The following is a 72,089-nucleotide window of genomic DNA, read 5'->3' as shown; positions in this document are numbered from 1 at the left end:
GACGAAGCTCTTCCGTTAGTGGTGAATCCAGATGTAAAACTCTAGGGGTAGGCAGACCGACTTCTACCGGAATAATTGCCTCAGCACCGTATGTTAAGCGAAAAGGAGTTTCCCTAGTGGGAGTCCGTGCTGTAGTTCGGTAAGCCCAAAGTACATTTGGTAGTTCCTCGACCCAAAGCCCCTTGGCAGCTTCTAGCTTGGTTTTGATGATCTTCAGAAGAGAACGGTTGGTGACCTCAACTTGGCCATTGGCTTGGGGATGTCCGGGGAAAGAAAAACATGGTTGAATTTGGAGGTTCGCACAGAACTTCCTGTACTTGACGTTGTCGAATTGTTTGCCGTTGTCGGAAACAATGGCCTGGGGAATGCCAAATCTACAAACGATCAACTGCCAGATGAACTTGGTTGTGTTCCGCTCGGTAATGGTGGCAAGGGGTTCTGCCTCTACCCATTTAGTAAAATAATCAATGGCGACAATGGCAAATTTGGTCTGGCCTCGGCCGGTGGGTAAGGGGCCAACTAGGTCAATCCCTCACTTGGCGAACGGGTAGGGGCTACAAAGTGTGATCAGTTCAGTAGTAGAGGCACGGGGGATCCTGGCAAAATGCTGACACTTATTACATTTGAGCACGAAGTCAGCCGCATCTTGGTTGAGAGTAAGCTAGAAATATCCAGTGCGAAGTATCTTATGGGCCAGGGACCTGTCGCCTGAGTGATTTCCGCAGATACCCTCATGAATTTCTTGCATCACATAAGTTGCTTGAGTCGGATTGAGGCACTACAAATAAGGGCGTGAGAAACCACGTTTGTATAGAATGCCGCTGACGAGGATATAATTAGACGACCAGGCCCTAACTTTGGCGGCTTGCTGTTGGTCGTCTGGAAGTTCCCCCGTTGTCAAAAATAGAACGATGTCCGACACCCAAGGGATGGGCTCATTTTGGAGGAATTGCATTTCATGCTGGTAGGGGGAAATAGAGGGGTGGGATAGGTATTCGAGGCGGACACCACTGTTGAGGTCAGATTGGTCTGCGAAAGCCAACTAGGCCATCTCATCTGCCTTAGAGTTCTCCGTCCAAGGAATGTGCTTGATGTGAAAGGTATTGAAGAGGCGAACAAGGGGAAGTGAAAGATCCCTGTAAGCCCGCATTGTGTCCTCCTTGGCATCAAATTCTTCCGTGATCTGTCCGACGATGAGCTGGGAGTCACTGAGCACTCGGATGTGGCTGACACCAATGTCCCTGGCTAGGCGAAGGCCTGCTATCAGTGCCTCATATTCGGCCTCATTGTTACTGGCCTCAAATAAGAAACGAAGTGCACATTTGAAATAACCACCCTCAAGGGCAGTGAGGATGAGGCCCGCCCCACTACCTTGCCTGCGAGATAATCCGTCGACGTTGAGGGTCCAAGAGTGAGGGTCTTCTGGCTCGATAGGAGCTGGTGGAGGTGGAGAGGCAGTGGTTGGGGGGGATTACTGAATTCCAAGATGAAGTCGGCTATAGCCTGCCCTTTAATTGCTGTTTGGGGTCGGTACGAGATGTCAAACTGGCTGAGTTCCACTGACCACTACATGAGTCTGCCGGAAAGTTCTGGTTGCTGCATGACCTTCTTCAAGGGTTGGTCGGTGAGGACCACTATGGAGTGGGCTTGGAAGTAAGGACGGAGTCGTCTGGAGGCGGTGACCAAGGCCAAGGACAATTTTTCTAACAGTGGGTAGTTCTGTTCCGCTCCCCTGAGGGCCCGACTGATGTAGTAGACCGGTCGTTGGACAGAGCCGTCTTCCTTGATAAGTGATGCACTGACAGTGGTGTTTGACACGGCTAAGTAGAGAAAGAGGGGCTCGCCCACGATTGCCTGTGAAAGGAGGGGAGGGTTGGCCATGCACTGTTTCAACTGTTGAAAAGCCTTTTCGGATTCAGATGTCCATTCAAAAGTTTGCTGAAGAACTTTGAAGAATGGTAGGCACTTATCTGTGGCGCGGGAAATGAAATGATTGAGGGTTGCAACTCGGCCAGTGAGTCTTTGGACCTCTTTAACCGTTCTGGGCGACTGCATCTCGACCAAGGCCTTGATCTTTTCAGGGTTAGCTTCAATGCCCCGCTGACTGACCATAAAACCCAGAAACTTCCCAGATCCTACGCCAAAGGCGCACTTCTCTGGGTTGAGCTTCATTTGGTACTTGCATAGGGTGGCGAAGGTCTCCCGCAGGTCGGCCGGATGATCAGTGGAGAGTTTGCTCTTGACTAGCATGTCATCGACATACACTTCCATATTCCGACCTATTTGGTGATGGAAGACGGCATTGACCAACTGTTGGTAAGTGGCCCCAGCGTTCTTCAACCCGAATGGCATTACTCAGTAATGGTAGGTACCTCGGTCGGTGATGAAAGATGTATGTTCCCGATCGGATGGGTGCATCAGGATTTGGTTGTAGCCAGAGAAAGCATCCATGAAGCTGAGCATTTGATGACCGACCGTGGCGTCGACCAGCAGATCTATGCAGGGCAGAGGATAGCTATCTTTGGGGCAAGCTCGGTTTAGGTCAGAGTAATCGACACAGAGTCGCCATTTGCCATTGTTCTTGCGGACGAGGACCACGTTTGACAACCATTTAGGGTAGTCGACATTTTTGATAAATTGGGCCTCAAGGAGTTTGTCGACCTCTGCGGCTATAAGAGTATTACGCTCCGGATGAAAGATGTGCTGCTTCTGGCGGTAAGGTCAGAAATGAGGTTCAATGCTGAGGCGATGAGTTATGAAAGAAGGGTCGATGCCTGGCATATCTGAATGAGTCCAGGCGAATACATCATTGTGCTCGGTCAGAAGGGCAGTAAGGTCGGCCTTAGCTTGGGGGGATAGTTGGCTTCCGATCTTAGCAGTTTTCATTGGGTTGGTGGGATCGATGGGAATCTCAACGAGCTCCTCCACCGGCTCGCCTCTGACCAGCTCGTCCTCATCTCGGGCGTCAAGTCCTTCAATGATAATGGCCTCCTTCAACTTGACTTTCTTGAGTGAGGCAACATAACATTCCCTGGCTATGGTCTGCTCTCCCCGTACTGTCCCAACGCCCTAGTCGGTGGGAAACTTTATGGCGAGGTGGTAGGTCGAAGTGATAGCTTGAAAAACGTTGAGGGCGGTGCGACCGAGGATGATGTTGTAGGCAGAGGGATAGTCGACCACAAGGAAAGTGAGCAACTTGGTAGCCTGCCGTGGGTATTCGCCGATGGTGATGGGGAGATCGATGGAGCCGATGGAGGTCACCCGGTCACCAGCGAAACCGACCAAGGGGGTTTGGACGGGAGACAGACTTTCTTCCCCAATTTTGAGCTGGCGGAAGCAGCTGAGGAATATGATGTCTGAAGAACTACCGTTGTCGATAAGAACCCGTCTGACCTTATAGTTTAAGAGAAGGGCAGAAATGACGAGAGGGTCAGCATGAGGATAACGGATGCCAGTACAGTCGGCCTCTGTAAAGGTGATGGGCTCTGTCCACTGCTTGGGCTGTTTGGAGGGTCGGTCTACCGTGTCCACTGCTCTGTCCGAGCCTTGCCTTATCTTCCTGAGCTCTGCCCTCTGAGCGAAGCGGGATGGTCCGCCACAAGCAAGGCTACCAGAAATGACTCGGATTTCACCAACTGGCGGAGGGGGATTACCTGGGGGCCGAGGCTGTTGAGGGGGGCGGTAATGGCCTTGGTTAGATTGGGCTGGCTGCCAGGGTGGGGTACGCCGGCGGTTGTTTCTGAGGGGCTCGGTTCTTTGCCTCTGTTGTGGGCAGGTGTCCGTGAACTGGCTGAGGCACCCTTGATGAATGAGGGCCTCGACCTGATCCTTGAGGTTGATGCAGTCATCAGTGTTGTGGCCATGGTCCTGGTGGAAACGACAATATTTGGACTGATCTTTCCGGTTGGAAGGGGTCCGTGAGGGTAGGGGCCATTTAAGGAGGTAATCCCGTTGGATCTGGTGGAGGATTTGTTCCATGGGAGAATTAAGGGGCGTGTACCGCTCGAACCGACCAGGTGGTCGGGCCGGTGCCGACCGGTCAGTGCGAGGAGGTCGGTCGGTATATTGGGGTGTTTGGCTGTTATACTGGGTGTTTCTGAGTTCTGAGTCTTTTCTCTTTTCTCTAGGGGTTGGGTTTTTGGATATTGGATCCTGCCGAGTGGCTAGTGAATCTTCGACATTTATGTATTTCTGGGCTTTGGATAATAGGGCTGCCATGGAGGTCGGGGGGTTTTTGGAGAGGGAGAAGAGGAAATCGAACGATCGTAGCCCGACCATGAAAGCCGTGAGGATGACCTTATCGTCATTCTCCGCTACTTGTAGGGCTTCGGTGTTAAAGCGGGTAACAAAGCTGCGTAGCGACTCCCCCTCGGTCTGACGGATGTTGAGGAGTTGGGTTGTAGGGCGGCGTTGGCCCTGGGCTCCAATGAAATGGCTGAGGAAGGAGTCGCTGAGATGCTGGAAAGTGGAGACAGAGTCCACTGGTAACTAACTGAACCACAGTCGAGCTGACCCCTTCAGTGTCACGGGGAAAGCCCGACACATGATCTCGTCAGGGAAGGCATGGAGGATCATGAGGGTACGGTAGGTCTCCAGATGGATGACTGGGTCCGTCGTACCGTCAAAGGAGTCAATGGTGGGCATTTTGAACTTGGCGGGCAAAGGTTTGTCCCGGATGGAGGCGACAAATGGTGAATTTGCTGTGGTAGAGGGTTTATACTGAATATTCTGCATTACCCCTTGGAGTTGGAGCTTCATTGCTCGGAGCTCGGTGTCCCAGAAGGGAACGTGGTCACCATGGTCAGTTAATGGAGGCTAGACGCTGCTGGCCTCCCCTTCAGGGGCTGGTGCTACGACCGACGGGTGTAGGGGTGGTGGTGGTGGATTTATATGTAGGTGGGGAGGTTGCAAACCTTCCAAATTTGGTGGATGGAGTTGTGGAGCAGTATGGCTCGGGGCTCTTTCTTGGTTGGGGGGAATATCTGGAGGTGGTGGAGGAGGCATCGGAAGATTTCTTTGGAGTAAAGCATTTATCAAGGCCTGGTTTTGCTCGGTCATGCAGTTAATGCTGTTAGTAAGCTCGATAAAATACTGTGGTGGGTTGTTTGGATTGGGGGGGTCGGCCTGATAGTCGGCAACATTATTGTGAGAAGCCATGGATCTAGTCGTGACCATGCACTTTGACGGGTAGGAGAAAGAGGTTGTTAGAACGGGGTCTCCGGCGACAGTGAACACAATTGGCGCGAGGAGCAAAGCGTTCCCACAGACGGCGCCAACTGTTGATACAGTTTACCCCAGTGAATGGAGCGAACCGGTCCAAGCTCCTCAAGCCCAAGCCCAAGCCCAAATGATCGAGCCCACCGAATAACTTGCAAACAAGTTCAACGGGGAACAGGGTAGTCCCCCAGTGAACCCTCCGACGAGCAAGTTAGGAAGAGACGTAGAGTATATGGGGAGAGATTAGAGATGGAAAGCTTAACCTTTTTCTTGTCTTCAACGTTCGTTTATATCCTTTGGCAATCATTTCACTGTCCCTTCCGACTTGCTCTCCTCGCCGAAAGCCTATGCTGTAGCTTACCTTGTTCAGGGTAAGGGGGTCCTGTTCCGGCGGAGAGGTGTTGTCGTAATAAATGCTGTGATGGGCTGCATTAATGGTGATGTGCAGTGGCAATAACTTTGCAGATCTTTGTCTGCTGATGTGGCTCGTCCTTCTCTTGCCGTGTGTCTGAATGTCATTGGCTCTTTATGCCATGTTGGACTCCAGCTGTCCTGAACCTCACCAGCTGGGTTATACACTGGGCTCCAAGTGATGGGCTTGGATTGTCCATAGGTGATTCATGGCCTTTATGGGCTTATACATGTCAAGTATAATTTAAGACCATCATCCCATTAAATTGCAATTGATGTTTCATCTTTTTTCATGTATCATAAACTTTCTATAAAATTCTTAAGGCCTTAAGAGACCAAGTAAAATGTTTTCATATCATAATAGTATACATACTATTGGTTTTAAAATATCTAAAAACCAAAAAAGGTTTAATTTCAATTAATTTCACTTTTATTTTTTAAGATAATACTTTTTTTTAATTTCATCCATCACCTATTGATTTCAAGAGTTTTGTTAACATATACCCTAAAAGGCACATGTTAAAATATTTAAAAGAAGAAAAATATTATGTATAATCCTATTTTTTACCTTATTTTTTCATCCTAAGACACAAGTGGGCGAATCCTGTGTGCATTTATTGACGTGGATCTCATTGTTTTGTGTCTATGAATGAGAAAATGAGGTAAAAAATGAGATTATGTATAGTATCGCTCTTAAAAGAATTGTATTTTTCTTTATTACACACTTTTTATGTAGAATATATAATTTTTTAAGCTTTTAAAGCAATGTGTACTCTGAAGGCATACTTTAACAAAATTTTAATTTCATCTATCATAAAGTTTTTAATTTTAATTACCATGGTTCAAACGGTTGTTTAACTCAGTAATTATTAAACCTAATTTGATAAATAAAATGGCATTTGAAAATTCAAACAACTCAACTATGTAACTAAATACTCATCTTTAAAGTCAACTACATTTTGCACTCTATAATTTTGTTAAAGTTGCACCCTGCGCATTATAAATTGAAAGTACTACTTTGCACCCTATAAATAAGTTACACTTTACACCAACAATGATTTGAAAACTATGGAAGCTTATATTTAAACAACACTTTGGTCTCCTTACATCCATTTTCCAATTACACCCTTTTCCAAAATTTCAAATTATCATTTCATCTCATTACACTCTATAATTCCAAAAATATCATATCCCTAGCCATTCCCCTCTCTTTATACCCCTATCTAACTTCTCAAATCACCCACCACTACCACCACTACTTCTAATGGCCAACCACCACATCCAACCACTCCCCACCACAATCCATGCAGCTAGGGACGAACACAGGATTCTAACACAGATGGGGCGAACAAATATTCCAATATAAAAAATTTAAAAGGAAGTATAAACTACAACATTAATTTTTATGGACATAAAATGTGAAAAATATCATACAAATATGTATATATATATATATATATATAAACATGTTTTCGTATACTTGTTGTGGGTTATAAAAGATCAATTGTAAGACAATCTATCAACATTAGTTGTGAGAAACCAAATTTTATTGTTATATTTTGTCTAAATTGTTGAGTTTTATACTTTGAATCCCACCTTTCATAGATAAAAAAGTATAGATCGAGCAACCAATTCTTTTTTAAAAAAAATAAACCCTAGAGGAGGCGAATATGTATAATTTAAAAATAATTAATAGTTAATACTAACATAAAGGATTTTTTTAAAAAATAAGGGGGGCGATCGCTCCCTCTTGCCCCCCTCTAGGTTTACCCTTGCATACAGCCACCACCATTGCCACTATTGTTGTAGCCCTCACCCACCCCATGACCCCCAATAGCCCTTCACCATTGCTATCTTGTCCCTCCACCCCCCACCTCTAACTACCATCTCTGCCACTGTGAAAGCCCGTCGACAACCCCTCAATCACTACAATAGCTTCTCCTGCAACACACCCTCTTCTCCCCAGTTCCCTACCACTCTGAACCAAATTGTTGTGTAAATAGAAGCTCCCAATATTTATCTATACCAATATATGTAAACATTAGGGCATAGTTCTTTTCAAACAAAGATCGTAAAGTTGAAAAATTAACCACCTACCCTACACAATTTTGGTGTATATGTGTAACGATCCGGACATTCATTTGATTAATTAGTCATTTAATTGCATGTTTATGTGATTTAACATTTTACTTGAATTATTTGATAAAGTGATTTAATTCTAACTCAGAATAGTTAATATAAGACTTCATAAATTCAATTTGACATATATGGGATTGATATATATGCATGATATTTATATATGAATTATTATCTTATGTTTAATTGCAAGAATTTATGTCTATGAGTTTTTGTAACGCCCTCAAAATAAACCCATAACATCATACATTCATGATAAAGAAAAGAGATTTCATATTACAATTATCAGAGTATTCTTACAAAAGGTATTACATGTTGACAACAAAAGTAAACGCCCTATAGGCTTACAACTTTCCAAGTTAACACTTGGTTACAAAAGGAGAGTACTAACTCTACACAAGGTAAGCCCTTGGCTTGATATATATGTAATACAACAAAAACAACAAAAATGGTCTAACAGCCTCAAGCCTTCCAAGCTACGTCCTTGGAGGTGGCATAGCACCTGCACTTGAAAATGATGTCCCATATAGGGTTGAGCCAACGCCCAGTAGAGATATGCTAAACATAACATGAGCAACAACTAAAACATGAACATTTGATAAATGTTTAACTCACATAAATCAATTCATAATTCATTTCAATTACATGACAATTATGTCCATATTTCATTTCATTTTCCATTACTTATCCAGTTCTCAATTTATGAATAAGGCTCAGAACCTGGCCAATAATTTAATGAGACTATAACTCATATCAACAATATTTCCATGATTCACAATAGATACGCATATTTGCTGTATCAATATCACAAAAAACACTTCCATACTTCACAATAGATACATATATTCGTTGTATCAATACTTCAATAGATACACATATTTGCTGTATCAATGGAGTCCATCCAGTTTAGGAGTTCATCCCCTATCTTTCTCTAAACCGTGGAGTACATCCCCTATCTCCTCTCACACAACACAATGTATATAAGCATCTATCATATACATGTTCAATCAATATACAAATTTGATGTATTATTCCACTCATCATAATCAATGACATACAACCGATTAGTTTTAATTCGCCTAATCATCATGCAATGTCTACAACAATCAAGACTATCCTCCACCGATAGCCCAAAGCAATTATTTCTAAACAGACAATAATTATATCAACAGATAATTTATCAACATTTTCAAAGGTGAGTGATTAATGAATCCAACTCCTCCATTCTACCTTATAATGAGCCAATTTCATTATTTCCCACTCAATTTCATATTCCCATAATAAATGTCATTAATTACACTAATGACCCAAATATACCCAAACATGGCATTTTCCCCCACTTTTCTCAACATTGACCTAAAGGTCCAAATATTATCAACAACATCAATAACCTCTTTTTTAGACCCGAAACACATATGTTTGAATCAAAATAACAAAACCCTTCTTTCCAATATAACACATCTCAAACCCTAACTTCCCAAATCAAACCATTTATACGAAAAGCTCAACGTTTAAGTTAAAGCTCATAAAAATGAGTAGTTATCCCTACCTCAAAGTCGGAGCTTAAAGGAAGAATGTGAAGAAATTCGAAATGCTCCAAATCCCAAAATTTTCAGATTGATAGGTAGCCCTAGACAAGCTCCACACTTTTAACAAAAGCCCAAGGGTAGAAGATCACTCCTACTAGATCAAACCCTAGAGAGAAGTTGGAGTTTTAGAGTAAGGTGCTCTCTAATGGAGGTTTTGAAAAGTAAGAGAGAGAAAGAAAGTGTAAAAAGTGATTTAAAATCACCCAGCTGCCATCTAATATACGACTAGTCCGCTCGAGCGGAGAATAGGACGCTCGAGCGTCAAGCACAAAAACTGGACCCGCTCGAGCGTCAAGACACAATTGCAAAACACACCCGCTCGAGCATAGATTACACTCTTCCAGTATTTTTGCAGACATTGAACACCCGCTCGAGCGCGACCCGCTCGAGCATAAGGAAATCCGATCGAGCGTGAAAAACACATCTGCAGAACTTTTGCAGACGGACAAACTACTGAAGGTGTGCAAACTCCGCTCGAGCGCGAAGGGATCCGCTCGAGCGAACCACCAAAAATCTGGGCAACAAGGAATGGGACTAAAACTCAACCAACCTATTCGAAACACGCTCAAGACATTTCTAAACTCCAATCCAAAGCATTAAAGGACGGAAATGAAATACAGAAAACCACAACTATCAACGGAACCGAGTCCGGAATACAGTAAATAAGGAAAGAAAAACCGGGATCGCTATAGTTTCTGAATCAATAATTTAAACATGACTGAATAATTATAATTTAATTTGTATTGAGCTTAATTTAAGTTCAATTGTGTGATTAGTGAACTCAAGGGTTATATATGCTTAGATTATTTATATATAATTAGTTTGATTACTATGTAGGGACATATATTTAAACTTGTCTGAGTCAGTAAATCATAAGAATATAATTATATATTTGGATAGGTGTTTATAGCCTAATTCATATTTTTATAGTTTAATTAAATGTATAATTGTATTTAATTTAATTTAATTTAGTTTAGTGAGATTGATTAGCCTAAACCTAGAATTAATTAAAGCGTAAAAAAGATTAGTGCCTAATAAACTTCTAATCCTACTCATCAAATTAAGAAAGGAAGAGATATTTGAGATTGAGAGAGTGAGTGGGATTTGGTGGAGTTCATTCTTAAGAGGGAGAGAAGAGTTTCTAAGAACAAGAGGTTGAAGAAGAAGAGTTTGATTCTCCATAGTTCATCATCAACCTAAGGTAGGATTTCATTCTAATTTCTTGAATTAGAAGCATCTACACTCGTGTACTTATGAAATTTAAGTTTAATTATGAAGAATTCAAGCTTAATTGAGAGTTTTGGTGATGTAATTTGAAGTAAAGAACATGCACGAACATGTTAATGAAGAATTGGAAAAAATGGGTTCATAAATTTAACGTGCATGGCATAAATTCATAAAATTCATGTTCACACATTTGACATCTTGCATGGTTCTTGAGAATTGAGAAGAAAACTCCATGAATTTTGAAGTTTGGAACATGCATAACTTGGTAGGGAAGAATTGAAGAAATTAACTCATAATCTTGACATGCATGGTGTGGGAATATATTGTGAAATATATTGTGAGTCTTACAAATTAAACTTAGAGTCCTATTAGAGGCATGATTGTATTAGAGTCACGATAGTATTGTATTTGTATTTCCTTTTTCGTTTAGGAGTTAGAGCTATATATATTCTAAGGTCTGATTGTAATTGATACACATTGAATATATGAGATACAGAAAGCTATTTAGAAATCTTACATGGTATTAGAGCCTTGTTCGAAACCCTAAGTCCAGGCCTGTTGTTCGAAGTTGTCGCCGATTGTTCGAAGTCGTCTCTGTTCTTTGGTCTTCTTCACAGTCACGACTTAGGGTTCGTGGGTCTCTCTGGTTCGTGGGTCGCGTCTTCAGTCATCATCAGCAACTCGAGATCAGCTTCAGCCTGTGCTTCGTCGCGGCTCAGTTCTGGTCCTTCTGGTTCGCGAACTCAGTCCCTCTAGTTCGCGAACGTCATCACCGTGCTTCTGATTCAGGTCGCAATCGTCTTCCGTCGTCGTCCACAGCCATTGCGACTCACCTCACAATCGTCTTCAGCCATTGCAACTCTGTCCTGTCTTTTGAATCTTCTCTGGTTCGTGATCTGTCGTTGGACTCGTGAAGTTGAGTCGCTGCCATTGCTAGACTCGCGAGATTGGGTCATAACGACATCAAGCTACCTTCTCTCTCTGTTTCGACTGGTGCTTGTCTCTCTGTTTCGACTGGTCCAGTTCTCTCTCTCTCTCACTGTTATTTGATCATCTAGTGGTATAAATATATACCTCTCATATAAACTCTATTTTATTAAAATAAAAAAAAAAAATTTAAAAATGAACTCTTCTTTGGCCACTCAGTTATATGTTATTGCATTTTAACCCTACAAAATTTTGGGTACACTTGAACCCCTTAGTTTTTTAATTATTATGATGTCTCTGGCTTCGGATGAATGTGCCTACTGCCATCAAAGAGGTCATTGGACGTATCATTGTCCCAAAAAGGGATGTTTGTCTGCTTTGTCTGTGTTTGCCTCGTCTTCTCAGCAATTGCCGATTAAGTTTTGCGCTCCTCCTCTTAGTACCGTTCGGCCTCCCACCGATTCTACTGTATCTGCTCCGGCTCCTGATCCTGACTTAGCTTCCTTAACTGCTCAGATTAGTCAGTTTCAACATACATTGTGTACCTCCCAGCCATCTATGTCTACCTCCATTGTTTCCCCTCTTTATTTAGGTTTGCTTGGGTCTTCTTTAGATATTTCTTCGTCTGTTTGGCTTTTTGACTCTGGTGCCTCTCATCATATGACTCCCCATCTCTACTTACTTCAAAATTGAACTCCTCCTCCTTTTTCCTATTACTGTCAATGCTGCTAATGGGTATGGTATGTCTGCTATATCTTTTGGGTCTGTCCTACCGTCTGCTATGTCTGCTGTCTCTATTCCATATGTTCTTTATGTTCCTCAATTATCTGTCAGTTTATTATCTATCAGTCAACTTGACGCCTCTGGTTTTGATGTTATCTTTTCCTCTTCTATCTTTTCTGTGCAGGATCGGATGTCTAAACAGCAAATTGGAACTGATCGTAGAGTTGGGGACCTCTATGTGGTAGAGAGCTTGCATCTACCTTTGACAACCTCTCCGACTGCCTTTTCCTCTTTTCAGTTAGATTCTCTGTTCAGTCCTTTCTACTTGTGGCATTCTAGATTAGGGCATTTGTCTGCTGACCGCTTACGGTCTTTGGCTCAATCAGGTATCTTGGGAAAAGTTTCTCATAGTGAACTTACTGAATATCAGGGGTGTAAACTCGCCAAGATGACAGTCTTACCTTTTCGTAAAAGCACTTCTATATCTGATATACCATTTTCTTTAGTTCATACTGATGTTTGGGGCCCTTCTCCTATTCTCACCAAAGGAGATTCTGCATACTATGTGTCATTTGTTAATGACTGTACCCGTTACACTTGGGTTTATCTTATGACTCATAAGTCCGATTTCTATCAGATATACCATACCTTTCAGTCTATGATTACTACACAGTTTGGGTCTACTATTAAAGTGTTACGGTCTGACTTGGTGGGGAATATTTTAAAACTGAGTTTTGTAAGTATTTGGCCAATTTGGGTACCATTCACCAAACTTCCTGTACAGATACACCTGCCCAAAATGGTCGTGCTGAGCGTAAACACCGTCATCTCCTTGAGACAGCTAAGCCTCTTCTTCTCTCTGCCTCAGTTCCGGCTCCATTCTGGGGAGAGGCAGTTCTTACTGCTGTTTTTCTTCTCAATCGCATGCCTACTCTCATTCTTTCTGGTCGGTCTCCTTATGAGACTTTATTCTCCTAACTTCCTAACTACTCCCTCCTTCGTGTGTTTGGGTCTGCCTAGTTTGTCCTTCTTCCCCGCAAAGATAGGACCAAACTTAGTGCCAGTCTGCCCTCTGTGTCTTTTTGGGTTATAGTCCTACTCAGAAAGGCTATCGGTGTTACGACCTTGTTTCCCGTCGTCTTTATGTCTCCCGCCATGTTTCTTTTCTCGAACGTCTGCCTTACTTTCAGTTTCCTCCTGTCACTGCTCCAGTTTCCAAAGAGGATTTGGTTCACATTGACCCATTTCCTTCTGAGGTACCGTCTGATGAGTACATCTCCACAGTTCCTTATGAGCCTGTTTCATCTTCTCCTCCTGCTTCACCTATGGCTACTTCTCCTCCTTCAGTTTGTTCTTTTCCTCCGTTGTTAATTTATTCTTCGCAAGGCTCATCCTCCACCAGTTGTCTCTACCCCTACTGTTGATCCTCTTGCTGTTGCCAACTCTGATCCTGCTGCACACCGATATCCTACTCGAGCGCGTCATCCTCCAAACAGGTTAGGTTGGTCTAATACATGTTTTTCTACTTCCTATCGTACTTTTTTGTCTGTTATTCACTCTTTTTCAGAACCTCAGTCTCACAAAGAGGCATGTCAGGACCCTCATTGAATTCACGCTATGGAAGATGAGTTGTCTGCTCTACAGAAAACTAGTACTTGGGAACTGGTTCCTTTGCCTGCTGGTAAGAACTTGGTTGGTTGCAAATGGGTCTACAAAGTCAAGACTCATTCTGATGGGTCTCTTGAGCGCTACAAAGCTCGTCTGGTTGCCAAAGGTTTCTCTCAGGAATATGGTATTGATTTTGAGGAAACATTTGCTCCTGTTGCCAAGATGACTACTGTCCGTACTTTGATCTCTGTCGCTGCTATTCGTTCTTGGCCTCTTTATCAGATAGATGTTAAGAATGCTTTTCTTAATGGCCATCTCACTGAGGAGGTTTACATGCGTCCTCCTCCTAGTCTTCCCCATTCCTCTGGCCAAGTTTGTCATCTTCGGCATGCTCTGTATGGTCTGAAGCAGTCTCCTCGTGCTTGGTATGATCGCTTTCAAACTGCTGTTACCGAGCTTGGGTTTCATTTTTCTGCTTCCGACTCTGCTTTATTTCTGAGACATAAATCGGCTGATTTTGTTGCTCTCTTACCCTATGCGGATGATATGATCATCACTAGCTCTGACTCTTCTGCTATCTCTGAAGTCAAGCAGCATCTCTTCCACACCTTCGAAATGAAAGATCTGGGTCCATTATGGTATTTTCTTGGTATTGAGGTTGCTTCTTCTCCAAAGGGTTATTTTCTGTCTCAGGCTAAGTATGCTAATGAAGTCATTCACCGTGCTGGTCTTACCGATACTAAGATTCCTGATACACCTATTGAGCTTAATGTGAAGTTTAATTCTACTGATGGTGTCCCTCTGGATGATCCTACTTTATATCGCGAGCTTGTGGGTTGTTTAGTTTATCTGACAGTCACTCGCCCTGATCTTGCTTATGTTGTTCATGTGGTTAGTCAGTTCGTTTCTGCTCCTCACTCTACCCATTGGGCTACTTTGGTTCGCATTCTTCGCTATCTCAGAGGTACCATATTTCAAGGCTTACTATTGTCCTCTACTTCCTCTTTGGACCTGGTGGCCTATGTTGACTCTGATTGGACTGGTGATGTTACTGATCGCAAGTCTACGTCTGGTTTCTGTATGTTTCTTGGTGATTCCTTGATCTCTTGGAAAAGTAAGAAGCAATCAGTAATTGCCCGCTCTACTGTCGAAACTGAGTATCGTGTTATGGCTCATGCCACTGCTGAGATTGTTTGGCTTCGTTGTCTTTTGTCTAATTTAGGTGTCTCAGTCTTCTCCGACCTCTCTCTATTGTGACAACCGTAGTGCTATTCAGATTGCCCACAATACTGTCTTCCATGAGCGAACAAAACACGTTGAGATTGATTATCACTTTATTCGCCAACATCTGCAGTCTGCCTCTATCTCGCTTCCTTTCATCCCTTCAACTTTGCAACTTGCAAACTTCTTCACCCAGACTCACACTACTGCTCGGTTTCAGTTTCTTCTTAGCAAACTCTCTGCGTTTTCTGCTAAAATACCTTGAGTTTGAGCAGGAGTGTGAGAATATATTGTGAAATATATTGTGAGTCTTACAAATTAAAGTTAGAGTCCTATTAGAAGCATGATTGTGTTAGAGTCATGATAGTATTGTATTTGTATTTTCTTTTTGATTTAGGAGTTAGGGCTATATATATTCTAAGATCTGATTGTAATTGATACACATTGAATATATGAGATACAAAAAGCTATTCAGAAATCTTACAGCATGGTACAATTGATGAAAATTCATGATCAAACTTTTGTTTCCTTGCATGACTTACAAGTTTTCTAAGGAATTTTCCATGAAAAATGAGGTTGTAACTCTCAACTATGTGTTTTATGATTTTAACACGTAACTCAAAGAATTGTGAATTATAGATAAAAAAAAATACTCGACGACTTCCACTTGATGTTGAACATTCCGACGAGTCTCCAGTGAACGTCAGACGGAAGTCCAGCGGTGGTAGGATGTAGAAGTGTTTTTAAATTTAAAAATAAAAAAAGAGGATTTTTTTGTAACAACTAAAAATATGTAAAACAAATTGGTGCAAGTGTTTTGTTTTGGTACTAGATGAGTTTTACAATTTGTATATGAGACTTCCTGGTAAGTGCCTCTAAATTAAATTAGCTCATCAGCTGATATAAGGAGGATCGATGAAGGCCCATTCAAACACTTGCTCGTATTGAACTGCAGCATTATCCCACGTGGAGTCCCTCTTCATTCCTCTCTTCATTAAGCCCTCCCAAGAAGGCTTAAATTCTCTGTAAGTCTGAATTGCAACCTTTAGTGCCTGCAAAAAACAACCATACTGTCTGTCAAATATAGTAAAAAAAAACCCAAAAAGAAAACAAAAATCAATCTTTAAAAACAATCCCAAACAACTCAACCTGTCATTTTTTTATTTTTTATTTTTGGGTATAAGGTGAGCATTTATGATAAGGAAAGAAACTGAAGGAAAACTCCCTATACAAGGCAATAAAGCCAAAGCACTATAAAGGACCTAGGAGCCTGAACATTGCTCAAAAATGAAAGGAATAGACCATCTATTACAATTAGGAAAATTTAAATTTGAGGCTGCAACAGACCTATATTGAGTGGCCTTTACTCAAACATCATTCTTAATTTGATTAAGAAGTAGGTCAGGGGATCTTTGAAGCCCACCAAAGATCCTAAAGTTTTGTTCTGTATGCTATTGCAGATTTTTTTTTCCACTAAGCTTCACAGCAAACCAGCTAATCTCCAGCATTCATGGTTGGGGGTTTTAGAGATGAGACACATACTAGAAGCATTACGCCAAACACTCCTAAAATAAAAGCAAGCAAAGAAAAGATGTTGCAAAACTGTCGATGTTATTCGAATAAGAAATGATATTCATCATATCAACGGAAGGTGGCAATCAAAGTCAATTGTCAAGAACACTTCTCCACTTAGTAGCAGGAAGCTCTTACTCGGGTGATGGTTCTTACTCAGAAACGCAATTCCGTGCTCTCAAATAAGAAACTTGCTCTTGTCAAGAAAATAAACTCGCTCCCAACTAAGATAGAACCTCTTAAACATACAAATCTTACAGAATTAAATATATAAAAATGAGCATAAAAAAAAACTCAAACTTATTCTGGTAGTTTCTATTTACATGGATAGGGCAGTTGGACTAGTGGTCCATGTAGATGTCCTTTGGGGCAGTGAAGAGGTTCATGGTTCGAGTAGATAGAGCGACTGCGGCTCTTTCATTATAATCTAATTTACTAATCTACCAACATCCTATTAAAAAAAAGTTTTTATTTACATAATATTTATTTGTACTCAACAAAGACAATTTGTAGTTGACATCAATGTCTAAAATTTATTCATATTTTAACATATTACAACTAAGAAAAAAAATAATTGTTCAAATATATTTATAAATTTAATATACAAAATGTATACATGCTCCCATAGGCATTTCCAACCTTTGAAACTTCCATATGCCCTTACTCAGTCCACTTTGTGTAACTAAGCTTTTCCATCAGAGCATCATAAATTCCTAGACCAACTTCTCAGGGCTGTAAAATGACAACAGTTGATATGGCACCCAACCAAAAGATGGGGTGAAAGTGGGATGCGGTTTGAGGCTAGTTAAGGAACTCTCTTATAATTTAGTTGGGCACACACACACATCTTCGATAACAAATCACATGTGTTTCAAATCAAAGAAAAATATCAGGCACATATGCATGTATTTATTTTGAACTTTATCAATCAATTAAACATAGTCATCAAACCATGCGGTAGTCAATGTTGCTGAGGAATTTTAAGAATTAACATAGATAGGAAGATACTGTTTTCACCAGAATTTAACTTACCACTAACATACTCTCTCGTGATAAAGGAGAAAAAGTCCACCTGTTGAAAACATTGCACAACAATGTTACGATTAATGAAGGATATGCTATTTAGTACATGTGAAAAGACAAATGATAATGCCAAAGACTTGTTGCTTCCACACCATATTAATTATTAAAATAACATTGCAAGTATCAATTTGGCATTGGCATTGGCATTGGCATTATTGGCACTCCCATGTGAAAATAGGACAGAGAAGATGAAACTTCAACGGTCAAGTTGAAAGTCCACAATTTCAAAAAAATTTCAGAGTTCTCAGAAATCATATTTTTGCTGTTGAGCAGCACTTTATAACCAAAATACACACATATTGTGCATCATAGATTTGAATTTTTCATATCCTTATGTGAGGAGTAACATTAGACTTATTCAAGTTCTGGTAAAAAACAAGTCACTAAGATAATTTCAAAAACTATTTACTAAAAATATGTACATATATATATTATATAAGCAATAAAATAACTTTCTAGGAGCAGCTTGTTTCTGTCTGGGCCTCACCAGATTGGCACCGCAACCATATAGAGTTCCATAAACCGGTCTTATATAAGGTTGCTTTATCAGTAAACAAGTATTAACTAATTAGTTTTATATAAACATTCTACATTAAAAACTGTCTGTTAAAATCACATCACCTACTTCACCCACTAAACCTAACCCACTACACCACTACCACCTCACCTACTCCACTAAACCTAACCCACTACACCACTACCACCTCCACTTCACCTACTCCACCTACCACCTCCACTTTACCTACTCCATCTACCACCTACTACCACCTACTCTTCTATATATAGGAATCATTGTAACATTCAATATATCAAAAATTAATAATACAATCAGTATCTATACAATTCTCTATTTCTCTTTACATTATATTTCTACATGGTATCAGAGCCATAAGATTTAGGCCTATATTCCTTTCTTTCCGGCGGGCAGCCGGCTGGCAACCATGCCTTCGCTGCCCGCTGGAGGGATCTGAGTCAAAAGCTTGTAAATATTATTGAAGAAAGTCAGCGTTCTGTTTCACCTCAGTTGTTTAATCTACAAGAGCGGTTTTTCACAACAATTGAAGATTTCCAGAAGCAACTTGACTTAATGGTCCAGTATGATTGGGACTTTGATCATTACCTGGAAGAGGACATTTCTGCCGCGCTGGAATATATAAGGGCAACCAAACCGAAGGATGGTAAATTGCTTGCAATTGGACACTCCAAGATACCCATTTTATTATTATTATTATTATTATTACTCCGGGTTACCTCCCTCTCCTCAACTATCTTTTATTTTCTATATATATCTATCTATATGTCCATTCCAACCACTTCTGATTTTTCCAAATTTTCTTTTATTTTCATTCCACAAAAAAAAAAAAAAAAAAACAAAACAAAACAAAACACTTTATTCAAAAAAAAAAAAAAAAAAAACACAACAACCCACACAAACAACCACATCCACAAGCGGGATTTTTCTTCTCTACTCTGCCGCCGGTCTCTTCTTTTTGCCTCCGTCCTGGGCGGTCCTTGACGGTGCTGCCTCCGTGTTTCCCACGCCACCGAGCACGTTCACTCCTCCCTGCTCCTCCACTACAGCATATGGCTGTAAGATTTCTAAACAACCTGTATATTAGATTGAATTAATTTGAACAAAGAATACATACATCATTTATATAGAGTACCACTAATTCCCTAACCCTACATGAATACATTACTGAGATATATAGAAGTCTAATAAACATAGGACACTGATTCCTAATCTGAGGAGAACACATTCTCACACCCCCGCTCAAACTCAAGGTGTTTTAGCAGAAAACACGGAGAGTTTGTCAAGAAAAAATCGAAACCGAGCAGTGGTGTGAGTCTTAGTGAAGAAGTCAGCAAGTTGCAGAGCCGAAGAGACAAAAGGAAGCGAGATAAAGCCAGACTGCAGATGCTGACGGACAAAGTGACAATCAATCTCAATATGTTTTGTCCGTTCATGGAAGACAGTATTATGAGTAATTTGAATAGCACTTCGGTTGTCACAATAGAGAGAGGTTGGGGAAGATTGAGGGACGCCCAACTCAGATAAGAGCTGACGAAGCCAGACAATTTCAGCAGTAGCATGAGCCATAGCACGATACTCAGCTTCGGCAGTAGAACGGGCAACAACAGTCTGTTTCTTGCTTTTCCAAGAAATTAGGGAATCGCCAAGAAACATACAGAAACCAGAAGTAGATTTACGATCATTAACATCACCAGCCCAATCAGCATCAGCATAAGCCACCAAATCTAAGGAAGAAGTAGAAGAGAACAGCAAGCCCTGAAAGATAGTACTGCGAAGATAACGAAGAATCCGAAGCAAAGCAGCCCAATGTGGAGAGCGAGGGGCAGAAACAAACTGACTAATCACATGGACAGCATAGGCAAGATCAGGGCGAGTAACGGTCAGATAGACTAAGCAACCCACAAGCTCGCGATACAACGTAGGATCATCTAGAGGAACCCCATCAGTAGTGTTGAGCTTTACATTAAGTTCAATGGGGGTATCAGACAGCTTAGTGTCAGTAAGTCTGGCACGATGGATAACCTCGTTAGCATACTTAGCCTGGGACAGAAAGTAACCCTTGGGAGAAGAAGCCACCTCAATGCCAAGAAAATACCGCAATGGTCCCAGATCCTTCATTTCGAAGGTGCGAAAGAGATGCTGCTTGACCTCAGAGATAGCAGAAGAGTCAGAGCCAGTGATGATCATATCATCTACATATAGTAAGAGAGCAACAAAACCAGCCGAGGTATGTCTTAGAAATAAAGCAGAGTCGGAAGCAGAAGGATGAAACCCAAGCTCGGTAACAGCAGTCTGAAAGCGATCATACCAAGCACGAGGAGACTGCTTCAGACCATATAGAGCACGCCGAAGACGACAGACTTGGCCAGAGGAATGGTGAAGACCAGGGGGAGGACGCATGTAAACCTCCTCAGTGAGAGTGCCATTAAGAAAAGCATTCTTAACATCCATCTGATAAAGGGGCCAAGAACGAACAGCAGCGACAGAAATCAAAGTACGGACAGTAGTCATCTTGGCAACAGGAGCAAATGTTTCCTCATAATCAATACCATACTCTTGGGAGAAACCTTTGGCCACCAGACGAGCTTTGTAGCGCTCAAGAGAGCCATCAGAATGAGTCTTGACTTTGTAGACCCATTTGCAACCAACTAGATTCTTACCAACAGGTAAAGGAACTAACTCCCAAGTACTCGTTTTCTGTAGAGCAAACAACTCATCCTCCATAGCTTGAACCCAATGAGGATCCTGACAGGCCTCCTTGTAAGACTGAGGTTCTGCAAAAGAGTGAATAGCAGACAAAAAGGTACGATAGGAAGCAGAAAAACAAGTATTAGACCAACCCAACCTTTGTGGAGGATGACGCGCTCGTGGAGGATATCGGTGTGCAGCAGGATCAGAGTCGTCAGAAGCAGGAGGATCAGCAGCAGGGGTAGAGACAACTTGTAGAGGAGGAGCCTTGCGACGAGAATAAACTAACAACGGAGGAGAAGAAGAAAGAGAAGGAGAAGGCGAAGGAGGAGGCGAAGGAGGAGAAGTAGTCAGAGGTGAAGCAGAAGGAGAAGATGGAATAAGCTCAGGAGGAACTGTGGAGATGTACTCATCAGATGGGACCTCAGAAGGAAATGGATCAATATGAACCAAATCCTCTTTGGAAACTGGGGCAGTGAGAGGAGGAAGCTGAAAGTAAGATAGACGTTCGAGAAAGGCAACATGGCGGGAGACATAAAGGCGACGAGAAACAGGGTCATAACAGCGATAACCTTTCTGAGTGAGACTATATCCCAAAAAAACACATAGGACAGATCGGGCACTAAGTTTAGTCCTATCTTTACGGGGTAAAAGGACAAAACACGCAGACCCAAATACACGAAGGAGGGAGTAATTAGGAGGTTGAGAAAAGAGAGCCTCATAAGGAGATCGACCCGAAAGAAGGGGGGTAGGCATACGATTGAGAAGAAAAGCTGCAGTAAGAACTGCCTCACCCCAAAACGGAGCTGGAACGGAGGCAGAGAGAAGAAGAGATCTAGCTGTCTCAAGAAGATGACGGTGTTTACGCTCAGCTCGGCCATTTTGGGCAGGTGTATCAGTACAAGAAGTTTGGTGAATGGTACCCAAGTTGGCCAAATATTCACAGAATTCAGTTTTAAAGTATTCCCCACCCAAGTCAGACCGCAACAATTTAATAGTAGATCCAAACTGTGTAGTGACCATAGACTGGAAAGTACGATATATTTGGTAGAAGTCAGACTTATGAGTCATAAGATAAACCCACGTGTAACGGGTGCAATCATCTACAAAAGACACATAATATACTGAACCCCCTTTAGTAGGAACAGGAGAGGGTCCCCAGACATCAGTATGCACAAGAGAGAAAGGAGAAACAGAAATAGACGTACTTTTATTAAAAGGTAAAGCTGACATTTTAGCAAGTTTACACCCTCGACACTCATCAATTTGACTAGGAGAAACTTTACCCAACAATCCTGACTGAGCTAAAGACCGTAAGCGGTCAACAGACAAATGACCAAGACGAGAATGCCATAAGTAAAACTGACTCGACTGAGAATCTAATTGAAACGAGGAAAGAGCAGCTGGAGAGGTGGATAAGGGGAGATGCAAGCTTTCAACCACATAGAGATCTCCAATTCTACGGCCGATCCCAATCTGCTTCTTTGACACCCGATCCTGCACACAACAGACAGAAGAGGAAAAGATAACATCAAAACCAGACGCATCAAGTTGACTGATAGATAACAAACTGACAGATAACTGAGGAACATAAAAGACAGAAGGAATAGTAACAGCAGACATGGCAGAGGGTAAGACAGACCCAACAGACAAAACAGACATACCAGATCCATTAGCAGTACTAATAGTAATAGGAACGGGTGGGGGAATACAATTTTGGAGTAAGGAAAGGTGAGGAGTCATATGATGTGAGGCTCCAGAATCAAAAATCCAAACAGAAGAAGAGATACCTGAAGAGGACCCAAGCAAACCTGAATGAAGAGAGGTAAGAGCGGAGGCAGATGGGGATGACTGAGAGGTGGACAAGATATGCTGAAGTTGTGCAACCTGAGCACTTAGGGAAGCCAAGTCAGGATCGGGAGCCGGAGTAGATGCAGTGTAAGCAGCAGGAGGTCGGAAAGTACTCGAAGTAGTACCGCGGAACTGTGTCTGAGAAGACGGAGCAGGCTGACGTCCCTTTTTAGGACAATTGTTCTTCCAATGACCCCTCTGATGGCAGAAAGCACACTCATCTAGCCCTAATGGTCCTCTCTTGGGTTTCGCAGTGGCCTGAAGTTGATGAGAAGGAGGGGTCGATAACAAGGGCGGCTTGGCAGGAGCCAAGAACACAGAAGGAGGCAAAGTCTGACTGGCCGTCTTAAGACGGGTTTCCTCGGAGAGGAGTTCACGAACAATAGCATCCACAGAGGGAAGAGGAGATCGGTGAAGGATGCCACCTCGAATAGCCTCATACTGAGGAGAGAGAGCTGTTAAGAACTGGACTAAACGACCTTGTTCCCGAAACTCAATATAAGCGTCTAATATCTTGAGACTAGGTGGTTCCATAAGAGCCAACTGATCCCAGAGACCTGTCATCTCAATATAAAAGTCCTGAATAGTTTGATCCCGCTGACGAGCACCCTGAATAGTTGTTTCCAACTCATACCGCTTGGCAAAATTGGACTGTTGATAAACACCAAGTAAATAATCCCACACTTCCTTGGCAGTACTGTACTTGGAAAACATCATTCCAATACGGTCATCCACAGAGTTGTGAAACCAAGTAAGAACTTGGGCATTATCACAATCCCAAGTGTCACAAGAAGACAGATACCCTTCTACCTTTGGGTCCGATGGACGAGGAGCAGAACCAGAAACATAGCCCCACTTTTTTTGACCAAGAAGAAAATTTTTCATAACACTGGCCCAATAGGCATAATTACCACCATTGAGTTTACATTTAATGGCTTGAATTTTAGGGTCCATTATTGTAATAAAAGATTAATGGGTCAAAGTATACTAATAACTTAATAAATGGGCCAAAACAGGAATAAGGGTTTTAAATGGAAATACCCAAGTTGAAGCACAGCGATCGCGAAGCAGAGAGAGAGAGAGAGACTGAAGCTGAGATTGATTTCAGACGGAGCTCGCGAAGATCTCAGACAGAGATCACGAAGCACAGAGGCAGACGAACCAGATTACTAGAGAGCCGACCACAGAGAGACGACCCCAGGAGTCACGAAGCACAGAAAGGCGACCACAGAGAGACGACCACAAGAGTCGACCAAGACGGAGACACGATGAGCCGCGAGGACGACTGAGACTGAGATGAGCAGTTCGATGGGTCAACTGAGACGACTCACTCGCGAGACGAGGCATCCAAAAGAAGCCCTTGCAGACGAAACAGATGGGTCACCCAAGTCACGAACAGAGATCGAACCAAAGGAGTTTGATCATGTACCAGATAATCGAGAAAGAGAGAACGCGATCAAACAGATGAATCACGAACAAGTTGAACCAGAGTGTGCGTAACCCTAGCCAACACGAAATCAGGAATCACAAAGCTCTGATACCATGTAAGATTTCTAAACAACCTGTATATTAGATTGAATTAATTTGAACAAAGAATACATACATCATTTATATAGAGTACCACTAATTCCCTAACCCTACATGAATACATTACTGAGATATATAGAAGTCTAATAAACATAGGACACTGATTCCTAATCTGAGGAGAACACATTCTCACAATGGCGGACCTCCAAATCGGAACATAACAGTGGCCTTCCGCTTCAGCTCCTTATTTTCCGCCTTTAGCACACTTATCTCTGCTCGCGCATCCTTATACATGCGTTGGAGCAGAGCCAGCTGGGAGTTTAACTGTTGCACCTCATTTGTCCTGCTCTGCAGCCGGTGTGACAAGTTTGTGACGGCAGTCATGGTTTCCACACATGACTTCAGAGTATACTGATTGGCCTCAATATCAGTTTGCACCGCCATTTTTTGCTCCACCGACCGCATCGGAAAGTTCAACGGAGCAAACACAGAGGTGTTGGGTTGAGGTTCACGGGCCTCCGCACCAGTTATCTCTCTTGTTGACTCGTTGAGGTCGGGAAAGAGAGTGAGTAGACCACGGGATGAAGATACCATATTCTGGGTAGCTGAACGGGAAGAAGAGGCCATGTTTTTTGGGTTGCTGAGTATTTCAGCGCAATAGCAATTTCAGACTGATAATGTTCGAAAGGGGAGTGTTTCAAGATTTGCAGCTCTTAGAGGCAATCTCTCAGAAAAACGAATATCTCTCTCAGAAAATGAAGAGTTTTTCAGAAGTTTTTTCCCAGGTTTTTTTGTCTTCGCTTCTGCCTCAAGCACAGCCTCCGCATTGGTTTATATCGACACTGACGACACGGCCGACACGCCACTCTGTCGTTCACGTGCCTCGCCGCGTCTCCGGCTCACCTTTTGATGGCTCGACGCTTTCTGTCGGGCACGCCTTTTGATGAAGTGGGCGCGCCTTTTGAGGGCGCGACTTTTGAGGGCTCACTATATATATCCATACATATATATGTTTGGGCAGCCTATATACACCATCATACAGTGTATTTTTTAAGGGTCCGACAAGACTCTGTAAACTGTCCCGATATTGATTCCGGTTAGCTCCTTTATGGGTCCGACAAGACTCTGTAAACTGTCCCGACATTGATTCCGGTTAGTTTCTACAAGGGTCCAGCAAGACTCTGTAAACTGTCACAACAACTGTCTTCTACAGCGGTCCGACATGACCCCGTAAACTGTCTTCTACAGCGGTCCAACATGACCCCGTAAACTGTCTTCTACAATGGTCCGACATGACCCCGTAAACTGTCTTTTACAGCGGTCCGACATGACCCCGTAAACTGTTTTCTACAACGGTCCGACATGACCCCATAAACTGTCTTCTACATCGGTCTGACACGACCACACAGTGTCTGCTACATCGGTCCGACATGACCTCGTAAACTGTCCTGCTACATCGGTCCGGTGTGACCTCGTCAACTGTCCAGACTTTATCTGCTCCAACGGTCTGCCACAACCATCCAGTGTCCTCTACAACGTTATGACACAACCATCCCGTGTCCTCTACAACGTTATGACACAACCATCCAGTGTCTTCACCAACGGTCTGACACGACCATACAGTGTCTCCTATCCTCTTTTATTTTTATGTATTTTCTTGTTTTGTTACTCTCTCCAAACTCAAGTTGGTTAGTTCCTATCCCCCTTGAGTTTGCGGGGGGCTGTTAAAATCACATCACCTACTTCACCCACTAAACCTAATCCACTACACCACTACCACCTCACCTACTCCACTAAACCTAACCCACTACACCACTACCACCTCCACTTCACCTACTCCACCTACCACCTCCACTTTACCTACTCCATCTACCACCTACTACCACCTACTCTTCTATATATAGGAATCATTGTAACATTCAATATATCAAAAATTAATAATACAATCAGTATCTATACAATTCTCTATTTCTCTTTACAGTATATTTCTACACTGTCAAACACCCAGTGTTCAAAGTACATACCCAGTGCCTTCACCACTGCTTTCTTGAGCATATGGATTGAAATTCTCTACTGTATCCTGTGACAGATATTGGATAGCAACGGAAACTTAAATATGTATGCAGATATTTAAAAGAAAAAACTTTCATTATCCTGGAAGTAAACTCACTCTAAGTCCTCCAGTGCTATGAACCACAGGTATGGTTCCATATCTCATTGCATACAACTGGTTTAGACCACAAGGTTCAAATCTCGAAGGCATCAATAGTATGTCACAGCTGCACGCGTTCAAAGTTCAATCGGTCAGCTTCAAAGTATTCATTGGATTAGTCAAAATATAAAATATGGAGTCTCGGATTACCCTGCTGTTATTCTATGAGAAATGGGAACATTAAATCCAACCCAACCCCTGAATTTGTCTTTATAATATGACTCCGTTACTCTCATCCAATCTTCATATTGTTTTTCCCCAGATCCAAGCATTACCTGAAATAAATTAGATCTATTGAATATACTCGGAGAAAATTTGGGAATTATCTACACATCTCATGCCCACCTACAGAGGTTTCAGCCTTTCAGCAAATATGAATTTAGGGCATTTACACACTTCCTAATTTATAAACTTATACAACATTAAGTCTTAATTAAGATTTTTGAAACCTTTAAGTTCCATAAAATTTTTAATAATTGGAATTGCCCTTCAAACAATGATTGTTCATCAATTATGATTATCTATAAACATGATGATTTAACATTTATTTTAATTTTCAAAACTTTAAAATATCAACTTTCAAACTGAAAAAAACTAAAAAAAAAAAATTATATACAAAAAAACAAACTAATTTTTTTTTTTTTTTTTAAAAAACTGAATTATTTTTTTGTGCAAAAATAAAAATTGTGTCTATAAAGGAGCATGATTATGGAACATTGATGTGCAAAAAAAAAAAAAAAAAAACTTCAAAAATGAAAAATTGATAATGTTCTCAGTTTTAAAAATAGAAAAAAAATTGATAATCTTCTCGATTTTATCGGATAGTTGAATCAAACCAATAAGTAGAAGGACAAAAACCTTTAATCTCATACTTTTTTTTTTTCATCAATTAATAAAATTATTATCTGAAACATTACTGTGCAAAATTGATAATATTCTTAGTTTTAAAAATTGGGAAAAACAGATAATATTCTCAATTTTACTAAATAGGACTTATTGGTTCAAAAAATCTTAAATAAGACCTCAGCTACCATAACATTTGTAAAAAGGACTTTTAAGTAATTAACTCATAAATTTATGACTTGTATCAAATGAAGATAATCCAACTCAGGCATTTCCCTCGAAATAGTAAACTGGACAGAATTCCTGTGTTGATGATATTAAATACTTGTGTCACGTTGTCTCTCTTTTAGCTTAAGTTTCTTGAGCAGCAATCCATTGTTAATATTCAAGATTTTAATAATGGCAAAGATAAACTCAAACTTTTAAAGAGGGAAGAGGGAAGAACTTGCACTGAAATATTGTGTGCTATATTATATGCTACTCTTTGTTGAAGTTGTTCAAACTACACACTCAAACAAATAAAGTAACAGAGTTATGTCAGATAAAATACTTACAAACTGGACATCCTCATCCATAAGTTCTGGAGTTGCTGATAGAATTATATCAATGCCTTTTTGGTAGTCCAGTCTCCCAATAAATCCAATCTATACAAGGTCATAACCAAATCAGAAAGAGGACAGAAGTTCAAATCATTACTATGTCCTTAGGATTTCCTCTCACCAATGGACAATCAGGGTCAATGGGAAGGCCTAATTCCTTTTGCAAAGCAATCTTGCATTCAACCTGCATATTATAAATAATTGGGGTAAGACAGCAATAATTCCAAAAAATAAAAATATATAAATAAACAAATAAATCTAGAAGCAGAAGGCCACCTTTCCGGAGAGATCATGAATGGAGTAATGTGAAGGAATATGCTTATCCAGAGATGGGTTCCATTCTGTATCATCTACGCCATTTGTGATCCCTGTTAATAACCACAACATTAGTTTGAATAGTTTGACTAAGAGAACAAAAATTGGTCCATATGCAACATGTAGAACTATTACCAAGGATATTATATAATCTGTATTACCCCGAAAAATCCTATAAAAACTAACATATGAACCCATAAATATGTGACTGTTAGAATTTCCCATCTTTACCTTCACCTACTCCACTACACACTCCACTTCACCTACCTCCACTTCACCACACACTCCACTTCACCTAACCCACTATCACCTCCACTACACCTACTACCATATTTTCTTCTATATATATGATCATTGTAAACAATCAGATATCAATCAGAAACCAATCAATAATACATCAATATATATACATAAAAAAAAAAAAAAAAAAATGTTAGAATTTCCCATCTTTACCTTCACCTACTCCACTACACACTCCACTTCACCTACCTCCACTTCACCACACACTCCACTTCACCTAACCCACTATCACCTCCACTACACCTACTATCACATTTTCTTCTATATATAGATTGTATAGGAATTGTAATTGATCAATCTTGTAATAAATCAATACATCAATCAATAATATACATCAATTTTAAACATGGTATCAGAGCTGGTTTAGAATCGAATAATTCTGCTTCACCGGCGGGCGGCAGCCTCGCCTTGGCCGCCCGCCGGACCTTTACACATACCTTCAGTTTCCTGCATCTTCCAACTCTCTTTTTCTTTCTGTACACCACAAATTTTCTCGCGATCCAAACACGTTTCGTCGCTCAGAAAATCCAATCGAATCCAAAAGATGTCTTCGACATTCAGCGGTGATGAAACTGCTCCTTTCTTCGGCTTCCTCGGCGCCGCTGCTGCCCTCGTCTTCTCCTGTATGGGAGCTGCGTATGGGACAGCGAAGAGTGGTGTTGGAGTGGCGTCGATGGGTGTGATGAGGCCAGAACTGGTGATGAAGTCGATCGTTCCTGTTGTTATGGCTGGAGTGTTAGGTATTTATGGATTGATCATTGCTGTTATCATCAGCACTGGTATTAACCCTAAGGCCAAGTCCTATTACCTGTTTGATGGTTATGCTCATCTTTCCTCTGGTCTCGCTTGTGGCCTCTCTGCTGGAATGGCGATTGGGATCGTCGGCAATGCCGGTGTTAGAGCTAATGCACAGCAGCCAAAACTTTTTGTTGGAATGATCCTCATTCTTTCCTGGAGAAACTTTTCCAGTGATGCGATCTCCATGATCTTATCCTCCACCGGCTTCGCACAGTCGATCACGAACATCGCTCCCTTCTTCTTCCCCTTCGCTCCAGCTGCTGCTCCTTGACTCATCTTCATCATGATACTGATACACATATGCAAAACCCCCACCATGTCGGGTCAGATCCATACCCGCTATTTCATCCTCGGCTGAGATGCTGGAGCCACAGCTACAAAATTTATGTTTGAACTTTGTCCTGAGTTGAAACCCATATTACCAGTAACTCCATCACCAATTTGGCGAAAACTCACGGGCCAAACAGCTCTGCATCGTCATCTCCCACAAATACTGGCAACCCGAAATAGCCTTGTTCGAACCTTGCTCCACCTCTTGCCTCGGGCAAAGGAGGCCTTGCAGATGATGGCAACATTCTTTGGTGCATTGAGGCATGAGCCTCCATCCCAAGGGACCGAAATGCAGAACCGTGAAGTGGCAGAGATCCCTTTTTTAAAACCAACATCATCATCTCATTTTTTTAAAACCACTCTCTACGCACTAACCTCTTAATATTCTTTCTTTCTTCTGTTTTTTATTTTTTCTTTCCCTTTCACATGCCCCAAGATATTTCCCTTAAAAAATAAAAAATAAAATAAAAAAGCACCGCCCATGACAGCAATCATGCTGTCCTTATCTCCTTTCACTTTCTTTATTTATTTGTTTTTTTAACAGCACCTTTTGCCCACACCATTTCACACTTTTCTTTTATTTTTCTATATTACCATCATGCACCCTACAATCAACACCATGTGCTGGTTCCACCCACTTTCCTTTTATTATTTTTATTATTATTATTATTATTATTATTCTTATTAAAAAAAATAATAATAAAAAATAAAAAATAAAAAATACCAAACCCCATTGCACCCATTTTACAAATTTGCCCAACCAATCATATTTTATTCATCTCAGGGATCAACCCTGATTACACTTTTACACAAAAAAAAAAAAAAAAAAAAAAAAAAAAACCAACAACAACAAACAAACACATCCACAGGCGGGATTTGTTTTTCTTATCTACTCTGCCGCCGGTCTCTTCTTCTTGCCTCCATCTTGGGCGGCCCTTGAGGGTGCTCCCTCCGTGTTTCCTACGCCGCCGAGCACGTTCACTCCTCCATACTCCTCCACTGCAGCATATGGAGGACCTCCGAATCGGAACATCACGGTGGCCTTCCGCTTCAGCTCCTTGTTTTCTGCCTTTAGCACACTTATCTCTGCTCGCGCATCCTTATACATGCGTTGGAGCAGAGCCAGCTGGGAGTTTAACTGTTGCACCTCATTTGTCCTGCTCTGCAGCCGGTGCGACAAATTTGTGACCGCCGTCATGCTTTCCACACAGGCCTTCAAAGTATACTGATTGGCCTCCACATCTGACTGCACTGCCATTCTTTGCTCCACCGACCGCATCGGAAAGTTCAACGGAGCAAACTCCGGGGTGTTTGGTTGAGGTTCACTGGCCACCGCACCAGTTATTTCTCTTGTGGGCTCGTTCAGTTCTGGAAAGAGCGTGAGCAGGTTCTGGGTAGCTGGACGGGAAGAAGAGGCCATGTTTTTGGGTTGCTAAGTGTTTCAGCGAAATAGCAATTTCAGACTGGTAATGTTCGGAAGGGTTGGTGACAGAATGGCAACAGAGTGTTCCAGAATCTCTTTCTCAGAAACGGAAGAGTTTTTTCAAAGGATTTTCGGCGGTTTCAGACTGGTTTGCACAGCCTCCGCCTCAACCTTGGTTAAATAGTCGAGGCAGCCACGCGCATCACGCGCCTCTTACCACCAGCCGACAAACGGGCACGCAAGCCAAGGCGCCCACGTGCCTCGCCATCATGTCCAGCACACCTTTTGATGAATTGGGCACGCCTTTTGATGGCACGCCTTTTAACAAAATTGGGCACACCTTTTGAGGGTGCCACTTTTACATGGGTCCGACAAGACTCTGTAAACTGTCCCGACATAGATTCCGGTTAGTTTCTACAAGGGTCCGACACGACTCTGTAAACTGTCCCGACATTGATTCCGGTTAGTTTCTACAAGGGTCCAGCAAGACTCCGTAAACTGTCACAACATTGTCTTCTACAACGGTCCGACATGACCCCATAAACTGTCTTCTACATCGGTCTGACACCACCATACAGTGTCCTCTACAACGTTATGACACCCCATACAGTGTCTTCACCAACGGTCTGACACGACCATACAGTGTCTCCTATCCTTTATTTTTATGTATTTTCTTGTTTTGTTACTCTCTCCAAACTCAAGTTGGTTAGTTTCTCTCCTCCTTGAGTTTACGGGGGGCTGTTAGAATTTCCCATCTTTACCTTCACCTACTCCACTACACACTCCACTTCACCTACCTCCACTTCACCACACACTCCACTTCACCTAACCCACTATCACCTCCACTACACCTACTACCACATTTTCTTCTATATATAGATTGTATAGGAATTGTAATTGATCAATCTTGTAATAAATCAATACATCAATCAATAATATACATCAATTTTAAACAGTGACATATAGACCATTGAATTCTCTTCAACAAAATTCTTATAAAGAAGAATTTCTGGAACAAATTGGACTACAAATATGCCGACTATTTCTAAACATGTAAACTCGAAATCTTAAAGCTCAATGAAAATGTAAACCCCAGACATCACTGGACAGGTTCCTGTTGGGAATTAGTAACAAAATAAATATCAGGACCTCTCTACCACTGATTCTTTTCCAAAGACAGCTAATAGTAATTAACCCAAAAATAGTGAATATATACAAACACTTCTAAAGATTTAAGCAACCAAAATAATTTTCCTGTGACAATTGTAAAAAACGAGTCTTCCAAGTAAATCCTCTCCAAGCCTTGTAGCTTTTAAAATTGAAAAAAAAGAAAAAAAAGAAGGGTTGAGCCAGTGCACAAGGCTTCTGCTTTAGCAGAGTTTGCGGAGGGCAAGATGTACACAGCGTTACCTCTATTTCTAGAAAAGTTGTTTCCATGATACAAACCCACACCACCAAGGACACTAACGGCAAGTCTTACTGTTTGACCAAGCCACCATTACCATGATCTAAATTTCATATTATTCATAGTCATTGATCAAATGCAATACAAATAATTAATTAATATAATCTAAAATCACCGTGATGGTACAGGAAGCAATGAGCAATCCATAGTTAACAAGGGAAAGCAATTGAATTACGTAAAAAGAGGTATCCTCCAAATTGACCTCATTATAGGATAATCATTGCAGGTAGGAACTACTACAAAAGACTCTGCAGTGCACTGTACTGACAATTTGATAAAATGACCAAACTATTCATAAAGTCATTGAATGGAGAAGAAAAACAGCCAAAAGAGTTCCATTAACATGAAACTCTCTCAACTATTAATTACTCTCACCCAACAAAGTACTCAACAAAAGTAGTGATCAACAAAAGGATGAAAAGGCATACCGTTCAAGACACTCTTTCGACTACTTAAGAGCTCATGTAGACCATAGCCACCTTCAACAGTTGTTATTTCCCAAGAATATCCCTGCCACCACAATATAAAATTTCAACATTGAGAATTGTTGGAGATGATGAAATATAAGGCAATTGTCTGGTAGGAACAGTGTCAATGAATTGACACCATGGCAGCACATTTTTTTCTCATTAACACTTTTGGATTTGGAATTTCTCACAAACAATATAAAAGTTGCTGATAACTGATCACTAAGCCCTTGTTGTTGATCACCAGACAATACCTGATATTTCATCAAATGAGACATTTTCGAGAAGAAACGTGATATGTAACATTTATGACCTTGCTAACTGTCAGAATTCGATCAGCTGTCACAATCGCACCTTTCAAAGGATTTACAGCTTCACCAGTGTCAAGGGCATGTGTTCTTGCCCATGTCGGAAATACCCATTCCAACGCTCCGTACCACTCAGGAGGCAAACCCAAATTCTTGTAGGTTATTGCAGGTTCCACCCCCTTGCATATAAAAGAACAATAATGTGCTAAAATATCACTGTGGCTTTATACTTCTTGAATATCAAAATCTGAAATTGTTACAGTTTCTGATTGAAGGCAGTTTATAGTTGGCATTGCCAAAGGTGTAGCCCCCCCTCATGCATGCACTTCATGAATTTTTGTCATCCACAATCTTGCTATGATAATTGCAAGAAAAACTAATCGCAATCTTATACATGTCTTCAGCACATATTCATATTAGCACACCTGCATGTCTGCTAAGAAGCATGGACATGGATACGGACACAGACACACCAACATGGAAATTTCTAAAATAAGTAGGACACGATAAATGTGGGACACGTGCAAAATATATAATATATAAGATTTATTATATGTCATATATGAGGGTAAATAATTATTATATATCATATATAAATATTAAAGTCAAGATTTTTTAAAATCTTAAGGAGGATAATATGTATAAATTTACATTTTTTTTTTTATCATTGGATTCCAAATTATTTTATTTAAATTTGTAATGTGTTTCGTACGTGTCTTAAGTGTTGAAAGTGTCCGACAAGTGTCATGTCATGTTAGGGTCAAACATGGTGTTGGACACGACACATTACCTTCTTAGACGTGTCTGTGCTGCTTAGCATGTTTGTCAAAGCCCATCATGGTTGTGATGTGATTCTGAAATTTCCTGTATGCTTCAGACATGCAATTGTGGATCCACAATTTCAATTTCCTCACAATGCTCAAATTCTTCACTTTTGTTTTTTCTGTATAGAGTTAAGCTGAAGAGATGTACACACTGCTACAAGGACTTGAGTATTACAAGAAATTATCTGTGTGTTGTATATTTTTTAAGGATTTCCTGTTTATTGTGCTTTTTAAACAATTTAGATTGAATTAAGCAAAAGGCATCTACCTGATGTGCTAGGTTATGTATTACAAGGATGCTCCGAGCATCCTTATAAACTCCATATGGGCGATACTTGGCAGCCAAAAGTCTGAGACAAAACATTTGAAGATCAATTATCACACCAATATCAAAGAAAGCTAAGTGATAATATCTATAGATCCAAGGGAATAGATAAGAAAGAATATGTAATAAAGAAATGAGGTTCAGCTGAATCCAACAGCAATCCCTTCCTATTCAAACCAACCAATTTACTATCTACCGTTGGATTGACAAGAGATCAAAAAACAACGCACGGCTTTTGGCAAATTATTGGTCCAGCGTAGTACATGTCTCTACCTTGGTCACTCAGAACAGAAAAAAGTAAGGAAGAAAGAAAAAGTCTTCACTTTGATCTACCCTAGAATCACTAGCGTTTTCTTGAATCCACAAAGAAGAAAAGAGGGAAACTCGCATAGATTTTGCTAGTCCAAAAGTCAAACCCCCTTAGCCATATGTAATACAATAACATTAACACTGTGTTTGGGAACCTAGGAGAGAAAAGAAAAGAATGATTAGTTAAGTAATAAGAGAAAAGAAAAGAAAAGAAATGATTATAATTTCTCTCATTTTTGTTTGGATAAGAAAGAAATAAAAGAAAAGAAATGATTATGATTTCTCTCATTCTTGTTTAGTTAGATTTCATTAAGAGAAAAGAAAAGAAAAGAAATTATTTTATATTATATTACCAAAATAACCTTTTTATATTTTTAATCACTTTGTTTCTTTTATTTTTATAGGGACAAAATTGGTATTATGAAAATAGTGGTTTCTTTTCTCTTCCAATCTCTCCACTTTTGGGAAGACTAAAAATGAGACTTATAAGAGAAATGCGTTTCTCTCTATTTCTCTCAATTTCTTCCCATTTCTCTCTACTTAAGTTATCCAAACAAGTAAGAAAAATGTATATCTCTCCATTTCTTTTCTTTTCTCTCCAAATCACTCAATCCAAACATAGCATAAGTTCCTATCTAACCCTAGCAAGTTGCTATTCAAATCAAGATTTATCCATCTTAAGCCTATCGTGATCTAAAAAACATCATTAACAAAATCCCATGAAGATTACTATTTTCAGAGGGAATACAGTTAACTACCCAGCTGATGACTAACGGGTCACATCCACAAGGAAACAGGGAGTTCCTATTTCTTCAAAACCATTGTCTTCCAAACACAAAAGAAACATAAATATTCCAGGTGAACATGAGTAAAATACTAGAGTAAAATTCACGTAGTAGAGAAAGATGGCGGAGCATGATGTGATAAATTCATAAACAAAAAAATCTAAAATAATGTGTAGGAATTCTCAAAAATAAAAATCACCCATATAAAGGACTGGAAGAATGAAAATCAAATTATAGTATGAAGAAGTGCATGAACAATCAATGGAGTGAAAGGAAACATATAAACAAACAGTGGAGAAATGGATGACTGGCAAACAAATCACATACACTGGCACAAGGCCTGCATGCCAATCGTTAACAATGAACAAACATTTCTCTCCATAAGTGAACCCTCCCAATGGAAGCACCAAGGGAGCTTCACACGCTGCATGACAAAGTAAACTGAACCGGAACTGCTTAACCCAAAAAAATAAAAAATAAAAAAAATAAAAAAAAATAAAAAAAAAAAAGAGGAAAGGGAAGAAGAAGAAGAAGAAGAAGAAGATAAGAAAAGAAAAAGTTGTTAATAATTACAATAACTTTACTATTAGTTTATTAAATTCAACTCAGTAACATGCATATTCATATAGTGTACCTGATTATCACCAAAAGCACCATAAATATCACCATATGGATTTCCAGGACGGTGGTATGAAGGGTGGTCCACAAAGACCTAAAAGAAGGGGGGGAAATGATAACAAAGAGTCTGAGTAGTCTATGAAAAATACTACAGAATGATGTAGCTATTTGAAGTCAGACAACGTAATTAGACAAAGGCTATAAAAAATAAGTTGATGAATTAGAAAATAAGAATAGTATGAATCTCGATGTAGATGAGCAGCATGAAAAAGTACTCTTACCCAATCAACACCCGCCCTATACTCATGGAAGAACGCAACCTCCTGAGCCCCTCCAAAGCAATATACCTTGATGCCGCAACCAACATCAGATGTACCAGAAAAGTTCTTATCTGATGGGCCACCATGCAAATATCTAGGAGAGATTACCATTACACGATGTCCACGAGCAGCAAGTGCTATTGGCAAAGAACCACAAACATCACCTAGGCCTCCTGTCTTTGAATAAGGTGCCGCTTCAGCAGTAACAAAAATAATATTATGGGTTACTCTGGTTGGGATTTTCTCTTCTCTTTCAATGTCTTCAGTTACTTCTTCTCCATCAGTAGCTAGCTTGTCCAGAGTGCTAATAGCTTTGCTGTCTCCTGCAGCTTGAGTTCATAATATTTGTCATCGGGAAAAAACAAAACTACCATACTCAAAAAATTGAGTGAGTGAGTGAGTACTTAACAGCACTGATGTTTTGATTTCATGATTTGGAGACTAACATCAATGAAAGTTCTTGAGAAAAATAAGACTGAGAATGCCAAAGTTTAACAAAATTCAGCATATAATTCAGTATCTAGAAAGAAAAATTCAGATTTATTTAAGTGACAAATAGCGATAGATCATGGATGATCAAATAGTTAGTGATAATAAAATTAAAAAGATGAGTGTATATAATATATATTTATATATATGTAGAATATTTTAGAAACATAAGTTCACTTACCAAGTAATTGCCAAATAATTAAATTATTTAGTAACTTTAAATTTGTATGCCTCAAAAGAAGAAGTCTCACTTAACCTGGTCATTTTCCCATAAAGGGCGGACTTAGTGATGCAAGTATCATGCATGGAAAGTTTGGAAAATTCTATAGGAGGAAACTGGATTCAAACGCTAACATTGTTATTTGGCACAATTTTTACTTACATCTTGCTTAGAATAAGTATTTTTAATTTCTATTGATGTTTGAAGTTTTTTTAGGAGGGAGGGGGAAAAAAAAAGAAAAAAAAAAAGAGTCGGGCAGCTTCATAATTTTGTGTTTTGGAATCTAAAGTGGGTTACCAATATGGCCGATTTTCTTAGTTTTAGCCTTTGTCTTGGTCTTTTCCTTGGGCCACAAAAATTACTCAACCACCAAGTTTACTTGGTCTCCAATTTCTCTTGGCTACCAAGTTGACCCCTTGTGTGTGTGTGTGTGTGTGTGTGTGTGTATGATGTGTTCATTAATTGGATGATGAATGGAGACATCATTTGCCTATTATTTGTGATATGTGATGCATCTTTTCTTGGGTGTGATTTGCCTAAGAATCTAGATTTGAGTGCCTGGAATTTTTGCCCTCCTTTTCTTCATTCTCTGTTCTCTTTTATTCTCTCTTATTTTCCTTAGCAACAACAGTGCTTCTTGCTAGATTTGCCTTTAACCTCCTATAAAACTCACCATTTTGCCTTTTAATCCATAACCTAAAACCCCAAAACTAAGTTTTAACCTTGCTTTGGTGCAGAAAATTAAAAAGATCGTCCATCGCTTACACATGATAGTGCCACCCCAGCTACTAATAAAGGTACTAACAATTGCCCCAAATGAGCTCATCACAATCATTTACCCAACCTTCTATGGCTAAGATCATTAACAAATCTTATTTTGCCTTTTAATCCATAACCTAAAACCCCAAAACTAAGTTTTAACCTTACTTTGGTGCAGAAAATTAAAAAGAGCATCCATCACTTACACATGATAGTGCCACCCCAGCTACTAATAAAAGTACTTACAATTGGCCCAAATGAGCTCATCACAATCATTTACCCAACCTTCTATGGTTAAGATCATTAACAAATCTTATTTTTCTTTTCATTATTTGATAAGCCATCAGGTTCGAACTTTCACTTCAGGTTCGAACTACGGCATTGGCTTCATAGTCATAGGGCCAGCCCAAGATAAACCATCAGGTTCGAACTACGGCATTTGCTTCATAGTCCATAGGGCCGGCCCAAGATAAGCCATAAGGTTTGAACTATACCATTCACTTCATAGTCCATAGGGCAAGCCCAACATTCTTGGAGGCCTAAAGCAAAATCTAAATGAGGCCTTTTTATATTTGTATATTAATTTAATTAATATTTATTTATTTTTTTAACATTGGAACAGTTTTTTTTTATTATTTAAAAGCCCTTTTTCTTATATATCGATTCTTGTAATTAAGATGAGTTACATGGACTCTATGTATTAGGTTTTATTTTGTTAGATCTTTAGATAAGATTTTTTTTTTTCTTGTTGAACCTTTGGGCAGAGAATGTGTTGAATTATAATATGTTGAATTAGGAAATTAGAATATTTTGTTTATAGTAGTATGTATAAAATGCATGAATGTATGAATCACGGATTTAGTGCCTGATAGTTTCATTTCCTTGTTTGTAATATGAATTCATTATATATACATGCCTCTACCCCATTCAAAGGTAAGCCAATACAATTATTTTCATTCTTCTTGGTATGAGAGCCAGAGCCCTGGCCTCCCTTTCTCCCTCCCTCTGTGTCGGCGGCAACCAGCCACCACCCACAGGTCATCCCCTTCAGCCAAAAGTTCTTCCTAGCCCTCACCCATCAGTTGGCAGCCCCTCTTTCTTCATCCTTGTCCCTCGGCAGCCCCCAGAACCACCTGCTGAGGGTTCTTTACTAGTCATACAGGCCTTATGTGAGTGGGTCTGGTTCGGTTACTTCCCTAGGGTGTATTTCACCCTTTTTTCCCTTCTTGGGTGCTAGGTGCTGAATGTATTAAACACTTTTTTTGGTTCTTTTCATTCAGTGGACTACCAGGTTTGTTCGGTAGCATTTATTTGGATATGCCATTGATTTTTTCCGGCGTCTCGAGTTTTATTTGGACTGTATTGCGGTGTTGCTGTGCATTTTTCAACCCTCAACATCCCACCATGACTGATGAGTCTCCTCGGACCCCTAAGCAAAATGGTGTTGCTGGAGATAAAAACTGTCATATTATGTCTGTTGTGCGGTGTCTCCTTCGAGGTATGAATGTCCCCAAGTCTTATTGGCATATGATTGTCCTCACAGCTGTGTATCTAATAGGACACCTAGTCGTGTGTTATATGGTCTTACTCTGTTTCATGTCCTTATGCCCAACACCACTCTATTTCCTCTCCTACCACGTGTCTTTGGGTGTACCTATTTTGTTCAAGATCGGCATCCCTCTCGTACTAAGTTAGATGACAAGCCATTGTGTCTTCTTAGGGTATTCTTCCATGTCCAAAGGATATAAATGTTTTGATCCTATGTCTCGTCACTTTCACCACACTTTGGATGTTACTTTTTGTAAGGATCTTTCTTTTTTGGTACTAACCCTCGTTTGCAAGCTTCCACTCCTATTACTTCCAGTGTTCACCCAGTTCCAATTTTGGATGAGATTACAAATAAGGTTGTTCCTATTCCTCATTTTCTACCTCCCCCCAAATTGCAGGTATACTCTCATCGCCCACGCTCTCAGTTGTCCCTTGCCACCTCTCCGATCTCTAGGTCAAGTAACTCTTCTCCTGTAGCTACATCTCCTCCACCTCCTCATCGTAACCAACCTCGAGATCGGCATCCTCCAGATCGATGGGGTTATTTGAGTAGTACTAATCATCACATTTCCCAGTATCTTTCCTATGACAAGGTTTCCAATTCTTATCGCTCTTTCCTTAGCAAGCTTGAATCAAAATCTATTCCTTGTTTTGTGTCAGAAGCCCTTCAAAATCCAAAATGGGTGGAGGCTATGCAGACTGAGATGGCAGCGTTAGAACAAAATCACATTTGGGATCTTGTACCTTTACCTCTTGGGGGAAGCACTATTTGTTGTAAATGGGTGTTCACTACAAAGTACCTCGCTGATGGCTCAGTTAACTGTTACAAAGCCCGCCCAGTAGCCAAGGGTTTCACACAGATTCCTGGCCAAGAATTTTGGAGCCACTTTTGCCCCTGCCGACCAGCTTACTTCTATGCGTCTCTTTATCTCCCTTGAAGTATCATATTTTTGGCCTCTTCAACAGCTTAATGTCAAGAATGTGTTTCTTCATGGGGACCTTCTTGAGACGATTTACATGGCTCCTCCACTTGATTTTCAAGCTGAAGGGGAGTATTCAAGAAAGGTTTGTCGGTTACTCAAATCTTTGTATGGTCCGAAACAATCTCCACAAGCATGGTTTGGTTGCTTCAATTATGTCATCTCCATGGGCTTTGTTCAGTGCCACTCAGCTCATACTTGTTTCATCCACCGTAATTCTATGGATCAGTGTATCATCTTGTTGATCTATGTGGATGACATTATTCTCACAAGCGATGACTCTGTCAGCATTGGTCAAGTAAAGAAGAACTTAGGCCAAACTTTTGATATCAAGGATATAGGATGTCTCAAATATTTTTCAAGAATTGAGGTGGCTCACTCAAGACAAGCGAATTTCTTTATCTCAAAGGAAGTACACTCTTGACTTGCTTAAGGATACTGGTATATTAGGGTGTAAATCTGCTTCTACTCCTACAAATCCTAATGTCAAGCTCACATTTGAGTCAGGGAAGTTGCTGGATGACCTAGGCATGTATCAGCATCTTGTTGGACGCCTCATTTATTTGATCAACACTAGACCTGACTTGATATTTGCCGTTAGTGTTGTGAGTCAGTTTATGCATGCACCCCGTATAGAGCACTTTGATGCGGTTCACCACATTTTGAGGTATTTGAACACTTTCCTAGCTTGGGATTGTTCTTTACAGACGGTTCTCAATCTGGGCTCTCATGTTTCACTGATACTGACTATGCAGGATCTAGGAGTGATTTCTAGGTCTTATATTATGGAAAAGTAAGAAGCAGGCAGTTAGTTCTAGGTCTTCTGTAGAGATTGAGTATCAGGCTATAGCACAAGGAACATGTGAGATTCTATGGCTTCGCTTTATTCTAGCATAGTCGGATTTTGAGGAGACTGCTCCTTCGTCTTTATTTTATGACAACAAATCTGCTATTTTGTTATCCTCTGATTCTGTACTTCATGAGCGTACCAAAAATATCGAGGTTGATATACATTTTATTAGAGAAAAGGCTTGGACTGGTATTTTCAGTCCATCATTTGTCTCTTCTTCTTAGCAGTTAGCAGACATATTCACAAAGTTTGTGGGATCGACTTTGCTCCAGTCATCCATTGCCAAGCTGTGTTTGTTGAATGTCTTTACGCTAGCTGGAGGGGGAGTGTTGAATTAGAATATGTTGAATTAGGAAATTAGAATATTCTGTTTATAGTAGAATGTATAAAAATTCGTGATTGTATGAATCACAGATTTAGTGTCTTGATAGTTTTATTTCCTTGTTTGTAATATGAATTCATTATATATACATGGCTCTACCTCATTTAAAGGTAAGCCAATACAATTATTTTCATTCTTCTGAATGCGTTAGAATATAAGAGAGAGAGAGAGAGAGATTGTATTGTTTATTATATTCAATTTATATGTTGTACAATGAGCCAAAATATATATATGCACCAAAGAAGTGTTGTGCAAGAAAGAGTACGAATGGAAATTTGTATTGTGCAGGAAAGTATGAGAATGGAAACACAAAAATCTATGCTAAATTTGGGGACTACTTGATACAAATATGGAAAGATGACAACTATCCATTAACATCCCCCCCTCAAACAAACCAACTTGAGTTTGGAAACCAAATCATGAAATTGGCCAAGTGGGTGAGCTTTGGTGAAGATGCATGTAATATGGTCAGCAAAAAAAATAAGCAGGCATCCCTTGAGTAACATGTTGATGCATAAAATGACAATCGATCATAACATTCTTGGTGCGGTCGTAAAAGACATCGTTGTAAGAATAAAGAGCAGTAGCAACTAAAGGATCATCACCCATATCCTTAAGTAACTATCGAAGCCAAAGAAGTTCTTGAGTAATGTCAGCAATGGCACGATATTCAATTTTGTACTAGATCGACCTACTAGAATTTTCTTTTTGCTACCCCAAGAGATAGGTGAATTCCCCAACAAGGAACAAAAGTCTATAGTAGAACAACAATCAGCAGGATCTTTAGCCCTGAATAGGCCCTTAACTCAAGTGTAGAGTGAGAGAACTAAAAGACCGTGAAATAGTCCTTGACTTAGCGAAGAATGTGAAGTACTACAGCATAATAAGTAGACTGAGGAGTAGATAAGAATTGACTGACAAGATGCACCAATGTTTTAAAAAGCGCGCCTCGGTGCGAGGCGAGGCGAGGCGCAGGGCTGGCGCTTGAAGTAGACGAAGTGAGGCGCATTGTGAGAAGCGCACGTAAAGCGCTGAGGTGCGCGCCTTTCTCCGAGGCTCAAAGCGCACGCTTCGTGCGCTTCGGATAGGACTGACCTGTTTTGTGTTTGTGTACCAGCCACATAGGATTAAAACTCTTATACAAATCAGTTGGTGAGCCTCTTCGAATCAACAAAGCCCTAAATCTGTTACGACCAAAATTTCGAATCGAGAAAGCCCTTAATCTGTTGCAACCAAGATTTGAGCTTCGACATCGACGTGAGCTTCAGGTTCGTCTCTTTTGTTTCTTCTTCTCTCTTCTCTTCTTCTTCTTCGTCTCTGTTTTTCCTTCTTCTTCTCTCTCTATTTTTCGTTTCTTCTTCTCTCTTCTTCTTCTTCTTCTTCTTCTCTGTTTTTCACTTTTTCTCCTCCTCTTCTTTCGTCTATCTTCTCTTCTCTTCACTGGTATCTAATTCAATTTTTTTTTTTTATTCTTTCTTCTTCATTTTTTCATTCTTCCCTTCTCTAGTCTCTGTTTTTTTCTTGCCTTTTCTTATTCTGTAAAAAAAAAAAAAAAAAAAGGATCAACCAGTAACTTGATGAGTCAAATGTTGAGTGCTGAAAGTGGAAGAAAAGATCTAGCATGGAAGTATTCAACAATGGTAAATCCCAGAAACCTAAGTAAGTTCAAATGCAATTTTTGTAGAAAAGAGATGAATGGGGGTGTCTGTTGAGTTAAGCAACATCTTGTTGGAGGGTATAGGAATGTGACTAAATATGTTAGATGCCCAACTGAGGTTAGAGATGAGATTTCTGAGTTTATGGCTAAAAAAAAGCAAGTTAAGGAGCAAATCAACTTGATGCCTGATTTTGATGATATGGTTGATGAAGAAGATTTTGAGGATGAGGATGATCTTGTAGAACTCTCTCAGCATGGTAAAAGGTCTATTCCTACTCAAGGCTCTACTCAAAGAACCAGCTCTGGTTCTGTTCAATCCAAACTTAAAAGGCCTAGGAAGATAAGGCCTATGGATTGTTTCTTCACACCTGATCTAGATGTGGTGGCGCAAAAACAAAAAGGCAAGGGGAAGCAAAGTAAAATTTATGAAAAATGATTCCTATAGGAAAGAGTTAATGCAACGGGCGTATGTTAGAATTGCAAGATGGATGTATGACTCTAGGATTCCTTTCAATGCAATAAATTATGACAATTTTGGGCCAATGATTGAAGCCATCGGGCAATTTGGTCCTGGTTTGAAACCACCAACTTACCACATGATACGAGTTCCTTACCTCAAAAAAGAAGTGGATCATGTTAACAAATTGATGAAGGAACATAGAGACGATTGGCCAAAGTATGGATGTTCTATAATGTGCCATGGTTGGACAGATAAGAGAAATAGGACTTGGCTTAATTTCTTGGTGAATTGTTCAAGAGGCACCATGTTTATTGAATCCATTGATACATCTAGTTACTCAAAGGATGGAAATAAGATGTTTAATTTGCTTGATAAGTTTGTGAAGAAAATTAGAGAAGCTAATGTGATCCAAGTCGTCACAGATAGTGCGGCAGCAAATGTGTTAGCAGGTAAAAATCTTTAGAAAAACTTATTATGTTATTAGTTCGCAACATAAATCATTTTGTTTCATATCATTAATTTTGTGTTTTGGTTATTACTTCTAATAGGGAAGTTTTTGGAGGCAAAGAGACTCCACTTGTATTGGACGCCTTGTGCAGCCCATTGCTTGGATTTGATGTTGGAAGATATCTTCAAATTATCCAATTTTAAAAAGACATTTGAAAGGGCAATTGGGATATATGGTTACATTTATAACCAACCATCTTTGTTGAATATGATGAGGCGCTTTACACAGTTGAAGGAGTTAGTTAAGCCTGCCAAAACTAGGTTTGCAACAGCTTTCTTAACTTTACAAAGGGTTTATCAACAAAGGAACAATTTGAGGAAGATGTTCACTTCAGAGGAGTGGACCAAAAGCAAATGGGCGAAGGAGCCATAGGGTAAGAAGACAGCTCAAATACTACTAACGCCTTCATTTTGGAACCATTGTCACCTTGCCCTCTAATTTTCATGTCCTCTTGTTGATGTACTAAGAAAGGTTGATGGTGAAGAAAAGCCTCCGATGGGTTACATTTATGAGACTATGAATAGGGCTAAGGAAGCTATTGCAAATAGCTTCAATGGAAATGAAGAGAAGTACAAAGATGTGTTTCAAATCATTGACCAAAGGTGGAATATTCAATTGCATCGCCCTTTACATGCAGGTGGGTTTTATTTAAATCCAGAATTTTTTTACAAAGATCCAAGGGCCGCAAAGGACAAAGAAATTGTATCAAGCCTATATCAATGTATATCAAGGTTGATCCCAACACTAGAGGTCCAAGATAAAATTACTGCAGACTTGAAAAAATATGAAAATGCTGAAGGACTTTTTGGAATACCTATGGCAATTAGACAAAGAACTACAAGGGTACCAGGTGATCTATGTTCATCCACAAAATTAAGTTAGTAGTCAATTCCTTATAGTTTAATTATTTGTGAAGTATTAACTAAAAATCATTTACAGCTGATTGGTGGAGTTCTTATGGTCATGATGCTCCTGAGTTGCAACAATTTGCCATCAAAGTTCTTAGTCTTACTTGTAGTTCATCTGGTTGTGAGCAGAATTGGAGTGTGTTTGAACATGTGAGTATCCGTTGTCAAATTTGGAGTGAAAATCCTAAGTAATTTGTGATTAGATCAAGATTAAAATATTCCAAATCCCAATTATTCAAAACACGCAATCTAAATCATCAAGCACTTACGAACGTGATTTAGATTGTTGTTTTTCTGAATAAAAAATAAAACGACACAAACGATTTTTACGTTAAAAAAACCACAATTGAAGAACCTTCAATTGTAATCAAAAACCACGGGCGAAACGCCACTAATCAATCCACTACTGAAGAAAGAAAGATTACAAAGATAATACGCAAATTACCCAACTCAGTCAATTTGTCTTCACACCTTCCGTAACTCTTTCACCACGCCTTCGTCTCGGAACTGATTGATCTGAAGTTGAATCCACAACTTCGTTTGTCGAATAAACGACTACGTACAGAATCAAACTCCTTCGAAACTATACGTTTGAATCTTCGGAATCCACCGAAGAGAACTCTCTTGAATTTAAAGTAACAAACTCCTTAATGTATGTCTCTTAGATCATGAGTGAAGAACTCTCTGAAAACGTCAAGGAAAACTCACCAAAAAAACTCAGAAGAAAACTTCAAACAAAACCCTAAAAAACCTTTAACAAGATCTAGGAGAAGTAATCCTAAAACAGACCCAACATGCGAATTTATAGAACCTGAGATCGCATGGTCCACTCGAGCGTGGGATTTCCCGCTCGAGCGGAGACTGCATATTCCGTGATTCATAAAAGGCCCATGCTCGAGCGGAAGTTTCCACGCTCGAGCGTCGAATCACACCATCCAGTATATTTGCAGGCTTGACAGAGATGCTATGAGGGTCCAATCCCCGCTCGAGCGTCACTTTCCCCGCTCGAGCGGGAAGACAAAAACTAGAAAATCTGGGAAACTCTAAATAATTACAACCTTGGTTTTGTACCATGGAATTTGACAACAAAGGGTCCTAACAATCTCCCCCTTTGTCAAATCCCGAACAAAACCATTCTAAAACAAGTTTCCTAACAAAAATCACTAAACCAATACAACGATGAGCCAACACTAACACCATGAAAATCTGAAATCCAAGCTTTTGATCAATTACCCTGAAAAAAAAAACCGCCACACAAACCAACCAAAAATATGTGGAACTGGATTAAATAACAAAAGATAAGTCCATCCATAAACAAAACATTATCCAAATATATTATCCATCCAAAACATATGACAATCCAACTGTACCAAAGAAGGATGGATTGTAGTAAAAACAACTGTACCATGTACCAGTACCATGTACACCAACAAGATATACCAAAAACTGTACCACCAAGACCACTCCCCCTTTTTGTCCGGGAGGGAACAAAAGAAAGAGAAACAAAACAAAAGAGCAAAGATCAAAGATCAAGGAGCCGGAGGCGGAGACTGCATCTGAAGCAAGGTCAAGATCTGAGCCAGCTAGGATGAAGACTGTGCCACAGAATCCTCAATCTGCTGGGAAGAAGCCTCCAAGGCACTGAAATGGGTATCGGTAGTGGTCTCAAGATCGGTGAGTCTGGCCTCAAATATATCCAGCCGCTCCTCAAGATGGTTAAACCGGGAACCAACAGAGCGCTCGAAGGACTGAAGCTGACCACGGACTGTACGAACTGGAGGATGCTGCTCCCCCTCACCAATATCTCCGCCAACAGCAGCAGCAGCATCATACTCAGCCTCTTCGGTCATGGCGGCAGCATCACTGGTACCTGCAGTAGAACGACCTGAACCAGAAGAAACCCCCCGAATATGAGACTGACTCTGGGAAACAGTCTTCTTGGTGAAAGGCCGGGAAGGAGAGGCAAACTCATCCTCATCGAAAGCAGGGACCTCAAATTTGGCAAGAAACCGGTTGATGAGACAGCCATAGAGTAAGCCAAGATTGTTGCGCTCAAAAGCAGCAACCATCTTTTGAATGATAAGGGTGGCAAGATCGATAGGGAGGTTTTGGGCGATACACTGAAGAACAAAGCCTTGATCCTGGTTAATCTCCGAGCTGTGGGTGGTAACAATGATATTGGCACACACAATTAAGTTGAGTAACCTAAATTGTGGGAGAAGTTCATTCTGTTTTATCAGGGAACCGGAAGGCCAAGAACGAGGAAAACCACAAAGGGTCTGAGCAACCTCATCAAAATCACACGTGGGGCGCACTGAAAAAGGGTAAAAGATAGGATATCGCTCACTAATCCCTAAAATCTCGCAGATAATAGCAGTGGTAACAGTGATTTCCCTAAAATCTCCCAAGATACGACGGTCGAAACCAATTAATGCAGAAGCACCTTCTGAATAGCTTCGGCAAACTTGACAATGGCTACACTCTCTCTAACAAGAACCAAAGAAGGGGCTAGCAAAAGAAGATAGGAACAATTTTCTTTGGTGTAAAATAAGCATCTCCAACTTTTTATCTCAAAACACCATCTCCATTTTTCATTAAAAATCTCTCTCAAATTCTTCTTTCAAGAAGGAGGGGAAATGCCTTCATTTATACAAGTAGAGGAATCCCTAGCCATGAAGGCTATACATCAATAGGGCCATCAAATGCCATTAACCAAGGTCATCAACTCTAGCCATTAGGGCTAGAGTTACAAAGTTTTAAAACCTATGGCCACTAATATGATCATCAACTCCATCATCAAAAGATGAGAGTTATAAAGGTCTAAACCTCCCATGTGCTTAATATATACAAATAAATATGTATATAATGATGTTTGAATAAACCAACAGATGGGTCACAAAATAGATACTAATGTTGGGTCACAACCTAATCAAAACCCAATTCTCAAACACAAGCACAAGCTAAGCCCAACACAACATAGCTTAGCCCAAGCTTAAGATTAAGTCCAAGTCTAAGTCCAAGACCAAACCCAACACATGCACAAGCACATGCACAAGCACAAGTCTAGGCCCAATCCAAACTAAGACTAAGTCTAAATCTAAGCCCAACTTTATTGATGCTCACTTTATGAGACAATTCTCATTCACAACTCAATGGTTTCAGCTCATTATTTTTATATTGTAATCTTCTCACTTAAGAGAACACAAAACCACTCAGACCCACCTCAACCGGCGGTTGAGTCCCACTTTAATTTCGAATTAAAGTTGCCAAAAATCCATTATTTTCCAACAATACATTGGGTTGTAGAGGAATGGATACAATCTTTCTATCAATGAGTCCAACCTGTAATAGGAGATCGGAAGCATACTTGCCTTGGGATAGATAGCAGCCATCAGAATCAATGGATGTAATTTTGCTATCAATGAGTCCAGAGTGCGTGGGCCACGTGGGAGAAGGCTGGAAGTGCATATGGAATGAAGGACAGTTGGACCTCATGCTCGAACCTTCTAGTGGAACATGCAGGTTCTTTCCTAACACGGTGGAATCCATTGACTCATATGAACGAGACAAAGCCTCTGATATTAAAGAAAAAATTGGTTGGAGCACTAATATGATTCAGTAGTGCTTGGGTTTGAAAGATAATGAGGTAGAGCCAGTGGAGCAGGAAACAAAAAACTACTGGTGAGGATCACAGAGCCATGGCTTTGATACCATGACAGAATTACATGAGAAAGAGAAAGCTATGAGAGAAGGATTGTATAGTATAGTATATTCAATCTATGTGTTGTACAATGAGCAGAAATACTCATATATACCAAAGGAGTCTTGTAGAGTGAGAATAGAAATATGTGTTATGCAAGAAAGTGTGAGAATAGAAATATAAAAAGCTAGGCTAAACTTTGGGACTTTTTGATACAAATATGAAAACATGACATTGACAACTATACATTAACAGATTGTGTCACATTCATCATTTAATATTGTGGGACCATAAACTAGGACAATATTTATTTTGCCCACCTTTGGATAAGAAGATTTTTTTTTTTTTTTTTTCGTTTTTTTGTGTCAAGCCTTAGAATAAGAAGAGTTTATTATGTTGCTAGGTATTTTGAAGATGTTTTGTATGGTTAGAAAAAACTGGAGGCATTTACACACAAGTCCTAATTTATTAACTTATACTCCATTAAGTCCTAACTAAGATTTTTTGGACCTTTAAGTCCCATTAAATTTTTAATAGTCGAAATTGCCCTTCAAACAATGATTGTTCATCATTTATGATTATCTATAAAAGAACATAATGATTTGACATTTATTTTGATTTTCAACACTTTAAAACATCAACTTTCAAATTAAAAAAACTAAAAAAAAAAAACTAATGTTTTATTTTTTGAAAAAAATTGAATTATTGTTGTGCAAAATTGAAAATTGTGTTTATAAAGGAGCATGATGATGGAACATTGAAGTACAAAACTGGAAAAAAAACAAAACAAAACAAAACAAAACAAAAACAAAAACTTTAAAAATCAACAAACTATAATGTTTTCAGTTTTAAAACTGGAAAAAAAAAAAAAAAAAAAAAAAAAAAAAAAAAAAACTGATAATGTTCTCGGTTTTATTGGATAGTTGAATCAAACCAATAAGTAGAAGGGCAAAAACGTTTAATCTCATGCTCTGTTTTTTTTCATCAATTAATAAAACAATTATATGAAACATTACTTTGCAAAATTAATAATGTTCTTAGTTTTAAAAATTAAGAAAAACTGATAATATTCTCAATTTTACTAAATAGGACTTATTGGTTCAAAAAATCTTAGATAGGACTCAAAAAACTATGATAGTACAAATTTGGAGTCCTGAAAAAATTGACTACTAAGTAAGAGAGCTAGTGTTTACAGGGCCTTTCACAGAGCTAGTTTAATTTTCATAGGGTGCAAGGGCCTTGTGATTCCTTGCTTTTGTATAAATTTTCGTTTTTAATTATTTATTTACTTATTTATTTAAACATGACTTTATTTTTATTTTTTCAATTGGTGTACAAGAATATGTATTTATGTATTTAATATGGGGCCTTGGACAGTAATGAGGCCTAAAGCATAAGCCGCCCTAAGTAACTCTATGCTATGGTGACCAATATACACGAGACACCCCTTAGTAGAAATTAACTTTTGAAACTGCAACCTATACTTTTAGGCCATGTTGTTTGGGCAGACATGGTCTTGAGATTGGACTAATAATCCAACAAAATACATAATCTGATGTTTGTCTCAAAAAATTAAGGTCTGGACTTATAGTCCATTCGGACATAGTATCTCTAATATGGGGGATTATTGAATCCAAAGACGGGGGCAGGTTACAAAATGGAGGACTAAGAAGAGGTTCAAACTAATTAGTTAAATTACAAAATTGATAAGATTTTATTAATCCCTCCTCTTAATCTTGAGTCAATCCAAACTTGAGATAAGATATACAAACTAAAGGGATTGACAAACCCAGGACTAACAGTACTAAGAATACTAATCTCATCTAATCCAGTCCATCCATACAAGTATGGGCTTACATTTCTGGCATAGTTATACTACTAATTTCAATACCACAGTACTTTTAAAAAATAAAAATAAATAAAAATAGGCTGCTAGGAATATAATGTTATCATCCTCACATGAATTGAAAGAAGTACCACCACTTGAATCCTTTAGAAGGTGGCCCAACAATAATAAGGGCTGAACCCTAAGACCCACAAAAACTTTTGTATAGTACAATCCTCATTAATCTTATAGCATCATCAACATTGTCAAACAAAGAGACACAAATATATAATACAATATAATTTTATTCTATTATATAAGCATACATAGTATTAAAACCTTTCTTTTCTAAGAATACCCTTCGCATCCAATACATATCACACTCCTTATGGATCATCAGGTGAGAAAGAAAAAAAATGATTATGGTCTCTTGTCTAGGACAGAAAAGAAAGAAATAATTGCGTTTTCTCACTATCATGTTTGGATGGTTAGAAAAGTAAATCATGTGAGAGAGATATGAGTGGGATTTCTTTTTATTCCTTTTGTATTTTAAGAGGCAATATTGGTATTATAAATATTTTACAAACAATTAATTTGGAGTACTGTTAATAGCACTTCATTTTTTCCTTTGGACCCCCATTTCTTTGGCCCCCTGCCCACCCATCAAAATGCCTCCCCACTTCTTTTTCTCTTAAGCCCCACCTTTATCCCAAATATGCCTTTTTTCTTTGGAACCCCCACCCACCCACTCTTCTTCTAGTAGCCCCTCATCAACGGCAGCATTCCATCACTGACAACCTCACCATCTCTGACGCCAGCCCTCTCTACACCTTTCCCGTCCCTCGCCTCCTCGGACTTCACCTCCCTACCTTTAGCCCACCTTTTTGGTATAAATTTATTGTTGGTTGTTTTAAAGTATGGTTATTTTGAATTTTGTTCATTAATATAGACCTTATGAACCTTTGTTCTATCTAAGTAGTGTTCGGCACTGGACTATGGAAATATGATTATTTTCCGAAAACCTTTTTGCCAAACTTTTGATCCATGCTCAGAGCTGTTTGGCCGAACAAACCCATTTTGTTCAGCAATTGTTTAGTTTGGTTAGGCCATGCTTGTTACTGCCTCTAATTCGGTTGGAGTTTACCAATTTTTTTATATATGTTGGAGTTCAGTATCGAACAAATGTCAAACTTTTTTTTTTTTTTGGGGAAACTTACCACTACAAAACGAACCTTCTCCGAGCTGTGAATCTCATCCAAGTTGTGAACATCCTCTGAGCTAACGATGTCATGCTCCATTCATCACATTGTATTGGGATTGCCAAATTTTAATCTAAATCTAGTTGAAAAAGGCTTCACTTATGTAAATTGGATTTAGCCAGAAAAGGGGCTGGGGATGTTGAGAGTTGGGGTAAAATTCTAATACAAAAAATTTAAAATGGTAGGGGTCCAAAAAAAAAAGGTAGGGTGCTATTAGCAGCCCTCTTAATTTGTTTCTACCAAATCTCATCACTTTTAGTGAGAAATGATATAGGCTTAGCAAGAGAGTACTCTTTCTCACAATTTCTCATTCATTCTCACCATTTCTCACCCAACTTATAACCCAAACATGATAAAAGAGTTCTCTTTCTCATCATTTCTCGTTAATTCTTCTCACTTGTTAGGTTTTTATTTTTGGCAATCCTATTTGACAACACTCTTTTCAATTATACTTGTTTTTGCACTTTTATTTTAGTGAGGTTATGAGATTACTAGATGCGAATCCAACCCGAATCGTGTTGTACAGAGAAGTTTGTGGTGTTTAATTCTTTCAAGATTGTCACTTCGCTGACTATGACGAAGATCGAGCTGCCCAGTCAGCTCGTGAGGGTCCAGGGGGCAACGCCCCTTGACGGGTCCGAGGCAGCACCCAGGCGGGGTCGAAGGGCAACGCCTCCGAAGCAAAATGGAAAATTGCCTTCGAAGTTGTTTGTCCGCTCGAGCGAACATTACTCCGCTCGAGCGGAGAATCCTTGGTTCTAGAAGTTTGATCGCCTGCAAAAATACTGCGATATATTTTTTCCCGCTCGAGCGTCCATTTTGGCGCTCAAGCGGAGATCGCGGGACAGTTTTCTATAAATACGTGTTTCAATCCAAATCTAGGGGAACGCCTCCAGATCTTCTTCTTGGGTTCTAGGGTTTATATCTAGGGGCTATTTTGCTAGTTTTCTTTGATATTTCATTGAGTATTCAACTCATGGTTTAAGGAGAATACATCAAAGGATTGTTTGTTCATTCTATACAAAAGAAAGAGTTGTTCTTCGGTGGATTATGAAGAATTCGAGCCTGAAGCTTTGGTGAATTCTGGAGTGGCTCGTCGTCATGACAATTCCGAGGTGAAAACGGAGTTGGAAGAGGCACATAAGGGTTGGTTCAATTCGGGCGTGGATTCACTAGGTAATTGAGAGTATACATGTATAATTCATTTATATCTTCTTAGTGGATTGTTCTGTGACTGTTGCCCGTAGTTTTTTTATCACAATTGGAGGTGCTCCAATTGTGATTTTTCCACGTTACAATCGTTGTGTCTATTTGTCTTGATTGTTTGATTGGGATTGTTTTATTGCTTAAAATTGATACATAATCACAGATCAATATCTAACGGATTTCTAGATTTTTTATCACCAAATCAGCCCATCCAAATACTGAGCCCTCTCTCTTTTTTTTTTTTTTTTTTTGGTCATTCGTTAAACTGCCCCAAACTGCTAAACATTATCCTCATTTATCAAACCGTGTCTCAATTGTCAAATCCAAAAATTTTAATGTAAAATTATAATAGCATTATTGAGTTTGCATAACACACTACTGATTCAGTGAACAGCGAGTGTAGAAGATGGCATTAAAAAAAAAAAAACTAATCCAGAAGTAGAACACAAGGAAAAGTAATCGGAATTTGAAGAAATATGAACATACCAGATGGCGGAATCAAGTGAAACCCAACAACAGAGACAGAATCATCCCTCTCTGCACCCAACAGAAGGCCCTTCTCCGCCTTATCTTCCATAGTTGGAGACCCATCTTGTGAGCTTCGAAACCCACCCTTTTCCCCACCTGAAACTGATCTTCCAAGTGTCAGAGACCCAAGATTGCTTCTTTTCTGCCTCCACAAGGTGGAAACAACACCCATTTGCCTGAATACACCCGGTTTCAGAGTAATCTCTGTTCTTGTTGTTGAGTTTAGAAACGATTTGCAGGGGAGTGGAGGAGAGGGAACTCCCAGAGTCTCCATGTGTAGAGAGAGAGAGAGAGAGAGAGAGAGAGGAGAGAGACCCAAACAGGGACGTAAGGGATCGTGAATTGGTACAAAAAGAAGAAAAAATCTGGAAAAGAAAAGTGAGGGGTAGAGAGAGTTCCAAAGGAACCAAAAGAAGATATTGAGAGAGAGAGATCTCTTAATTAAAGCGCGAAACTCGAAAATGGATCGAAAACGACGTAGTTTTGTTCGAGCAGATATATATTAGCAGTTGACACTTGGTGCGAAAACGACCGCTAACAACATGGTTGTGCGCGTCCGAATAAAGACTGGTTTGGGATATAGTTTGGTTTTTTTATTTTTTTTATTATTATTTTGATTTAGGATTAAAAAGTTTCGTTTAAAATAATTTTTTTTATTTTTTAAACTTTTAGAAAAGAAAAAATAAAATAATTGTGATTTAAATATGATATTTTATTATATTTGGTTAAAATAAATTATTTTTTTCTATATGACTATTTTAGTCCAAATGGACATCCAAACGGGGCGTAACTAACTTGAGTAACCAAGCCAGGACGCCTATGAAACAAATATTAAGAGGTTATTTGGGTGTCTTAAATAAGCATATTTTTCGATTTTTTTAACTAAAAAATTGAGAAAAAAAAATATGATTGTTTGAGATAATTTTTTGACTTTTTATGAAAAAATGTGTATTAAAAAATTATATAATTTAGTGTATAGGAGAAGATGCAGAGTGTAGGCTGAGATATGATTCTCTGTTTTTCGGGTATTGAATTGAAGGTGTTGTTCGGCCCGTGAAAGCCCGCCACTGATCCTATTTTGCTAATCCAAACCGTTCAATGTGTATAACTCGTCAAGTACTATATGCTTGTAAAAAAATCACGTTGATTGGATAACGATAACTATCTTATCGAATTAGTTTTTTTTTTCAACCATTAACTATAACACCATCCATTTTATAAATTTTATCTGATTGGATCATATAATTATCAATATCCGATCAACGTGATTTTTTACAAACATATAGTACTCGACGAGTTCTACACATTGACGGTTCAAATTATTAAAACGGGGCTCGGTGATGGGCCCCCACGGGCCGAACAGCACTGTGTTATTTGTGCACTTAAATAAGTGCAATTTTTCCAAAAAGTCAGCTCCGCCTGGGGGACATAAGAGTTGTCTTATGTGCAAAATTAATTTTTTAATTTTTTTTTGTGAATAGTGATAATTTTTTAACTTTTTAAATTTTTATCTTTTTTAAGACATGTCAAACCAGGCCTAAGGTCTCGTTTGCCAATTATATATTTTAGTTAAAAATTTAAAAAATTATTATAAGTTATCACATCACTCTCTTTATATTTTTACATATCTTTTTATAAAAATCAAAAAATTACTAAAATAGTCTGCTCTCAAACGAAGCCCAAATTTATAGGAAATTATAAATAAATAAATAAATAAAATGACTATGATCTTTTGTAATAAAATAAATTTTTTATTTTATCAATTTAAAACTTTTTTTTTAATCTAAATTATCTACATGTTTTTATTAAGTAAAATTGACAAAAAAAAATTATATTATAATAATTAAACTCAATAAAAAATAATATTTTAGACATTTTATATACACTTGAGTTTAATAATTAAAGTATTATTTTTCTGTTGATTTTATTTAGAGGAAATAACATGATAGTTTAGATTGAAAATAAGTCAAAAAATTTAAATTTAAATTGTCAAAATTAAAAATTAAAAATTTATTTTGTTACAATAATCAAATTCTGAATTATTCTTATTCTTATTATTATTATTATTACTATTTCCCCATAATTTTAAGAACACAAATTAAAATACATAATGAATCATGAAAAATATAATAATAAGTTATATTTATTCTAAAATATATGGATTTCATCATTATTGAGATGTGGATTATTTTCGACACTTTATTCATTCAGTTATCACGTAGTAATTGATTTTTCATTGCTCCCTCCGTCCAAAATGATAGTTTATTTTGAAGAATCCAATCTTTGTTCAGCCGTGCTGGGGACCCCCAGTTGGGGGTGACCCCCAGCACCCCCACTCCACGTGGGAGGCTGTGGACCAAGTAAAAATCAAAAAAAAAAAAAAAAAAAAAAAAATTCAACCAATCACGTGCTGCCACATCAGCTGGGGGTCACTGGGGGTCTTCAAAATTGGGGGTGCAAATCATTTTTCAATCTTTGTTGGTAGTGTAATTATTATATTTTAAAAAAATAATTTTTTTAAATTATTCTTTGATAATATATTTTTTAAAAAATATCAATGTCATAATTATATTTTTTTATGTTATTAATGAATTTAAAAAAATGGCAAAATAGGAAATTTATATTATTTTTATACTTAATTTTTGAAAATGGACTAATATTTTGAGAAAATAAAAAATGGAATAACAGAATTTTGGGACGGAAGGAGTATTAGGTTTAATCCTAACTTTATATTATGTTTTTTATTATTTATTTTGTATTTCTAACATTATTGATACAAAAAATGTTGTGAAAATTACAAAATAAATTTTTTTAGAGTTTGACCCTTATAACTAGATAAATCTTCAATTTTTAATTTTACTAATTTATATTTTAATTCTTTGATTTATTTTAAATCTAAACCATCCGCTTATTAAGTTTAATGGTTAAAATGTTTTTTTTTTCTTTGGTTTTACTTCACAAAAATAGGCAGATAACTTAGATGGAAAACAAATCAAAATATTAGAGTTTAAATTGATAAAATTAAAAACTCAAAATTTATTGTACTATAAGGTTCAAGCTCTGGGGAAAAAAAAACGTTATTTGTTTGTTAATAATCACATAATATTATGATGCTATATTTGATTCATTAGAATTAGATGGAATTGAATGTGTACGAGCATGAAATAATCATTTTCGTATAATCATGTTGATCAAATTTGCACTCCTCCAAACGTCGTCGTCATATCAACTGAAAATACAAATGTAAGCTAACCGATGGGCTTATGCCGAAAACCCCTTCGATACCTAAGTCAGCAAGTTAACAAAAGATACTAAAGCTCTGTGTATTCAAAAGTAAGAATTACAACACTTGGGAATAGGTTCTGTCATGAGTTTTTATAGATTTCGCGTGGCACAGTCCTAGTACGACTCTATCTCTCCTTAACAGAGTCCTTCTAGGAGTCACATTCCTAAAAAATAATGCTTATCCATAGAACACCCTTCCTCACTGCCAGCCAAGTGAGACGGCAACACTCTGCTCGGCTATCGATAACTAACCGAGCTACCTTTACTCTGTTCCACCTCTAACCGAACTGTCCAAACCTTGTCTGCCTAATGGTGCACCGCCGAGCTACAGCTAGCTCGGCCTTCTTCTCCTAGATAGTCAATCTAGTACCTCGGCCTTTCTATAGATCGTACATAGATAGCTAGTTCCAAGCCTTAACAGCCCATCACTGACCGACCTATTAGAGGTTCAACCCAAGACCGTGCTATCTAAGCTCTTATCTCGGCCCATTGTGCAGCCCAATCTCCAAAGAAGATCCCACCTAGCTCGGCCCAATTTATCTACACAAATTACCCTCTCAATAGCCCCTTAATTCTATCTGCAAAGCATGATTGGGATTACTTTCCTCTAGCCGAGCCAAGAAGGCTTAAATCAGCCGAGCTAGAAAAGTTGCTCGATCCCATAATTCGCTCGGTTCCAAGAAGTCTAATCAATTTCCCAACACATCCATCCATCAGTTTGGCACGCCTAATACGTCTGACATATCTGGGACACATAACACGTTTCCATTGTGCCCATATCCTTGTTACAGCCGTCAAGCATTAGCCAAAAATTTGAACTGTTTTCTCATTTTTGTATTTCACATATATATTGCCTATACGTATACTCCACTTACTTTCACTGTTCATCTTATTTGTCTTCAAACCCTAAACCCAATGCTCCATCTTTTCTCACACCTCTATCTCTGCCTCGCGTCGAAGCATAATCCAACACCTGTGGGCACGCAAATGTATGAAGAGGTATTTTTTCCATTCGGGACTTGGATCAACCTTCAAAATCCGTAAGTTCTCTATACCTCTTTGGTATTTTTCTCCGTAAGTTCTCTATGCCTCTGGTATTTTTCAATATCTATCTAGGCTTAAAAACATCTTTTTAGTATAAAAAATGCTCCAAAACACACATATATACGAGCTTGGAATTGAGATCCATGTAAAACCCCTGAAATTCCATGCTTAATGATGAACTCCCCATGACTAGAACTAGAACCAGACAAGCATAGCGATTCTGATCCAAAATAGCGTCGTAATTGAGCTAAAAACCTGTTTGTACACATTTAAGCATTTATAACCGAGCTAGGAACACTACCTCTGAGCTTGGCCGGGCTAAAACCTTGCCCCTCGTCAGAACTAGGCTAAAACCTTGCCCATCTCCTGAGTCGAGCTAAAATCTTGTTCTAGCACCTGGACCAAATTGTGGCCACTAGCCTATGACCGAGCTAAGCACCACAAACACACACTCTTCTGACAGAGCAAACTATTCAATAATTAGTTTACGCTATTGTCTAAGCTCAGTTAACACTTGAGCATAACACAATTTATTTTCCACCTTGCAGACTTGACTAGGTTGGCCAGGCACACATTCATTTCACCACTTTGTGGTACTGCTCGACCGAGCAATCTCTCATGTACATCAACGCCAGGCTAGGGAGCCGAGCAAATTCTAACTTATTAATTTAAGACTTACTCTCATAGGCAAATGTCGCTTCAAGGTGAGCTCGCCGGGAACCATAGTCGAGTTCCGAAGAGACTATAACATTCTATACAATGTACAATTCACTCTAGTTGAGCAAGATACCATACTTTCGGGCAAATTCGGTTTCTGTCCCTTCACCGTGATATCCATCGTGGAGAGCGGACTCCGATTCCCGGTCCAACCCCTCATTTGCAAATTCCTTAGGTAGACCAGGCTCTGCCCCAACCAACTATCCACCAATATATATAGGATAATAAATGGCATCATCGAGCTCAACCATCGTCTTAGCCTAAACCTTGGACTAGCCGAGATATTCCATCAATATTCGCTCAGTCAAAATGACGATGGTTAGGTATACTACCTCAAAATAAAAAGAGGCCGAAAGAAAATCGTCAAAAGAACGCTGGACAAAGACTTGAATGATGACGATTTTCTTTGGGTCTCTAGAAACTATAAGGACCATGAAGCCCAGATACCGGGTTATAACATTAACTAGAATAAAGGATCAGCCGGTATGGACAGCTCGGTTCTTCTATTTCCTGCAATTTTAATGTCTTCAGTCGCGCTAACACTTCGTTCTTTTTTGCAAATTTGAACTTGCTAACGAAGAACTACACTTATGCCAATCAGGATGCTCTCCATGCTGCACTACAATATTGGTATAGGGAGTGGATCGAGCTCTTAAATTTTAAACTGACCTACCGTTACAATGGCAAGCGGAAGAGCAAGGTTATAGACTTCTTTCTGGAGTCTTTCACCTGAGCCAGACCCAACTCTCCGCTAAATCCATCTCTTCCCTCTCACCGAAGAACAAGAAATGACAGAGAAAAGAGTTGTCCGAGCTCTAATCACCAAGCAAGCCCTCGCCGAGATCCAAACTGAATAGCGCCCAACCGAATAGCTGCATAAAACCGTTGTCGCCTTCCCCTCTGCAAGGGCATCCTCATCACGGCCAAAAAAGAGGCCTCGCACTTCGTCCATTGAGCAACAACTGTTGGTAGACGAATAACAGACTAAGCAACCTGAGGTCGAGATCCCTAAACCTTCCCAAGGAGGCTGCCGATTTAGTCATGCCAACCCTTCATCCCTTTCAGTGTGGGCACCGGCTATGACCTTTAGAGGTCGCATCGTGACCACCACTGATTCGGTTTGCGCCGAGAAAGACCACGAGTTAGCCTTCAATCTGGCCAAAAGCGTCTGTCTGCCAGCTGACATGAAGTGATATGAGCAATTGATCGAGCTAAAAGCAATTCAGTCGGCCACCAAATCTCTTGTGCTGGTGAGTGAAAAGCTTATATTTCCTTTTGTCTCCAACACTCTTCTCAATTTTGCTAATGTTTTTCATGATTTGCAGGCCGTGCAAAAAAGCCATGTTGCTCACCAACGTGTGCTTGAGTTACGAAAAATAGCTTGGGTTGCCATTGTTGATAGTGGGGCCAAAGCCACCGAGCTAAAGGAGCTTAAGGCAACTCTGGCCGAGTTGAACGCAAAAAAGGAAAAACTGGCCGAGTAGGTCAGCACAGCCAAAGAAGATAAATAAAGAGCTTTGGCAAAAAAGAAGGACCGCTACTTGCGCAAGCTTGCCAAGCTTGAGAAAGTCAAAAATATCGAAACAAAGGCCTTGGAGAAGAAGATGGAGGATGCTGAGGACCGAGGTTACAAGGAAGGCAAAGAAACCTACGTCCAACGGTGCGAAGCAGCCAAGGATATCTTCTTCAAATGCGATTAGAAGGCGGCGGAGGCGGAAAAGCTTGACCAGGCACATGATTTTGAAGTTTTCCTGAATCCTCTTCTACACTTCATCCCAAGCTACATGACGGCATATGCCAACTCCGTGCAATAGAAATTCTTGGAGGTGGAGGTGGAGGTGGAGAATAGTCCGGTGCTGAGAAATGCTCATTGGTGATCTCGGTTGACAGAGCTCATTGCTTGCTCGGTCGAAAGTGCCAAGCTAGACCGAGCTGAACATGGTCGTCAAAGAAGGAATCATTGATTTGTCTCTGGAAGATGATGTTGGAGCTGATTTGGTGAGTGGCAAAGTCGGCGTTGGTTCTGATGCCGAGCTAGACGATCTTTTTGTGTAACCGTGATATAACCATGCTTTTTGTAACTTCTATTTTTGTAGTTTTTTCCTTTTTCTTCTTTTTGTCTTGTAGTCAGGCTACCTACCCCTCCTCTTGTAATCAAGTTCAATATTAATGAAACTTTTAACTTTTTGCACTCCTGTTGTTCCTTGTTTTAATAATTTGAACTTTACGTGCCACGCCGAGCGAACCAACTCGGTTTACATTAACCCTGCCAACCTACTTTAGCCGAGATAGCCATCTCAGTCATTTCAAAAAAAGTCAGTCAAAACCTACCAGCCTTCTTCGGCCAAGATAACCATCTCAGTTAAAGAATCCAAAAATTATTAGTCAAACCTGTCAATCTTCTTTGACCAAGATAACTATCTCAATCAAAGAATTCAAAAAGTGTTGGTCAATCCTGCTAACCTTCTTTAGTCGAGATAACCATCCCGGTCAAAGATTCCGAGAAAGAATTGATCAAACCCGTCAACCTTCTTTGGCCCAGATAACTATCCTGACCAAGGATTCCAAGAAAAAGTGGATCAAACCTACCAACCTACCTTGGTCGAGATAACCATTCCAATCAAAGGAATCAAAGAGTTCAAACCCGTCAACCTACTTTGGCCGAGATAACCATCTTGGTCAAAGATTTCAAGAAAGAGTTGGTCAAACCTACCAATCTATTTTGGCTGCGATAACCATCTCAGTCAAAGATTTCAAGAAAGAGTTGGTCAAACCTGCTAACCTACTTTGCCCTAGTTATGTAAAGATTTTTTACATACAGATCGAAATAAGTACAAGCATTGAAAAAATTTCAGAAAAAAATTGTGTACTTGTTTTATTAAATACCAAAAAAGAGTTGGAAAAAATTACAAGTACGAAGAGCTAAAAATAAAATATCTTGAGATTGGATATTTTCCACGGCCTTGGGATAACTCAGTCGTCATTGTCTTCTAAGTAATAAGTTCCCTTTCCTGCTAGCCCGACCACTTTGTATGGCCCCTCCCAGTTGGGTCCTTATTTGTCATCACCAAGCACTAAAGTGTTTTCCATTACTTTGCGCAGTACCTAATCTCCAATCTTGAATTGCCTTGAATGCATCGCCTTGTTGTATTTTCTAGATAGTTCTTGTTGATATGAAGCAATGTGGATTAGCGCCTAGATCTAGCTCCAAGGCTATTGCTTCTCTATTTAAATTTGGGTCAAAATATTCGCTCCTAATGGTGGGGAGGCTGACTTCCAGGGGGATTACTGCTTCCATGCCGTAGGCCAAGGCAAAGAGTGTTTCTCCGATTGACCACCTTGGTGTAGTCCGATAGGCCCACAAGACATGGGGAAGCTCCTCAGCCTACTTTTCTTTTACTTTTTCTAACCTCTTCTTTAGACCATCTAAGATCACTCTGTTGGATGCTTCGGCCTGGCCGTTTGGTTGAGGGTATGCCAGCGTAGAGTTATAGAACTCTATCTTGTGCTCTTCGCAAAAGCCCCTGAAGATTCTTCTATCAAATTAGGTGTCGTTGTCAGATATCAAGGCCTTAGAAATTCCAAACTGAGTTATGATGTTTTGCCAGATAAATTTTTTGGCGTCTTTCTCTTTAATGGATGCAAGTGCTTCTACCTCCATCCATTTTGTGAAGTAGTCTGTCGCCGCGATGAAAAACTTTTTTTCCCTGGCGCAGTTGGGAGTGGTCCGACTATGTTTAAGCCTCACATTGCAAAGGGCCAAGGGTTGGTCAAAGGTAAGAGTTCTCTAGCTGACTGATGGATATGATGCGTAAACTTGTGGCACTTTTCACATTTTCTGACATATTTCTCGGTGTCTGCTGGTATGCACGGACACCTATATCCTTATGAGATAGCTCGGTATGCCAAAGATCTCCTACCCTGATGGCTTCCACAAATGCCTTCGTGAATTTCGAACATAAAGGTCTTGACCTTACTAGGATGGACATATTTCAAGTATGGTTCAGTTTTTTATATAGCGCTAGAGATAGAGAAAGCCAAAACCATTATGACTTTGCTCAAATCTTGTTTGCCTCCTTTTTTCCTCTTGTAAAATCCTATCTTTCAAGAAGGTGATGATGGGGTCATCCAAGAGAGACCTAGCTTAGCGCAGAATACCTCGGTCGGTTCAGGTTCCTCGATGCTAGGTCTTAGCAGCAAGTCAACTAACTAAAGATGTGGGATAAAAGTGTCTGCTATCGGCGCAAATCGGCCAATTCGTCTGCCTTGCTATTTTCCTCTCGATCGATTTGTTCTATCCTTATGACTTTGAATTTCATGATCTCATTTCTGACCAGCTCTTAATACTTGGCCATTCTATCATGATTTGCTTCGTAGTCGCCAGATATTTGGTTGACGACCAATTGGGAGTCGCTGTACACCATTAGCTCAGTGGCCTTCATCTGGTAGGCTGACTTCAAACTGGCTAACAGTGCTTCGTACTTCGATTCATTATTGGATGCTAGATATTCAAGTGTGATTGCCTGTTTGACGGTCAATCCATCTGGCGAGATGAGGACTATCCCAAGTTCAGCGCCATATTTGTTGGACGCGTTATCCACAAAGAGCTTCCACATCTCTCCCACAAACAACTTCTAGCAAGTGGATGGCTCTAAAGATGTTTTAGGGTCTAGGACGTCAATGCTTTTTTCCAAGTATTTGTTCCGTCGTTTCGACGTTAACCTCATTGCTCGATCGCCTTACCATTTCCCTTTCAGGTATGTCATTACAAATTGCACTTGTAGTTACGTGGCTTGCTCATGCTCCATTTGGCAATGCGTTGTTGGCCTCAATTGACTGTGCAGCCACTGTTATGCTTACTGGCACATTGCATAGTTAATTAACTCGCTGTGAGGGATGCGTTATTCCTGCAGCACTGCCCCATTTTTCAATTTCTTTTGTCAAGTCAACCGAACAAACAGAGTAACTTCTTGGAGCAAATTCTGCCACAAAGTCTACCAAAGCTTGGACCTTTATCGCCATTATAGGTTGGAATTTGACATCGAACTGTTCCAACTCCACTGCCCACTTCAATATTCTTCCAAAGAAGTCTGCCCTTTCAAACAAGGCTTTTAGAGAGAATGTCATTAATATGACCACAGTGTGCACATAGAAATAGTGCGGCAGCTTTCTTAAGGCCATCATTAAAGCTAAAGCAAGCATCTCTAACAACAAGTACCTTGATTTGGTGGCCAGCATTGTCTTGCTCACATAAAAGATGGGCAAGTGTTGTACTCCTTCTGCGCGTACCAACATTGTGCTAACTACATACTGGGAAACTGCTAAGTATTAGTAAAGTTTCCCTTCTAGCACTGGGGTCGCTCACAGTGGCGAAGAGGTCAAGTACTCCTTCAACCTCTCCAAAGCTCGGTCACACTTTTCATCCCACTCAAATTTTACTTTAAGTGCCCGGAAGAATGGTCGACATCTGTCTGACAACCGGCTTATGAATCGATTTAGTGCGGCAGCTAGGCCTGCCAAGTGTTACAATTTCTTAACCGTGTTGGGCCTTTTAAGCTCTTGAACGGCCCTAATTTAGGAGGGATCTGCTTCTATACTGCAGTTGGTCACTAGAAAGCTAAGGAACTTGCCTAACCCCACGTCAAATGCACACTTGGTGGCATTTAGTCACAGCTTGTGCGTCTTCAAAATTTGAAACATCTGAATTAGGTCGTTGAGATGGTCTGCCTTATTCTTGCTTTTGACCACCATGTCGTCAACGTAAGCCTCTATTGTTCTGTCTAACAATGGTTCGAACATTTTGGTGACCATTCCCTGAAACGTTGTCCTTGCATTTTTTAGGCCAAAGGGCATGACCTTGTAGCGATACAGCCCCCTTGGAGTTGTGAAGGATATGACCTCCCGGTCCAGTTCATACATAGCAATCTAATGGTATCCACAATACAAATCAAGGAAGCTAGGTCAGTTGTGGCCTGCAGTTAGGTCCACTAGTTAGTCTATCCTTGCTAGAAGAAAACTATCTTTTGGGCATGTTTTGTTGACTGTCTTGTAGTCCACACAAACGCGCCATTTGCCATTTTTTTTGGGCACCACCAAAGTGTTAGAGATCCACTTGGGATAGTGAACCTCTCTGATTGCTCCTACTTCAAGCAGGTTTCCCACTTCTTCAGCTACTACCTCGACATGGTGTAGTGTCGATCTGCGAGTTTGCTGTATAATTGGTTTGGTGGCAGGGTTGACGTTAAGTTGATGGCAGATGAAGTTCGAGTCAATGCCAGACATATTGTATGGCGTCCAGGCAAACACTTCAATATTGGAGATCAAAAATTCCATGATCTATTCTCTCTCAGTGCTGGACAAAGATGAGCTGACTAAAAAGAACTTATTTTCTTCAATTCTTACTTCCACCAGGTCTTCCGCTGCTTTCTGTTCAATTACCTTGCTGACATCTACGAACATCTCGTTGCTCTCCAATTCTTTTACCACCTACACGAATCCTTTGGTAGCTCGGCTACCGTTCACGGTCATGAAGCATTGTTTGGACATGATTTGGTCTCCCAAGACCTCTTCAATTACTTCAGCTTCATTTGGAAACCGCATCACTTGATAGTAAGTCGATGCCATAGCTCGCATGGCATGTAACTATGCTCTTCCCAAAATAATGTTGTAAGTGGAGGGAACTTTCAACACCCAGAACTCCACTTGTTTTGTCATCGATCCAGTTTTGACTGGCAAAATTTTCTTGCCAACCAGCCACTCTGGCATTGAGTTAAAGCCGACCAACGGGAAAGTTGCCGGTGCCAAGTCTTTGTCCTCCAATTTCAATTGTTTGATAGTCTCATAATACATTATCTCGCACGAGCTTCCCTGCTCTATCAAGATCCGCTTGATATCAAAGTTTTTGATGCGCAAAGTAACAACTTGCCTATCATTGTGAGGGTTCTATAACCTTGCTAAGTCTCTGTCAGAGAAAGTGATGGCGTTCTTTGCTTCCATCTTTCCTTTCTTTATGGTCAGTTGAACATTCAACACTTCCCTTATGTGTTCCACTTTTTTTATCATCACTCTGAGCTCGCAAACTCGCTTAGGTTCTATGATCCCATGAATCACATTAATCACATCTTGACGTGGACCATCCACTGGCATTCTGTCTGCCACATTGCGATCTTGAGGGATAGGCCGAGCTTCCCCTTCAATGCATCGATCTAAGCGGCTAGCTGCCACCAATTCTTCTAGATGTTGCCTTTAAGGTGTATAATCTTCAGTTCGATGCCCTACTTCATCATGGAAGGTACACCTATACCTCTCATTATAGCCCCTCTGTGCTTCTTCCAACTTGGTAAGCCGCCGAACGAAAGGTTCATCACGTATTTCACTAAGAATTCGGTAGATGGGGTTCTTGAAAATAGTAGTAATGGCGGTGCGGACCCTTAACCTGTTTGCCTTGGCATTTTCATCATTGAGCGGTACACCGCGATTGTTGTTATTAGGTCGGCCATTCTTTCCGACCATATTAACCTTTCTCGCTTTGTCCGACATTGCTGTTGTGTCAGACTTTACTTTGGCGTGGCACCATCGTTGTAAGAACCTAAATTTTTAGACAACTAATTAGTTTATTAATAATAATATTAAGCCAATCTATAGTGATTGTTAAACCTTTAAATTATAATATTAGTAAGACCATAATTAATATCAATATTAAATTCCTTTAAATAAAATTATTTATCTTGATGTGATTAAAATTCTGTATCAAAATATAGTTGTGAAAACTAAATGGATTAAATTGATAGTAAATAAGCTAGTTAGAATTTAGTAGGAAAAAAAAAAAATGATCAAGTTGCAAGGAAAGTGGCTGACTGCCACTTCCTTTTCTCTTTATCTAGGTAACATGGCTTGCATGCTTATTTTCCCCAAGTGCACACTCAACCTCCCTAAGAGGTGAGCATGCAATGGCATTCCAAGCCTTGATAAGGCAGCCACGGCAGCAACCTGCAAGCTGCCAGCTACCATTTAAATCATTGGATGAGAGTGCCTAAGCTAGAAGAAGAAGTCAGAATTTTTTTGGCTGACTTCTGCCCAATAAAGCTGTTGCCAAGGCATGCTATGGCATGCAAGCATACTCTAAACCCCTAGCCCATACTTGTAGATGACAATTCCAAGCAAACAAGAGAAAATAAAATAAAAATAAATTAAATTCTCCAAGCTCTCCTACATATAGAACACAATCCAGCCCCTTTGCTTTGTTCTCCACGGCTGAGAAAAGAGAGAGAGGGAGGGAAAGGAGAGAAGAGAAGGGAAGAAGGGCCAACACTTGGGATTTGTTTTACCTCACTAAAGTAAGAATGCATCACCTCTACCCTCCCTTAGATTCCTCTAACTGAATTTATATAATATATATGCAAGACTAAGCATGGTTAAGTCATCTATAGCAACATAGTCCATGCATGTTTAAAACTTTGATAGGATGAGAATTTCATTGTGCTATAGTTTCATATTCCTTCTTGATATAAATATATGGCTTAGCTATTGTTGTTTTTATGTAATTAATATTCTCCATTGTTGAAATAATCTTGCAAAAGAGTAAAATGAGATGAGAATGGCCCCCTTTACTTGAAGCATAGATTTTTCTCACTGTTTTAGACTTTATCGGGTGAAAAGAGAGCTCTAATAAATTGAAATTAATTGATGTTAAAAATCTGTGTATACTGGAAGTATATGTAGGTCTTATACACTATGTAAAATTTTTATAAAATAATTGAACACCATTTTCTTACCGAAATGAATATTTTCCCTAAGTGTCGCTTACGACACAGCAGAAGCAGTAGCTTCAAACAGGTCCCAATTTCTCTACAAACGGTATTTTTCTGCATGACCACTTGGGAAAGTAATATTTTTAAGTTACCTTTCGAACACCGCTGGTTTCATAAATTTTTATTAAGTATTGAGAGAGAAACGCCAAACTTTCCAAAATGTGACAGAACCTGTCCAGTTTTCTTATAAAAATTATTTGACCTCCTTTGACTGGTTTTCAGTCTTCACACTCTTCTGGAAATATGTTCTAAACTCAAAAATTTAGCAAACCGTTCTGACCATGCCTTTTTTTGACACTGTTTGAATACCCTTTTTATTTTTCAAACACAGAACACCTGAGCTGACGTTTTCATGGCCTGGATATATATTTTTACTTCATTGCTGTTTGGAGGCAGCAGCAATGCTGAATTTACTAGGTCACCGTTTATTCCACAGAATAAATTTTCAAGTGATTCAAATCAGAAAAGTTAGATTTTTAAGTTACCTTTCAAACGCCGCTAGTTTCATAATTGTTTATTCAGTATGGAGAGAGAAACGTCAATTTTTCCAAAATGTGACAGAATCTGTCTAGTTTTCTTAGAAAAATTATTTGACCATCTTCCGTTGATTTTCAGTCTTCGAATCCTTCTGGAAATATGTTATAAACTCAAGTATCTAACAAGCCTTTCAAACCATACCTTCTTTTGACACCGTTTGAGGCCGCTTTTTATTTTTCCAACACAGATCACCTGTGCTGGAAGTACTATAACTCACTGTCCCAGAAACACCAGTTTTCTTCCAAAATTTAATTCTCCCTTTTAAAATCGTTTTTAGCTCTGGTATTCTTCTCGGAATATTTTCCTAACTCAATGAACTAGCACCATTTAAAATATCGTAATGGTTGAACATCGTTTGGTATGGGTTTCATATTTTTTTTAACCATACAGTGCTGAAAGGAGAAGTATGCGAATTCTTAAGAAATCTTGCGATGACTCCTAAGACACTCTATCATATTTATTTTGGTTGCCATATGTGATTGTGTTGTGCTATATAAACCTTATGTCACTGTGGTTCTCAAACTAAAACTTACACATGCATTAAAATGTGAATTCGATGAAGTAAAGAAACACAAAATTGAATAGATGTATTAAAGTTTACAAGTGATGGGGTGAGCCCGGTTTAGAATCTTGCGCAAGTGAGTTGCGAACCCTAACATGGCACGGGAAGGTATTTCGGCTCTTATCGGTGTAGGCGATATAAGGTTGGTGGTGCGGGTGTCACAACATAGACCGTTCCCTTGGGGCAGACCGTGATGTCACGACTCGGGTACATAACCCTGGTGCGTGGGCATCATTGGTAGTTACAGTAAGTAGCATTTGAATATTTGACCAAGAGGGAGTCAGAATTGCCCGTGGCCATTGCTTAGCGGTTGAGTGGAAATAGTGCTCTGCGGGGAGTTACTTAAATTTATCTGATAAACTGAATCTATGAGAAATTAGAAAGAAAAGCATGCATTTTCCTTATGATGAATCACTATTTCCATTTGTCATTTTTATTTATCTATCCATTGTTATTATTTTAACTATTAGCATTTCTGTTATGCTTATTAAATGCTGTTTATTATTCTATTATTATACGATATTTATTATTTATGAGTATTATTATCAGGGTGGGTATTTTCGGGTTGTAGTATATTATTGAGCTCGTCGCTCATTGGCATTCTCGTTGCCCTGGCGTTTTATGCCAGGTACTAAAGAAAACGAAGGAAACGCCGAGGCCGTGCAAGGTGACGTTCAACCTTGGTTAGCTTGAAGAGTCCCCAAATTCCACAAGCCATTTCCTATATTTCTCTATCTTTTCTTTCGCAGTGGTTTTAAATTTCTTTTTGTGTACCGAGACCAAGTTTTAAGTTCTATTAGAATTGTAATTTGAAAACTTTAAAATTTTTGGGTTGTTAATTAATGGATATTAGTGATGTTTGATGACAACATTGATTTTAAGTCCTAAATCTTATTATGATGTCCAAAAAAAAAATTGGGGCGTCACAATCGTCATCCACCCTAATGTGCTAGTGCACTCTCTCCATTAGGGATTCCATAGTGAAGGACGACGTCAATGTCATTGAATCCCTCAACTTATGGCCCACTAGCAAACCCCACTTGTACTGCGCGATAGCTAGGTTGGTGAGGCAATTGCTTATCTAGTTAAAGGTCTCCCAATATCTATTATTGTAAGACTTTAATGTTTCTTTCTCACCTATGTCGATGGTAGGCAATTGATTTATTTCAACCGGCATCTTGGTATTCGTCTTGAACCTGGTAACAAATGCCTCCACAAGTTGCGCCCAGGAGGTAATGTTGTCTTCTGGAAACTTTTCAAACCAAGTTAAACCCAAATCTCCAAGCCTGGATAGGAACAGGATGCACATTAGAGTCTCGTTTCGTTGGTGTATGGCCATAACTTAGAGAAAGTGGCTTAAATGCATGTAAGGATCCGACTTCCCGTCGTAGATCGTGAACATAGGCTGGTTGAAGCCTAAGGGTAGTGGTGAATTATCTATCGCCGAAATGAACGGTGAGCTCTACAACCTTGCCAATGCCTTATCAGCTGGTTTGTAGGCAAGGCGCCGTACTAGTATTCCAACCTCGACGCTTCCGTACATCCTAGGTGCCAGCCGCTGCAGAGCTGAGATCTTTTGAAGGTCTTGGGCATGGGCGTCTTTTCTCCTTCATGCTCGTTCCTCCAAAATTGATCATAAATCTACCGACCTGGGCAGGTCGGTGTGCCAAAAGGTGGTTTGGTGAGTATATGAAGGTCAATAACTGCTTCTCTCTGTGTAAGGCCTTTCAATCCTCGTTCTCTCAGACCTGTTGTAATGAATCCTGAAGGTCCTTGAATGTGTATCGCCTGTTTAGAGGCTCTTGCTCTCAGAACGCGTAGGCGTGGCTTGCATATTTCGATATCCTAAGCGGCGAGAACGCATTTTGCCTTCGTGGATTTCCATCTCTGCCACGCCTTTGCCCTTAATCTAGCATGTCATGACTTCTATGTCAGCTGCTATTCTTTTAATTAATTCGTCTTGTTCCCTCACGCGATCCTTTAGAACATGGGCATCCATCCTCATCCTTTATCCATCTAGGCTTTGAGAGTGACAACGACTTAAGCCTCGCTTTTCCCGCACACCCTCGTAAGAGTTACGTCACTGAGGGTCTAAGTCTGCCATGAGGGAAGAAAAAGGCAAATCATTGCGCCTCTGATTCCCCTCCGGTGTCAGTCCATCAATGGCAGACTGGGACAAGTCCTCATTGTGCGCCATTGAAACAAGTTGAAGGAAAACTCAATCAAAAGGTATGTTCTCTATGATTTTTCCATGGACGACGCCAATTGTATGAGCACGAAATAATCTTTCTCATATAATCCTGTTAATCAAGTTTGCGCTCCTCCAAACGTTGTCATTTTATCACCTGAAAACACAAACGTAAGCTAGCCGGCAGGCTTTTGCCAGAAACCCCTCTGATGCCTAAGTCAGCAAGTTGACAAAAGACACTAAAGCTCTGTGTATTCAAGACTAAGAATTGCAATACGTGGAAATAGGTTCTGTCATGAGCTTTTATAGATTTCATGTGGCACAATCCTAGTAGGACTCTATTTCTCCTTAACAGAGTCCACTTAAGAGTCACATTCCTAAAGGCTAATGCTTATCCCTAGAACACCCTTCCTCACTGCTAGCCAAGTGAGATGGCAACACTCTACTCGACAATCAATAACTAACCGAGCTAGCTTTACTCCATTCTGCCTCTGGCCGAACCGTGCAAACCTTGTTTGCCTAGTGGTGCACTGCTGAGCTACAGCTAGCTCGACCTTCTTTCCCTAGACAATCAATCTAATACCTCGGCCTATCTATGGATCGTACGTCGATAGCTAATTTCAAGCCTTAATAGCCGATCACTGACCGCCCTATTATAGGTTCAACCCAAAACCGTGTTATCTAAGCTCTTATTTCGGCCCATTGTGCGGCCCAATCTCCAAAGAGGATCCCATCTAGCTCGGCCCAATTTATTTATGCAAATTACCCTCTCAGAATGATAATTTCATTTGTAATGTATCTTTTATTATTTTTTTACTCAACAAAACATGAGAATAAATATTTTTTTGTGATCATTTCATTCCATTTCATTTCAATCAACCAAATACTACTTAAGAGTAGAGGTGCTCAGCGGATAATCCGATCCACTCAAATCGACCGAACTGAACCACTTAGCCGCATTTTGAACAAATGCGTGATGATGAGTGGACGGTTGTAGATTGATTTTTTTCCAATCCGCCTAGTTTTGGATGGATGGTGGATTTGTAATTTGGCGAACCGAATACATTTGACAACCAATCGTCCATAACATATAAATTGGTAATATTGTTTA

The 72,089-nt window shown here is 39.7% G+C and overlaps 2 protein-coding genes across 3 annotated transcripts; one reads left to right on the top strand and one right to left on the bottom strand.

Annotated features, from left to right (window-relative positions):
• Positions 1 to 15,484: 15,484 nt before the first annotated feature.
• On the bottom strand, positions 15,485 to 54,248 carry SS1 (glycogen/starch synthase, ADP-glucose type). Of its 2 annotated transcripts, none has more exons than XM_028262815.2 (15): positions 53,794 to 54,248; positions 36,518 to 36,885; positions 36,253 to 36,330; positions 35,946 to 36,070; positions 34,468 to 34,549; positions 33,381 to 33,554; positions 33,029 to 33,110; positions 28,246 to 28,337; positions 28,091 to 28,153; positions 27,925 to 28,014; positions 26,678 to 26,802; positions 26,486 to 26,594; positions 26,340 to 26,395; positions 17,664 to 17,703; positions 15,485 to 16,111 (listed from the first exon to the last, which is right to left on the bottom strand). In XM_028262815.2, the coding sequence occupies exons 1-15, from the start codon at positions 54,107 to 54,109 to the stop codon at positions 15,953 to 15,955; spliced, it is 1,959 nt and encodes a 652-aa protein (XP_028118616.2). In that variant the 5' UTR covers positions 54,110 to 54,248; the 3' UTR covers positions 15,485 to 15,952. The 2 variants fall into 2 exon arrangements, with proteins under 2 accessions (XP_028118616.2, XP_082740547.1); XM_082884421.1 differs by having other exon boundaries at positions 36,518 to 36,879; positions 53,794 to 54,231.
• On the top strand, positions 28,720 to 30,570 carry LOC114257184 (V-type proton ATPase 16 kDa proteolipid subunit). The gene has a single exon (XM_082884436.1). It carries the CDS (start codon positions 29,129 to 29,131, stop codon positions 29,651 to 29,653), a length of 525 nt encoding a protein of 174 aa, XP_082740562.1. The 5' UTR covers positions 28,720 to 29,128; the 3' UTR covers positions 29,654 to 30,570.
• Positions 54,249 to 72,089: the final 17,841 nt, after the last annotated feature.

The sequence above is a fragment of the Camellia sinensis genome, chromosome 1, assembly GCF_055761805.1.
Source record: "Camellia sinensis isolate YWXY chromosome 1, ASM5576180v1, whole genome shotgun sequence".
Classification (NCBI taxonomy): Eukaryota; Viridiplantae; Streptophyta; class Magnoliopsida; order Ericales; family Theaceae; genus Camellia; species Camellia sinensis.
The sequence above is the reverse complement of the archived record's forward strand: the minus strand, read 5'-3'. Positions and strand labels throughout refer to the sequence as shown.

Bases quoted from the DNA above. Each gene is read 5' to 3' on its own strand.
- LOC114257184 (XM_082884436.1), top strand. From the start codon at position 29,129: ATGTCTTCGACATTCAGCGGTGATGAAACTGCTCCTTTCTTCGGCTTC.
- SS1 (XM_028262815.2), bottom strand. From the start codon at position 54,109: ATGGAGACTCTGGGAGTTCCCTCTCCTCCACTCCCCTGCAAATCGTTT. The intron at 34,550-35,945 runs GTATGTGATTTG...GTTTTGTCTCAG, and splicing joins CATGCAGGCCTTGTGCCAGT to ACTTTTGGCTGCCAAGTATC. The intron at 28,338-33,028 runs GTATGCCTTTTC...GGTTATTAACAG, and splicing joins TCGAAAGAGTGTCTTGAACG to GGATCACAAATGGCGTAGAT.